This window comes from Heterocephalus glaber, unplaced genomic scaffold (genome assembly GCF_053883595.1).
Source record: "Heterocephalus glaber isolate CG9 unplaced genomic scaffold, H.glaber_assembly_v1.0 deba00001532, whole genome shotgun sequence".
Lineage (NCBI taxonomy): Eukaryota > Metazoa > Chordata > Mammalia > Rodentia > Bathyergidae > Heterocephalus > Heterocephalus glaber.
Window position 1 is genome coordinate 22,950,831 of NW_028258330.1, and position 71,928 is coordinate 23,022,758.

Genomic DNA, 71,928 nt, shown 5'->3' on the forward strand with positions numbered 1-71,928 from the left:
AATTAAATAGGCATAGGAATTTCCCAGAGTGAAAACAAGTAATTCTGATGATGCAGGAAGCCTGGGGTGGAGCTGGATTTCTAACTAGCAAGCTGGCAATACCACCCAAGGAGCCAATGGGGTAGATACTCAAATATTGGTGAGGTTGGGTTTCCCATGATGAATTTGGGTTGGTCCAAATACAAAAGGCCATTCTCAGAAGGGTGCCTTCTCTGAGAACAAGACAGAGAGAGCTGTGCAAGAGGCTGGGGGTAGGAAGCCTGCTCTGAGGAAAGTGGCCCCAAGGGTTCACATTCCCTCCTTTGACTCCTTCCTTGTTGTGCACTTGCTTGTTGATCTGGCCCAACACACTGAAGCAGAGTGAAACTGTTAATCCACATCTTGGTACTGGGTAGGGAGAGGGGAGAGGGAAGCAGGGGCACCTAGCTAGGACTCTCCATTCATAATCTCTTCAAGCTCTTTCAGAACCTGTTGGTAATACAAGGACTTAGGCTTTCATGGGGTCTGAGGCAGGGCAATATGCAAAAGAAGGTGGCATTGACCAAGAAGCTCCTGGCAAACCACACTTTCTGGCTCAGGAGGTAATGCTTCCCCTGTATAACCTTCCCCTTAAGCCTTCCAGAGGCCTCCGAACCACTGCTGTAAGCATTGGACTGTGCTTCATTTAGATTCATTGAGGGTGAAGACGAGAGGGTTCTAAGGTCTAGCAGGGATCCAGGGAATACTCAATATCTCTGAATGAACATTTGAGGGTAAATTCTTTTCGGCATGACCTTCCTGTTCTGAAGCTCTGAACAAGATACATGAAGGGTAAAGTTCACAGTTTGGGAATATGTTTGTTCTCTGCTAAGTATCTGCATGTGTTGTGATCCTTCCAACTACATTGGGGAGAGTTTACCTCATTTGACAGGATCAGGAATGGAGGCTTAAAGAGGGACAGTGAAATTCCAAGCCAGTTGGGTATTAGTCTCAGACCTTGAAAGATAAACTGGGATTTGGTGAGGAAGAATGTGCAGCATGTACAAATGCTTAGAATTGGGAGGCCTAGGCAGGTCAGAGGGTTTGAAGAAGAGATAGGATAGAGATCTTATTATATTGAATTTTAGTGCAAAATTGTGCATGTGCACACACATGTGCTGTGCATCAAACCAGAGCTTCTCTCATGCTAAGCAATGAGCTACACTTTAAAATTTTGTAATGAGGACCTCCCTTTGTCAGTTGACATTTAAGGTATTATATGAAGTCAGGCATAGTGGTGAATGGCTATAATTCCAGCACTTTGGGAGGCTGAGGCAGAAAGATCTCAAATTCAAGCCCACCCTGGGCAACTTAGTGACTTAGTGAGATAGTCTCAAAATAACAAGTTAAAAAAAAAGAATTAGAGATATAGCCCAGTGAAAGTGTTATGGACAAGTGAGTTAGAACAATAGAGATGAGCCACACTCTGCATCAGATTGGAGTCCTTTTATTAAAGTCAGCAACCAAGAGGGGGCTAGTGCCCAGAAAGTTCTCTTGGCACTGAGAAGCAATTTGATTTCTTCTTTTAAACCATGCTTTCAGTTGGGGAGGGCTCAAGGGTAGAGCAAGCGGAATTTTACAGAAGCAGAGCCATGCCAGGTTTGTGGGGGAACAAATAGAAGTTTCACACACTAGGTAAGCTACAAAACATCCTACAACTGCAGCAAGTTCACTGCCAAACAGGATACAGGGATTTTGGGTGCTTTGTCCAAGCACAAGCATGTAATAGTGGAGAGATTCAAGATGGAGCTGGGTTGGTTACCACATTCCCAACACAAGATAGAGTCAGGTTGGTTATCACAAAAGACCCTGGGTTCAATTCCCAATATAAAAAAAAAAAAAAGAAAGAAAAAAAAGTACATCTTGAAATAATATAGTTTTACTCTTTTTCAAGCTTTATAGTGTCTTGCGTTTCTACTCAATATTATGTGAGATTTATCCAGATTGTTGCATGTAGCTCTAATTTGTCTGTTTTTGTTGCTGTGTAATATTTCATTGTGTGACTATACTGTAATTTACCTGTCCATTGTACTGGTGACGGATGGGTATGTGAGCTGTTTCCAATGGTTGGTCATTAAAAACAATGCTTCCAGAACACTTTTGGTCCATGCCCTGTTGTGCAAGGGCTGGTTTCTCTAGGCCAGTGGTTCTCAAACATTTTTTTCTGAAGACTCCTTTATATCCTTAATAATTGTTTGTGACCCCAAAGAACTTTTGCTTATATAGACTGCATCTACTAATATTTACCATGATATGAAATAAAGGAAAAAATTAAATCTTGAGAAATAAAAAAGTACTCAGTTAAAATAATAAGGGTAAACCTACTACGTATTAACATAGATGACATATTTTCATGAAAATCAGTATGTTCCCCAAAGTAAAAAATTTCATGAGAATAGCATTTTTTGCAAATGTCTAGTGAGGACTTTTTCTACACTGTTATATTAAAATCCATCAGTCTATCTTGAACTTTGAATGGATCTCTAATTTCTATTATTTCCAGTTTTAAGTGTTTGCTGAAATGACCTATCTTTTAACTCTTCTGTGTTTTCCCCATTATATCCTTTAAATCTCTATCTTTTTATCCATTATTTGTTTTTTATTGTGGTACTAGGAAATCAAACCTAGAGCCTCATACATGCTAGGCAAGCACTCTACCACAGAGCCATATCTCTAGCCCTCTCATAGTTCACCATTGTTTCCATGGATTCTAGTTTTTGCTTCTGCTTTTTGCTGTATACACTGTATAATCAGGAGCTTTGTAAGTGGTTGGGGATACACTGAGGTAGTGCATCTGCCTATAAGCCATCCAGCACTCTATAACTTCTTATAAACTGATTTACTCACCAAGCTGGTCTTGTCTGAGTCATTCTTTGGTCTACTGACACCTTACCAATTCAGAGGGAAACATTTCTTTTGTCTCACCAGGAAATTCATAGAACACCCTCTTTTCTGCCCCTAGGTAGAACTCAATCTTTTGCCTGTCTCCACCATCTTTCTTCCTCCAATTCCACTTTTGAATTTTAGAGTGAAGATTCTTGGATCTATAAATGAATTGTCCTGTTTCTTGAAGCACATCTTTACCTTGTCTGGCTCCTTGAGGACAGGGAGTGTGAATACCAGAAAACCAACACTATGTTTAGCACAGAGTCAGACTCAGGTCTTAGTAAAGAAACCCCATGTAAAGGCTACCAGAGTTGCATCAACTCTTGTGACTCACAAGCTTCCTAGAGGTTCTCATTTCTCCTCCATCCATACCTACCAAAAGTTGGGAACTTTGCTAAACATTTGGGTGGGATCTGAGAAGCACAACTGTGGCTTCAGTTACCTGGCAACTCTGCATCCCATTCTGGTATTTCCTTTCATTAGCTGTGTGACCTTGAGTAAATTTTTGGAGCTGCAGTGATGTCACTGCCTGCCTCACAAGTGCAAGGTCCTGAGTTCAATCCCCAGTACCAAAAAAAAAATTTCTGAGCTGAGCAATTTCCCTTTCTGTGGCTGTGAGGATTAAGTTAGGTAACGTACAGTGCAGAATATCCACAGCACTGTCTCTTGTATGTGTTAAGCATTACATAAACATCAACTGTTGCTACAGTATTGATCTAGACTTCTCCAAGAAAGGAAGGTGCTTTGAGAGGTAGACCCTACCATACTTATATGCCATAAGCAGCCAGAGCTTCCCCAGCAGAGCACTTCCCAGCACTGATCCAGCTTCCTTCAACACAGAGCCCAATACTACTCCAACCATGAGCATGTTTAATGGGGACCCCTAGAGATTTGTAAACCATGGGCACGGACTCGATACAAGCATGTGAAACGTGGGTGGCCCCAGTTGCTTAGAATCTGGATCTTCACCTTGGGAAAGGCAGATGGAGGGTCATTCTGGGGAGACAAACGGATCATGCCAAGAACTGCTCTCAACCACTTCCCTTTCTGTTCATCTCTCACTGCCCCCCCCTTAGCATCTTCATCCCCAGAGACAAACACACCTGCAGGTGGAAAGTCTGAAGCGCAGATTTCTTCACATCAAAGGTGAATTTCCCCAAGAAAACTTCAGTCTCATCATCAACCCGAAGACCCTGGTGGGTGAAGAGTGAATGGAGGAACAGTGAGGCACATGCAGAGGGGAGGGAAAACAACTTTGTTGAGGCTCTTGTGTGTTCAGTAGCTCTACATGTGCTCTCATGAATGTTCTAACCACAGGACGTGGAGTGGGGAATGTGGGCTCTAAGAAATCAGGGTTTTAGCCAGGATTTATCTCAGTGCCACCCTGCCTATCTCAAAAGTGCAAGGTCCTGAGTTCAATCCCTGGTACCAGAAGAAAAGAGAGAGAGAGAGAGAGGGAGAAAAGAAATCAGGTTTTTAGTCTGGCCAATTGTTAGCTATGTGACTTTGAACAAGTAATGTCTCAGCATTACTTTCTTCATATCTGAAGAGGGAGATTATTATACTTCATAGGTGTTATGCAGATGCAATGAAGTAATGCATGTAAAGTGCTTGGGACAAAGTAATGACTAATATTTAGATATGCTGTTATAACTATTTATAACTTACAGCAGCAGCAGCAGCAGCCCTAACAAGCAAATCTTAGTATGTCCAGTTTACACATGAGCAAGTCTCATGACTGCCTGGTGCATTCTAAGCAAAGTCCCCCAACTCCTGGCCTCCTCCTCACTCACAAAGACTGCAAAGTCTCGTGGGGCGCTGCTGGCATCCCTGGTGCGTGCCACTCTGGGTGGTGGATGCTCCAGGGTGATGTCACTCAGCTGTATACGACCCGCCAACCGGATCACCACCTGGCCCTGGTCGCCCTCAAAAGCCCAGCAATTTCCAGGGAACACGTCTGGCTGCAAGGTAGGAGGTGGGGAGGAACCATCAGAACCCAGGGACAGTGACTACTGCCCTTCCTCATCCAAGGCCCAGCCCAGAGCCCCACCTCCACCCCTGGTCCCTAACCTGATCGGCCCAGGGCCCAGATCCCGCCCATGACTCAGTCCCCAGCACTGCCAGGTCTCCAGTTCCTCAGCTTCACCCAGAGCTTCACTTGGGCACAGACAGACCCAGTCTCCCCAAGCGCCCCGCCCAGCACCACACCCTCAACTCAGCCAGGTCCTGCCTTCTCGGAGCTGGTCCTTTCTCCAGCACCCATCCCTTGGTCCTATCCCAGGATCCTGGTTCCAGGCCCACCTCCAGGATGACTGTAGGCGGCCGCGCATAGTTCCAGAAACTGAATTGATTCCAGAAGTAGGACGTGTTCTTGTCCTCGTAGTCCCGGGATGTCTTCTCTAGGTCAATGGAGGCTCCTGGAGCGAGGAGAAATAATCCTCAGGGACTTCCAGGCCTCACCAACAGTTGGGGAGAGGTCTATCAGCGTCTGAATCTCCTTCGGTGTCTCTGGGTCTTACCCACAGAGCTCAGGGCGTAGTCTGGTTTCTGCACAAAGTCCTCATTCAGCCTCTGGAACACAAGCTTGGCCAATCTCTGAAGTGGGGGGGGAGGGGGGAGCCAGACTGTGAATGGACTGAGCCCCGCGGCCAGGCTCCCCACCAGACCCCTGAGCAGCCTCGGGGCGCTCCTGACCTCGCTGTGGGCTGCATGAACGCGAGCACCTCCTTGCGGAGTTTATTCAGCTTGGCCTGAAGCTGCTGCAGCTACTGCCCATGCGTGCGAGCGCACACACTTGTGGTACGCGCTGCAGCGGAAGGCGGGCGCCCTGAAGTCAGCTCCCTGCGCCCCCTCCCGCAAGGCCCCCATTGAAGCACCTTTGGGCCGCCCGACCCACCCCAGATGCCCTCTTTCACCTGGGAGTCAGCATCTCCTTAGGTTCCTATGGGTTAGGAGGCAAATACAGTGACGCTTAGCTCCGCGCCGCTTCCCTTCCTCCCAAGTCAGCCTGGGGGCAGCCAGACTCACAGTGCTCCTTTTGAGAACTGTCCCGCCTCTCTCAACACTTGGCGGACCTTTAGGATCGCAGCCTCTCAGAAATCTGTGCCCAGTGCTTCCTTACTATTAGCCTCTGGCTCTGCACCCTCCCAGCAGCCCGGGACCGCCACAGCCTCCACCTATCCCAGGACTCGGTGTCCCCGACTCACATTCTCCAAAGGAGGAAGCAGGTGCACGAACCCCCAAGAGAGTGCTGGAGAAAGGAGACGTGGGTTACGGAAAGGAAGAGGCAGGGAAGGGGTTTCCTGGTCAGAGGGGACAGTGAAAGTAGAGCCCGGGGGCTGGGGCTGAGGCCGGGGAGGGCGGTGGGAGACGGGGTGTGGTGGGAGTGAGACGAGAGGGTCTGAAAGCCGGATGGGCTGAAGGACAACGGGGGAAATGAGTGTCCAGAGCTGGGCCCCAGGGCATCTGCCCCTCACCGGCCAGAAAGACGCTCAGCAGCGACGCAGCGAACAGGAAGCGGACAGAGCAGACCTCCCTGGGGGAACAGAGAGGGGTTGAGGCCTGGTCCACGGAGCCCGAACCCCAGGGCCCTAGCCTCACTCCCGCCTGCCCGACCACCGATGGGAATCGACTGGAGCCTCGCGGGCCCGGCCTCGCCTCCACCCGCCCAAGCAGCGCCCGGGGCGCCCCCGCGCTCCCCCTGACCTGAACACACGGAGCAGCACGTCTCGGACCAGGGACAACAGCACTTTCAGCACCTGGAAGAGGAGGCCTGGGGGAGGAGAGCCGGATCAGAGAGGAGACCCCGAGGACGGCTCTGGGGGCGCCCACCAGTTTCCGGGTTCCGCAGGGACTCGGGAAGGAGGCCGGGGGCCAGGCAGGGGCTGGACACCCGACAGGAGTCGCGGAGAGGGGCCGGGGCTCTGCGGAGCTCGGGCTAGCCCGGAGCATACTCAGGAATCTCTTGGTCGTCCGCGGGGCAGGCATCTCTCGCCTCAGATCCAGAAGGCTCCGCTGATCTTCAGAGACTGGGGGAGACGCAGCCGGTTCTGCGGGAGCCCAAGGACTCCACTGGGGCCTTGCACACCCCAGGCCCAAGTTTCCCCTCCCCCCCTCCCCGAGGCCCGGCCGCAGGTTCCCTAGCGCAGACTGGAGGGCAGCCCCTCAGACAGGAACTGGTACCGACGCACGCCCATCCCAGGCCTCGCAGGCTGTTTGAAGGCCTGGGGCGCGGCCTAGTCAGGAGTTGGTCCCACCTCCAAGTGATTCCCCGCCCCAATTGGTACGGCCCTCTTTCCAGGTGGCCAATCGCGTCCACAGGGTGGAGCTCCTCTGTAGCTCCCAATCACAGGGCTTCCCTGCCCCTTCCCAGAGCCGTCCATCACACCTAGGCACCGTCCCCTAAGGGATCTTACTAAGCGCCTTTCACACAAGAGGCACCCGGACCTTTTCCGTACCACCCAGGACCCCCGCCCCCCGCAGGCCAGCCCCCTCCTTCAGCCTCAGGGGTTCGACCCCGCCCGCACCCGAGGCCCCGCCCCTCACGGTTGCCGCGCCGCGTACGGTCGGCCCGTTGTGGCTTCGAGGCGCAGGCTCCTGGCGAGGCTTCCAGCCCATGGGGTATCTCCGGGCAGTCCTGGGCGCAAGGCGGGCTCACCGCAGCTCGAGCCCCGGGCCCTTCTGCCCTCAGGCTCCCCGGGCCCAGGCCCAGGAGACCGGTGCCCGCTGCAGTGCCCCGAAGGGACGCTGTCTGAGCTATTGCTGTTCTCTCTGTAGAAGTTGGGCAGGTGCTCGTGCGGGGACGCGGCCAAACCGGGGCGGGGGCTCCGCCGCATCCTGACCTAAGGATGCCCTTCAAGGACGCCCCAGTTGCCACGCAGCCACCCAGACCCTCGACCCTCCCCAGCCGCTGCGCACCATGGGTGCCCACAGACCCAGCCTGAACCCGCGGGCCACGTGGCCAGACTCCACCTTCCCTTCCTGTCTGCGCCCGGCGGCCTCCAGCACAAAGTAGACCTAAAATCGCAGAGATAGTCGTGACGTCACTGGGAATCGACCTCCAGCACAAAGTAGACCTAATATCGCAGAGATAGTCCTAACGTCAGTGGGAACCGTGGGAGTCTAGACAATCTGGTTCTTTCTGACAATTAATGCGAGCAGTGACATCACAGCACTTCCCAGAAGCCTTCACCAGAAGCTACATTCAGTGTAAAACGCTTCCTGTCCCCTTTCCCTGCTGTTTTCTGCTGTGTGTGTGTGTGCGCGTGTGTGTGTGTGTGTGAATGTGCTAGTTATTGAGGATTAAACCCAAGAGCACTCTATCACTAAGCTACAAACCCAGCCCTTTAAAAGATTTTTGTTTCTTTTTTGAAACAGGGTCTCAATATGTAGTTCAGGCTGGCCTTGAACTTGTGGCAATCTTTCTGCCTCAGCCTCCAGAGTGCTAGTGTTGCAGATGTGCGCCACCATGTCTGGCTGACAACCAATCAAAAGACGCTGTTCCTGATCCTTCATTTGCATATGACCTGAAGCCAAGTGAGCTTTTCCATGGGTCAGTTTTCGCAAGAGGTGATGCCAAGTGAGTGCTTGATGGAAGACTGTCCCAGTGCCTTATTTGCATGAGAAAGTAACCCAGGAATTTTGGATACACAGGATTCCTTTCCCTTATCCTCAGGGCCACTGTGAGCCTTTTCAGTGACACACTCTCACTTTGCAGAGCAGACTTTTTTCCATCTTAATAAATGTACACAATCTGATGCCTTTTCTGTGTGTCTTGTCCAATTTTTTGTTAGGGACACCAAAAACCTGGAAACAGGACTCTCCATCCAGTAACACCAGGAGACCAGAGGTTCCCCAGCTCCTGCTCTGAAACAGAAAGCAATAGTAGGGTGACAGAAGATGGCCACCTGGGGGCAATCCATAGGGTGAATGTCTCCAAATTAGTACTGGAGAAAAGCAGATACTCAGAGGTGGAAGAGAAAGATAAAAGTCTGGTATGGGAGGGTAAATGAAGAGAAAATCTAGCTGGAATAAAATCCAATGTCTAGGGGGTATGTGAGAGGAAACCAGGCCACTTCTGGATCATGGCACCCCAACTCCACTCCAGATCTGATGTACATGCTATCTTGGGTGAGGATGGGACTGAGGGAGGGAGCTGGCCCTTCAGTGATGGCCTGGTTAATGGAATAGACTCACAATTACTCTAACCTCTCTACTGGGCATGGCAAGTGAGACATATGTACCCTAGGGATTCAAAGAAGCCAAAAGTGTGAGAATGGGGGAAAACAAATCATTACACACTGTCTCGTAAAAAATAGCACTCCAGCACCTGCAAGTGGCAGACCTGTGAAAAGAAAGAAAGCTTGCACAACACAGAAGAAAATGTCACCCATTCTCCCCACACGAACAGGAGTGCTATTCAGGGGACATTCCGTGCATTACCCATGATTGCCAGTTGGCTGGGGTTGGGGGGCAGCACGTACTTGCTGTGGACTGTAAGAGGGCAGGGAAAACCAGTGACGATTATGTGGAGCAGAGTGGAGACAGGAGATCTGTATATGGAAAGATGTGTACAGGTGAGAGGGCAATTTAGCAGAGCCAAAGCTGAGCCAGCACTCATTGCTTCTCCAAAAACCGGAAAGGTGGGAGACCTGCCCACTGCCCTGCAAAGGAGGAGCCTGGGGACAGCACTAGGTTCTGAGGGCGGGACTGAGATAGATAAACACCTACAGGCAGAGAGACCCTTAATAGTGCCTGTGCCAGTGGCCTTTTGGTCACATATTAGGCAAGGAAAGCCTGTGGAGGGAAGACACAAAGATATCCACAATTTTTATCACCCCAAATCGCTTAAGGCAAATGGATCCATGGGGGCCTGCAGTGGGTCACACCAAGAGCACAGCTTGCAAACAGGTTGTGTTCAGAGGGAGCAACAGCTTTTATGGCCTAGGGCAGGCAATTCACTGATCCACACAGGGAAACTGCTTGCCTGCTTGAAATCAGACTATGTTGTGTGGACACTCTGGGTATGCTGTAACAACTGTGTGAAGGTTTTTATTTTTATTTCTATTTTATTTTAATCATTGTAGTTATTATTTCCTTCTTGGTTTAATTTGGGTGTCTTGAAACTTTTTCTGTTTTCATTTTTTTCTTTCTGTTTTTCTTTTCATCTGGATCTTGCTTCTTTTTTTTTTTTTTGGGATCTTGCTTCTTTATTGGTATTGTTTTGTCATCATAATTTACTTTATTCATCAAGGTTTACCCCTCTCACATGTTCCGTCTTTTAGAGCTTCTTCTCTTCTATTTGTTGATTCTTTCCTCCCCAGTCTTTTCTTGCCTCTCTTCCCCATTGTCCTACCTCCTTGTTTTACCCCTCCCTCTCTTTATCTAATGGAAAAAATATAACAGGGCCCTGTCTAGGAGCACTAGAGAATAAGAATTAACCAAATCTATAACATAAACAGTACAATTGAAGGGTGTGTCAGGGTAGTCATTAACAAAATTGGGCATAGAGGATCCAAACAAGACTACCTACAAGGTTCTGATAATCTCAATTAATCTCTAAATCTCTTAACCTCCTTAATCTCTAAATGCCACCCACACCTCTTCCTGCCTACACAAATACTCTCTCAAACCCACTCAACACTAGCCCTTTACCCACCTATAAAATAATTTCAGCCAGGACTGCCCCTGCCACCTCGGCACCATCACAGGGAGGCCAGCTGCCCCCAGTCCACTGTGCTGGGATCTGGATCCACACTGCAGAGGCACCCAGGACCATAAAGGCCATTGTTCTGAGCTCCAGAAGATAGAGCAGAAATGAACAACAGAGAGAAAGCCTCTCTGAGATTCCTTGATGAAAATTGAAGCCCCCGGGAAAGTGAAGAAAATCTCTGCAATAAAGGCACACCAGACCACAGTGGTTGATAAGTTGGTAGGATCAGCACCTCCTATCAGAACCCGGACTCCCTTCAGGGGAAGGGCAGCTCGAACCTGCAGTAGAACCTTGCAGAGTTCAATCCTGCATGAGGTCAGGTAGCTCAACATGGGCCTTGCAGACTTCAATCCTGCGTGAGGTCAGGGAGCTCAACTTGGGCCTTGAAGCCAGAAATCAGTGTGAATCCCAGTGCACTATGGCTGGCTTGTAGAGACTAATTGACTTAGATCTGCACATTGCTACCCACACTGTCTACCATGACAGCAGAAACATACCCTGAAAGAGGCCCTTTTTAAAATATTTTAATATTCTTTTCTTTCTTTCTTTCTCTCTCTCTCTCTCTCTCTCTCTTCTTGTTTTTCATTTCTCTCCCTTCTTGTTCAAATTCCTGTCCTATTTTGGATGTTGTTTCTCTCTTTCCTTCTTTTGATTATCATTTTTATAGGGAAGGGAATACAGTTTCTAGTTTCCCTATTGCTGTTAGTTTGTTCTGTTCTTGTCTTTGTTCCTTTGCTCTTTTCCTCATGTTTTCAACAGTTTTCCAAAGTTTGCATGATCTTCCTGTGTCCTCTAGCCTCACTTCTAACCTTTCCCTCTCTTCTATCCCTCTATCCCTCCCTCTCCAGCTCCTTCTAAGTCCTCATCCAAAAGGATAAATTTGCTATACTGAAGGGTTTATTTACTGCAAACATATTTTGGGCTGGTCCTCAATTTTGATCTAGTTCATGCAGTTAAATTTGACAGATTAATAGCTACCACAAATTGCCATTTTCTAAGCTGTTTGATGCTACTGTTGATGCTGATTATATCACTTGGGCTAAGGTGTCATGATTGATCTAATCAGTTGTCCTTCCTGGTATACTGAAAATGAGATTGCCTAAGAGTCATTAGAGACTGAAAACCTAAAGACCAGTTATACCTGGAAGATACCTCTGAGAAGCAATCATTCCATAAGAGTTCTACATAAAAGCAATAAAGATACTCACAATAAGTAATATTGAAGTATCAACCCAGGAAGTAAACCAAAAACAGCCCCTACAGGGCCGGGAATTTAGCTCGGTGGTTCCACTGCCTGCCTCACAAGCGCAAGGTCCCGAGTTCAATCCCTGGGAAATAAAAAACAGCTCCAACAACAAAAATAGAAATGAGAAGACACCTAAACAAGGCACAAGCCCACACTTCCAGTTCACCAAAGGCAAATTCTGGGGGCAATGAGGTGAAAAAATCTGATAATCAACCACCTGGACACCCTGAACTGATAACATAGGAAGTAACAAAACAGATGAATGAGACTCTAGAAAAATTCAAAACAGAAATAATTTCCCAGATAACAACAGAGTTGGTGAGCAGAATGAAAGGCATGATTGGAGACTCTAAAACAGAAACAGATTAAAAAAAAAAAATGATGAAAGCCTTGCATGCCCAGCATAGGAAAGAAATGAAAACCATGAATGCCCATCATAGAAAAAAAATGGAATCCATGAAACAGATTCAAACAGATATCCGGGAGATTAAAAACTCCATTGTAAGTATTTGCAGCAGAATAAGCCAATGTGAAGACAGAATATGAGATACAGAAGACAGGATTGTGGATAGTGACCATGAAAAGAGAGATTTCTTAAAAATAGTAAGGGACCATGAGAAATTGACCAGCAGCTGCTAAATGTCACAAAGAAGAATAACATAAGACTGATAGGACTCCATGAAAAAACAGGAGAAAATACAAATGACATTTTTAAAAACTGTGCACAGAAGTAATGGCAGAAAACTTCCCAAACAGAGGGAAAAAATTGGACATACAGATAAGTGAGGCATATAGGACTCCAACTAGCCATGATCAAAACAACTCTAAACCTAGACATATAAGAGTCAAGATCCCAGAAACCCAACAGAAGAACAAAATACTATGAGAAGATAGAGAAAGGAAAAAAAAAATCACATACAAAGGAAAGCCAATCAGAATCACAGCAGAATTTTCAGCACAAATGCTCAAATCAAGGAGAGCCTGGAGTGAAGTATTTCAAGCCCTAAAAGAAAACAACCTCCAATATAAATTGATGTATCCTGCAAAACTATCTTTCAAAATCGATGGGGGAATAAGGTACTTCCATGACAAAGAACATGTGAGAAACTTCATGAATACCAAACCACCACTCCAAACAATTCTAAACAATATCCTAGAAAAAAGATAATGAGGATCACAACTCCATGAGGCCCAACAGAGTGAAGCCATCAAGCAAGGCAAGAAATTAAATGGAAAGGGGGGAAAATAAAAAATAAAAGAGGGCAGGGGATTTAGCTCAGTGGGATTTAGTGCCTGCTTCACAAGCACAAGGTCCCAAGTTCGATCCCTGGTACCAAAAGCAAAACAAACAAACAAAAATAAAAGAGTCAACAATAGGAAAATAACATGACAAAGATAAGTCAATACATATCAGTTATAACCATCAATGTTAATGGTCTCAATTCAACAATCAAAAGAAATAGACTGGCAGAACGCATCAAGAAACAAGATCCAATAATATACTGCATACAAGAAACACATTTCATAGACTGAAAGTCAAAGGTTGGAAAACAGTATTCCATGTGACAAGAACCCAGAAAAAAGCAGGAGTAGCTATCTTATTTGCAGACAAAGTAGATTTCAAACCAAAACTAATTAAGAGAGACAAGGTCACTACATCCTTGTAAAGGGAACAATCCAAGAGGAAGAGATGACAATCATAAATACATATGCACCAAACACTAGTGCACCCAACTATATAAAACAAATAATAATGGACAAGAAAAATCAAATAAGCACTAATACAATTGCATTGGGGGACCTCAATACCCCACTGTCACAGATAGACAGATCATCTAGACAAAAAAATCAATGATGAAATACTGGAACTGTACCAAACTTTTGAACAAATGGACTTAATAGATGTTCTACAGAGTGTTCCACCTCACAAAATCAGAACACATTCTTCTCAGCTGCACACAGGACATTTTCCAAAATATATCACATGCTAGCTCATAGAATATGTTTAAGTAAATGTAAAGGAATTGAAGTTATCCCCTGAACATTATCAGACCATAGTGTAATTGGAGATCAGTAGCATAAGAAACCACAAGAACTTCACAAACACATGGAAATTGAATAACACTCTCCTGAAAAATGAATGAGTCACAGAGGAAATTAAAGAAATTTGACAGTTTCTACAATTAAGTGATAATGTCAATACAACATACAGGAATCTATGGGACACAATGAAAGCAGTTCTACAAGGGAAATTCATAGCAGTGAATGCCCATACTGGGAAAACAGAGTGAGCTCAAATAAACAACCAAAGGCTGAACCTCAAGCTCCTAGAAAAAGAAAAGAAAGACAAACCCAAAGCTCATACAAGGGAGGAAATTATAAACATCCGAGCAGAAATCAGTGCAATAGAGACCAAGAGAACAATACAAAAAAAATCAATGAATCGAAGAGTTGGTTCTTTGAAAGAATAAATAAATCGACAAACCCTTAGCCAACCTTATCAAAAAAAAGGAAAGAAAAGGCTCAAATCCATACAATTAGGAATGAAAAGGGTGAAATCACAAGAGATCCAGCAGAAATCCAGGGGATCATCAATACCTACTTCAAGAACCTGTACTCCAATAAAATGGAAAACACAGAAGAAATGGACAGATTCCTAGATACATATGAATTACCAAAGTTGAATGACAAAGATATAAAAATTCTAAACACCCCAATTTCAATCAGTGAAATTGAAAATGCAATTAAAAAGTCACCAACAAAAAAAAGCCCAGGTCCTGATGGCTTCACTGCTGGATTCTACAAGAAATTTAGGGAAATTTAGGGAAGAGCTAATGCCACAACTTCTCAAACTCTTTAATGAAATTGAAAGGGAAGCAATATTCCCAAATTCATTCCTGAAAGCAAGCATCACTTTGATTCTGAAAGCAGAGAAAGACCCAACAAAAAAAGAGAACTACAGGCCAATCTCCCTAATGAACATAGATGCAAAAATCCTCACTAAGATACTGGAAAACAGAATACAAAGGATCATCAAGAAGATCATATACCCTGACCAAGTGGGATTCATCCCAGGGATGCAAGGATGGTTCAACATATGTAAATCAATAAATGTAATACACTATATTAACACAGTAAAGGACAAAAAAAAATATGATCATCTCAATCTATGGAGAAAACACATTTGAAAAAAATCCAACACCCATGCATTATAAAAATCCTACAATAAATTGGAATAGATGGTCTTTATCTCAACCTGATTAAAGCTATCTATGAAAAACCAACAGCCAACATCATACTAACCAGCCAAAAACTGAAATCTTTCATGCCAAAATCAGAAAGAAGACAAGGATGTCCACTATCACCACTCCTGTTCAATATAGTTCAGAAAACATTAGCCATAGCAATTAGACAAGAGAAAGAAAGAAATAAAATAAAAGAAATAGAGGTCTACGCACGCCCTGCTGAGGTCCCAAGTCACGCAGAAGACGCTGAATCAGCCTATGCCCCGGCAACAATCCACTGGACCTCCCACCCCCTGCTCCTCTGTACAGCCACCTGGTTCCACGCTACAAACACGCAGAGGACACCGGACCACCAGACCACGGTACTGAATCCCGCTGCTCCCGGCCCAGAGGTAGGGGCTTCTGGGCCACCATCCCTCCCGCTGCTCCCAGCCCACAGGAAAGGGCTTTTGGGCCACCATCCCTACCGCTGCTCCCGGCCCCTGTCTCACCTCTCCCAGCTCAGAGGAGGTAATCCGAACTGATGCCAACAGCCCCCCCGCCAAGTCGAAATGAGAAAACACGTAAATAACTCTCAAAACCAGACTCCCAGATCACCTACAGCAACCCCAAAGGGAAATGAGATGGAACACTCTGATACTCAACCACCTGGACCCACTGAACTGGCAACAAAAGGGGATCTGGAAAAAATGAAATCAGAAGTAATTTCTCAGATAACAGGAGAAATTGTGCCCCTAGTGCAAGACATGATTAATAAATCTAGAGAGGAGCTCAGGAACATGATGGAATCCCAACATAGGAGACAAACGGAATCCATAAAACAGATGCAAATAGATTTCCAGGAGATGAAAAACTCCATTGAAAGTCTACACAGCAGAATGAGCCAATGTGAAGACAGAATTTCAGATATAGAAGATAAGATTGCAATTAGTGACCAGGAAAAGAAAAATTCCTTCAAAATTATAAAGGAACATGAGAAATTAATCCAGCAGCCACTAGATGATGCAAAGAAGAATAACATAAGACTGATTGGAGTCAATGAAGAAACAGGAGAGAGTACAGATGACATAAAAGATCTCTTCACAGAAATAATGGCAGAAAACCTCCCAAGCAGGGGAAAAGAGCTTGAAATACAGATAAGTGAGGCATATAGGACTCCAAATAGCCTTGATCAAAAAAATCTACACATAGGCATATAACTGTTAAGATTCCAGAAACACAACAGAAGAACAAAGTTCTCCAAGCAGTCAGAGAAAAGAAACAAATCACATACAAAGGAAAGCCCATCAGAATCACAGCAGACTTCTCAACACAAACCATCAAGGCAAGAAGAGCTTGGAGTGACATATTCCAATCCCTAAAAGAAAACAGCCTCTGACCCAGATTGATGTACCCTGCAAAACTATCTTTCAAAGTGGATGGAGAAATAAGATACTTTCATGACAAAGAGCACCTTAGGAACTTCATGAATACCAAACCAGCACTGCAAAGAATTTTCCACAATATCCTAGGAACAGACTTTGAGGATCACAACCCCAGGAAGAAAAGCAGAATGAACCCATCTGGCATGACGAGAAATTAAATGTAAAGGGGGAGAACCCAACAAAAAGAAAAAGTCATGGCAATGACAAGTCAATACGTTTCAGTTATAACCATCAACGTTAATGGTCTCAATTCACCACTCAAAAGAAATAGACTGGCAGAATGGGTCAAGAAGCAAAATCCAACAATATGCTGCATACAAGAAACACACTTAATTCAAAAGGAAACTCATAGACTGAAAGTTAAAGGGTGGAAAACAATACTTCATGTGACAGGAACCCGAAAAAAAGCAGGAGTAGCTATCCTCTTTGCAGATCAAATAGATTTCAAACCAACACTGATGAAGAGAGATGAAGAAGGACACTACATCCTTGTAAAGGAAACAATCCAAGAGGAAGAGATGACAATCATAAATATCTATGCACCAAACACTAGTGCACCCAACTATACAAAACAAATATTAAAGGACATGAAAAGTCATATATGCACTAATACAATTGTAGTAGGGGACCTCAACACTCCATTGTCACAAACAGATAGATCAACTAGACAAAAAATAAGTAATGAAATAGTAGAACTCAATTGAACTCTTGAACAAATGAACTTAACAGATGTTTACAGAGTCTTCCACCCCACAAAATCAGAATACACATTCTTCTCACCTGCACATGAGTCATTCTCCAAAATAGACCACATACTCACACATAGAACATGTTTAAGTAAGTGCAAAGGAATTGAAGTTATCCCCTGTATATTATCAGACGATAGGGCTATGAAATTGGAGATCCATAGCAAAAGAAACTCGAGAAATTTCATAAGCACGTGGAAATTGAACAACACACTTCTGAATAACAAATGGGTCACAGAGGAAATTAAAGAAGAAATCAGACAGTTCCTTCAATTAAATGACAATGACAGTACAACATATTGGAATCTATGGGACACAATGAAAGCAGTCTTACGAGGGAAATTCATAGCAGTGAACACGCATATTAGGAAAACAGAACGAGCCCAATTAAACAACCTCATGCTGAACCTCAAGCTTCTAGAAAAAGAAGAACAGGACAACCCCAGAGCTAATAAAAGGGAGGAAATTATAAACACCAGAGGAAAAATCAATGCAATGAAGACTAAGAAAATGATACAAAAAATCAATGAAGCCGAGAGTTGGTTCTTCAAAAGAATCAACAAAATTGACAAAGCCTTAGCCAACCTTGTCAGAAAAAGGAAAGAAAAGGCCCAAATCCATGCAATTAGGAATGAAAGGGGTGAAACGACAACAGACCCAGCAGAAATCCAGAGGATCATCAATACCTACTTCCAGAGCCTATACGCCAATAAGATGGAAAACACAGAAGAAATGGACAGATTCCTAGATAGATATGAAGTACCAAAGTTGAACGAAGAAGACCTAAAAATTCTGAACAACCCAATATCAACCAATGAAATTGAAAACATAATTAAAAACTTATCACCTGAGAAAAGCCCGGGCCCTGATGGCTTCACTGCTGAGTTCTACAAGACATTTAGAGAGGAACTGCTGCTACTACTGTTGAAACTCTTCAATGAAATTGAAAGGGAAGCAATACTCCCAAATTCATTCCTGGAAGCAAGCATCACCTTGATCCCCAAAGCAGAAAAAGACCCAACTGAAAAAGAGAACTATAGGCCAATCTCACTAATGAACATAGATGCAAAAATCCTTAATAAGATACTGGCAAACAGAATGCAGAAGATCATCAAGAAGATCATACACCCTGATCAAGTGGGATTCATCCCAGGGATGCAGGGATGGTTCAATATACGAAAATCAATCAATGTAATACACTATATCAATAGAGCCAAGGACAAAAACCATATGATTATCTCCATAGATGCAGAAAAAGCATTTGACAAAAATCCAACATGCATTTATGATAAAATCCCTACAAAAAATTGGAATAGATGGTCTCTACCTCAAACTGATAGAAGCCATCTATGAAAAACCAACAGCCAATATCATACTAAATGGTCACAAACTGAAATCCTTCACACTCAAATCAGGAACAAGACAAGGATGTCCACTATCACCACTCTTGTTCAATATAGTTCTGGAAACATTAGCCACGGCAATTAGACAAGAGAAAGTCATAAAAGGAATAAAGATAGGAAATAAAGAAGTCAAATTGTCATTATTTGCAGATGACATGATACTCTATATAGAAGACCCCAAGAACTCCACCAAAAGTCTTCTAGACTTAATAACCAAATTCAGTCAAGTAGCTGGTTACAAGGTCAACACACAAAAATCAATAGCTTTCCTCTACACCAATGACAGACTCACTGAGAGAGAAATAGGGCAAATAATTCCTTTCACAATAGCATCCAAAAAACTGAAATACCTAGGAATCAACCTAATGAAAAAAATCAAAGACCTCTTCTCTGAAAACCATAGCACTCTGAAAAGAGAGATTGAAGATGATATCAGAAAATGGACAGACATCCCCTGCTCCTGGGTAGGAAGGATTAATATAGTGAAAATGGCCTTGCTTCCAAAACTGCTATATAGATTTAATGCAATTCCAATTGAGATCCCAGCAGCATACTTCATGGACCTTGAGAAAACAATCCAAAAATTCATTTGGAACAAGCAGAGATCCAGAATAACAAAAGCAATTCTAGGTAACAGGGACATGGCCGCAGTATCACAATCCCCAACCTGCAACTATACTACAAAGCTACTGTGATAAAAACAGCATGGTACTGGCAAAGAAACAGACCTGAAGACCAGTGGAACAGATTAGAAGATGCAGAAACAACTCCAGACACACTCAGCCATCTCATCTTCGATAAAGGAGCCAAACACCCTCACTGGAGGAAAGATAGCCTCTTTAATAAATGGTGCTGGAAAAATTGGGCTTCAACTTGCCAAAGATTAAAACTAGACCTGTATCTCTCACCATGCACTAAACTAAAATCAAAATGGATTGAAGATCTAAATATTAAAATAGAAACTCTGAACCAGTTGGAACAGAGGTTAGGTAGAACCCTTGAAGACATTGGTGTAGGAAAAGATTTTATGAACAAAACCTCAGTTGCCCATGAACTAGCACAAACAATCAACAAGTGGGATCTCTTCTTATTAAAAGGCTTCTGCACAGCAAGAGAAACCACCAGCAGTGTGAAGAGACAACCCACAATGTGGGAAAAAAATCTTCACCTGCTCTTCCTCAGACAAAGGTCTACTATCTCAAATCTATAAAGAACTTAAAAAGATCAGACCTCCCAAATTTAAAGACCCAATCCAAAAATGGGCATCTGAAATGAACAGACATTTCTCAGACAAAGAAGTAGAAATAGCAAATAAATACATGAAAAAATGTTCAACGTCACTGGTCATTCGAGAGATGCAAATGAAAACAACGCTGAGATTCCACTTCACTCCAGAAAGAATGGTTGCTGTCATGAAATCAACCAATAACAAATGCTGGTGGGGCTGTGGGGAAAGAGGAACCCTGCTCCACTGCTGGTGGGAGTGTAGACTGGTGCACGCACTGTGGAAATCAGTATGGAGATACCTCAAAGAACTAGGACTGGAAGTCCCATTTGATCCCCCTATTCCACTGCTGGGTATCTTCCCCAAAGAATTAAAAGAATCATACCACAGTGATATATGTGCACCCATGTTCATAGCAGCACAGTTTGTAACAGCTAAAACTTGGAAACAGCCCAAATGCCCATCAACTGGAGACTGGATAAAGAAAATGTGGGGTTTTTTATAAAATGGAGGACTACTCAGCCATAAAAAATGAGAAATTAGAGACATTTATAGCTAAGTGGATGCACATTGAGGCAATACTCTTAAGTGAAATAAATAGGACACAGATGTGTAAATACCAAATAGTTTCTCTGGTGTGAGAAACTCAAAGTGTAAATAAAGTGTAAATGTATAATAGGTCATGTGAAATAGGAAGAAAAGAGGCAAAGGGTAAGGAAGTGGGAGGGCTAGGGGAAAGGATAGAAGGGAATGGGATTAATATGAGAAAATGGAAAAATGGGAACAAAATCTTTGTAAATAGGGAGGAATGGAGGGGTTGAAGGGAGGGCTGGGCAAGAGTGAAAAATAAGAACCAAGAGAGACTATGTAAAGGTGCAAATTTCCAATGATGAATGTCATTATATTGTATACCTAAAATGTACCAATGATTAGAATGAATAATTGATAATGCAAAATAGGAAGAAAAGGTCCAAAGGGGTAGGGGTAGTGGGAGGGGCAGGGGAAAGGAAAGGGAAAGGAAAAATAATGAGAAATGGAAAAAATGGAAATAAAGTCTTTGTAAATAGGGAAGGGTGGAGGGGGTGAAGGGAGGGCTAGGAATGGGGATAAATAAGAATCAAGATGCATTATGTAAAGGCACAATTCCCAATGAGAAATGTAATTGTGTTGTATACCTACAGTGTACCAATAATAGAATTTAATTTAAATAAATAAATAAATAAAAGAAATAAAGATAGGAAAGGAAGAAGCTAAACTGTCACTATTTGCTGACGACATGATACTCTACATAGAAGACCCCAAAAACTCCACCAAAAGACTTCCAGACTTAATTGACAGGTTCAGTACAGTAGCTGGATAAAAGGTCAACACTCAAAAATCAATAGCCTTCTTGTACACAAATAACAGACTCATTGAGAGAAAAATTGGGGAAACAATTCCTTTCACAATAACATCCAAAAAAATAAAGTATATAGGAATCAATCTAATAAAGAAAGTAAAAGACCTCTACCTTGAAAACTACAGCACTTTGAAAAAAGAGACTGAAGAAGATATAAGAAAATGGAAAGACATCCCTTGTTCCTGGGTAGGAAGAACCAATATAGTGAAAATGGCCATACTTCCAAAACTGCTATAAAGAGTCAATGCAATCCCAACTGAAATCCCAACAGTATATTTTACAGAACTAGAGAAAACAATCCAAAAATTCATTTGAAACCATAAAAGACCTAGAATAGCAAAAGCAATTCTAGGCAACAAAAGGTAGCGGGTATCACAATCCCCAACTTGAAAGTATACTACAAAGCCACTGTGATAAAAACAGTATGCTACTGGCAAAAAAACATACCCGAGGATCAATGGAATACATTAGAAGATACAGACACAACTCCAGACATACTCAGCAACCTCATCTTTGACAGAGGAGCCAAACATTCTCACTCACTGGAGGAAAGATAACCTCTTTAATAAATGGTGCCAAAAAAACTGAATTTCAACCTGCCAAAGATTAAAACTAGACCCATACCTTTCACCACGCACTAAACTAAAATCGAAATGGATTAAAGATCTAAATATTAAAACAGAAACGCTAAACTTGCTGGAAAATAGGTTAAATAGAACTCTTGAAGATATTGGCATAGGAAAAGACTTTATGAACAAAACTTCAGTAACACAGGAACTAGAACAAAGAATCAACAACTGGGATCTCATCTTATTACAAAGCATCTGCACTGCAAGAGAACCAACAACAGAGCTAATAGACAACCTACAATATGGGGGAAAATTTTTATCAGCTGTACCTCAGACAAAGGACTGCTATCTAGAATATATAAAGAACTTTAAAAAATCAGACCCCCCAAATTTAAAGAGCCAATTCAAAAATGGGCATCTGAAATGAGCACACATTTCTCAGACAAAGAAGTAGAAGCAGCAAATAAACATATGAATAAATGTTCAACATCACTGGTCATTCAAGAGATGCAGATTAAAACAACACTGAGATTCCATCTTACTCCAAAAGGAATGGCTGCTATCAAGAAATCAACCAATAACAAATGCTAGCAAGGTTGTTGGGAGAAAGGAACCCTCCTCCATTGTTGGTGAGAGTGCAGACTGGTGCAACCACTGTGGAAATCAATATGGAAATACCTCAGAAAACTAGGATGAGTGGTCCCATTTGACCCAGCTATTCCCCTGCTGGGTATCTTCCCAAAAGAATTAACAGAATCATACCACAGTGATATATGCACACCCATGGTTATAGCAGCACAGTTTGTAATAGCTAAAACTTGGAAACAGCCCAATTGCTGGATAAAGAAAATGTGGCTTTTTAATAAAATGGAGTACTACTCAGCCATAAAGAATGAGAAATTATCTGTCGCTTTCCTCACAAGCACAAGGTCCCAAGTTCTATCTCCAGTACCAAAAAAAACAAAAAGAATGAGAAACTAGAGACATTTAGAGTTAAATGGATGCACATTGAGGCCATACTCTCAAGTAAAATAAATAGGACACGTGTAAATACCGAAGAGTTTCTCTGGTGTGAAAAGCTGAAAGTGTAAATGAGGATCAAAATGTATAATAGATAATGTGAAATAGGGAAAATAGGTTTAAAGGGGAAGGGGAAGGGGAAGTGGAACAGGTTGGGGAAAGGGCAGAAGGGAAAGGAATAAATATGAGAAAAGGAAAAAACAGAAACAAAGTCTTTGTAAATAGGGAGAGGTGGAGAGGTTGAAGGGAGGACAGGGGAATGGAAAAAAAAATAATAACCAAGCTATATCATGTAAAGGTACAAATTCCCAATGATGAATGCTATCATATTGTACACCTAAAATATACCAATAAACTTAATGAAAAAAATAATAATTTCAGCCATGTCCAATCATCTATTATTTTAATCTATTAACATTTCTCTTACCTCTTTCTTCCCACTAACATGCCCCCTTCATTTTCCTCTTTCTCTCTCCTTTCTCCACCCTCCACATCTCATACAAACCACGAAAGAAGTGTAGTCTGTAAAAGGTAATGACAAAAGGATGAAATTATTAAAACAAGTTTTAATGTTTATGATGGATATATGGCTGGATATTTTTATATACCTTAGAACCTATAAAAATCCTCTCCTTACAATACAGTGACAAGGTTCAACAAGTTAAATTGAATGGGTTAAAGTGGTAAGCAATACCTCTTGACAAATGAAACCAAGAACTCATCACTGGAACACAGAATCTTACTAAAGAGATATTCACATCAACAACAAATTATCTTCACTCTGTTTGACCTCAACCCTCAGTACACACACACACACACACACACACACACACACACACACACACAAATAGGAACATGAGGTTTTACAAAGAGGTAAAATGCATGGGCTGGGGATTTAGCTCAGTGGTTTCGCCGCCTGCCGTGCAAGTGCAAGGACCCGAGTTCGATCCCCGGTACCAAAAAAAAAGTTAATACAAAAAGGTAAAATGCATCCAAAGACTCCCAAAGCAGATCCAAGGGACACCAATGGAGAGGAAACTAAACACCAGATATATTAGCTGTATGAAATAATTAAAGAAGAAGCAAACAAATTCATCAAGCTTAAAGATGATGTAACTCAAAACATAGTGGAACTGTCAAACAAACTGACCAAAATGGATATGAGACAAACAAATAAAATTTGGAAGAACTGACCAAAATAGCTCCACAGTAAGGTGTCAAGCAAAAATCCCAGAGATAAAGAATTCTATTGAATTCATAAAGAGCAGAAATAACCAATATGAACATAGGGGTTCAGAAATTGAGGGAAAAAATCACATGATCACATACTGGGAGAAAATTTAAACATAATAACAGAGCAAGAAAAATTTATCCAACAGCTACTACATGATGCTAAGAAGACTAACCTATGGCTAATTGGAGTTAGAAAGAAATTAGAGGACAGAAAACATGAAATAATAAAAGTTCACAGAAAACTTTCTGAAGTATAGGGAAAGAACTCAACAGACAGGTTAGTGATAATATTTTAAACTTGCCCTTACATAGAGTAAAGAAAACTCAAATTAATTAAGGGGAACTCAAACACTACTATGCACATCCTGTTGCTGTGCACATCCTGAGTTTCCAAAATTGTGAAAATCTTGGGTACAAGGGCCAGGGATTTAGCTCAGTGGTTTCACCACCTGCTGCACAAGCACAAGGACCCGAGTTCGATCCCCGGAACCAAAAAAAAAATCTTGGGTACAGTTCTAACCAGAACCAAGTATTATCACTCCATGATTTACACAATAGGTTCACTCTAGAAAAATTTAGTTGTCAAAAAATACTCGCAAGCTCTCTCTCTTCAGCAGCACATATACTAAAAATAATAATAATAATAATACTTGCAAGACTTGTGGGAAGATGGTGAAACAGTAAACAGCAGCAAATCAACCTCTCTGAGATTCAGAAACTCAGAATATAACAACTTGGGGAAGCAAAGAAGGAGGGAGGTGAATCCCTGGAACCCAGGAAGGATATGAAAGGAGAATTGAAGCCCACAGGGAAAGTGAAGAGACAGACCTCCGTAAAGAAAGAGGAGGTGGCAAGCGGCTCTTTCTCCCTGATTCCTAGCTCATGAAGTGAGAGAGGAGGCTCAAATCTACAGAGACAACAATGAGAGTGGGAGACTCCACAGGCCTTTAGGGAGAAACGCATCAGTGGAATGGAGCAGTGGATGCTGTGAGCTACAACAGCTGGTGAATGACTCCAGTCCAAGCATCTCCTGGAAAGGGTGCTTGGCCAGAAGCCATTTAGAGTGGGGTCAACTGACTTGGAGCAGCCATGGGTTGGCTTCATCTCAGGGCTCCCAGTGACTGCAGGAGGCATCCAGGTCAGGAAGCCAAGATCAGACCAGCAAGAGACACCTATAGTGTTGTAGGCTGAACAACTCAGGCCCCAACTCTGCAACCAGAGGACAGGATCTGCCTGAACTTCTGGGGAGTTGAAAGCACCAGAATCGACATTCTGCCCTATTGCTACTGCAGGCTTTCTGAGAACATCCAGCACTGATCTGGACTCTGCCTGCCTCCTTTGTCTGCCAGTGCCAGTGGAGACATGCCCTGAATTGGACACTACCAGAAAACTGTAGACTCCAGAAGATAACTACAGGCATGAAATGACAGATAAATCTTTTTGCTTTCTTTTGTTCTTTGCTTTTTTTTTTCTTTTTTCTTGATGGTTTTTATTTTTCGTGAATGTGAACATTGCTTTTAGGTTTTTTGTTTTGTTTAGTCCTTGTTTTTGTTTTTTCCTCCTTTCTTTCTCTCCTGTCTTCTTCACCAGTTTCCTAAAGCTAAGGGTAATCTTCCTTTGTCCTGCAGCCTTGCCTCTAATCTCTTTCTCTACTTTTATTTCTCTACTTTTTTCACTTATTCCTTTTAAATTTTCTTCCCTAAGGATAAAATCATTCTTTTGAGGGTATATTTACTGTATATAATTTTCTAGGTTTAGATTTTGTTATATGACTATAAATTTTGTACCTATGGTTAAAGGTAGCAAATTATTAGTTATCACCGGAGATTTAGCTCAGCAGTTCCGCCACTTGCCTCGCAAGCACAAGGACCTGAGTTTGATCCCTGGTACCAAAAAAAATTGAAAAAAAAATTATTAGTTATCACAGATTGTCACTTTCCAGTCTGTGCTTGATGCTATTGTATTATTGATTGCACTACATTAGCCAAAGTGACATAGTTATGATCAGGTATTCTTGCTTATATGCCAATACCAAGATTGTCCGGGGGTCATAAACAATACCACGCTCAAGTAGCAAAGAACTGGGTGCTAGGCCAAGTGGGCAACAACTTCTCATCCCTAATAAATTGAAGTGCAAGACTTTAGGACAGACTCAAAAGCCAAAATCATGCTATATCTAGAAAACATTTATGAAAAGTAGTCATTTCCTGAGGAGGTCTTGATACTAGTAATAAAGCTACCTGCAAGCATCGATGCAGAAAACAAATTAAAAATAGAAAATGATAAGACACAGGAACAAGATATAAACTCAGACCTCTAGCTCACCCGAGGCAAATCCAGGGGGAATTGAGGTAGAAGAAATCAAAAACCACACAGCTCAACTTTCAGAAATGGTAGCAGCAGAAGTAACAAAGCAGATGAATGAATCTCTAGAAATAAATAAATCAGAAATAATTTCACAGATAACTAAAGAGATGATGACCATAATGAAGGAAATGGTTAATGAATCTAGAGTAGATACAGATTTTTTTTTTGGTACCAGGGATCAAACTTGGGTCCCTGTGCTTGCAAGGCAGGCAGCTAAATCCCCAGCCCCTTGATACAGATTTTTAAAAATAGAGGAGCTGGGGCCAGGAATTTAGCACAGTAGTTCCACCGCCTGCCTTGCAAGCTCAAGAACCCGAGTTCAATCCCTGGTAACAAAAACAAAAACAAAAAACAAAATAAAAATAGAAGAGCTTAGGAAAGTGATGGAAACTATGAATCCCCAATATAAGAAAGAACTGAATTCCATAAAGTTCAGACAGATGTCCAAGAGATTAAAAATTCTATTGAAAGTATACACAGCAGAATGAACCAATGTCAAAACAGAGTATCAAATCTATAGGATAAATTTGCAGTTAGTGATCCATCAAATGAAAGACTTCTTAAAATTACCAAGGGACCATAAAAAAACCAATCCAACAGCTTCTAGATGATACAAATACCTTAAGATTGATCAGAATCAATGAAAAACTGGAAGATAACACAAAGGACATAAAAAACCTGTTCACAGAAATAATGGCAGAAAACTACCCAAGCATGGAAAAAGAATTTGACATGCAAATAAGTGAGGCATACAGAACTCCAATCAGCCTGATCAGAAAAAAAACTACATCAGGGCATATAATAGTCAAGATTCCAGAAATTCAACACAAGAACAGACTATTAAAAGCTGTTACAGAAAAATAAAAGAATCACCAATAAAAGAAAGCCCAGGCCTGGGGATTTAGCTCAGTGTTGCTGCTGCCTGCCTCACAAGCACAAGGTCCCGAGTTCAATCCCCAGTACCAAAAAAGAAAGCCCATCAGAATCACAGCAGACTTCCCAACACAAACCCTTAAATCAGGGAGAGCTTGAAGTGTTTGAATCCCTAAAAGAAAACAACCTTCAACACAGATCGAGGTACCCTGCAAAATTATCTTTCAAAATTGATGGAGAAATAAGATATTTCCATGGTAAAGGACACTTGAAGAAATCCATGACCACCAAATCAGCACTCCAAAATGTTTGGAAGGGCATTCTAGAAAAAAACCACAAAGACAACAATTCCATAAATCCCAATGGAATGAATCAACCAGGCAAGGCAAGCAATTAAACAGAGGAGAACAAAAAGGAACCAACTATAAGAAAATAATATGATAAGGATGTCAATGCATATCAGTTGTAACCATCAATGTAAATGGTCTCAATTCACCAATCAAAAGAAACAGACTGGCAGAATGGATCAAGAAACAAGATCCAGGGCTGGGGATTTAGCTCAGTGTTTCCACCACCTGCTTCGCAAGCCCAAGGACCTGAGTTTGATCCCTAGTACCAAAAAGAAAGAAAGAAAGAAAGAAAGAAAGAAAGAAAGAAAGAAAGAAAGAAAGAAAGAAACAAGATCCAACAATATGCTGCATACAAGAAACACATTTCATAGACTGAAAGTCAAAGGTTGGAAAACAATATTTCATGTGACAGGAACCCAGAAAAAAAGCAGGAGTAGCTATTTTATTTGCAGAGAAAGTGGATTTCAAGCCAACACTGATCAGAAGAGACAAAGAAGGTCACTACACACTTGTTAAAGAAGAATTTCAAGAGGAAAAGATAACAATCATAAATATATATGCACCAAATACCAGGGCACCCAACTATACAAAACAAGCATTAATGAATATGAAAAATCAAATAAGCACTAATACAGTTGTAATGGAGGACCTCATACCTCACTGTCACAAATAAACAGATCAATTAGACAAAAAATAAACAAAGAAATATCAGAGTTGAACCAAACTTTGAACAAATTGACTTAGTAGTTATCTACAGAGTGTTCTACCCCACAACATCAGAATACACATTCTTCTCAGCTACACACAGGACTTTCTCCAAAATAGACCACATACTAGCCTATAGAACATGCTTAAGTAAATGCAAAATTACTGAAATTATCCCACACATATTATCAGGCCATAGTGCAATGAAATTGGAAATCAATGGCAAAAGAAACCACAAAAACAGCATAAACACATGGAAATTAAATAACACTCCTAAACAACCAATGGGTTATAGAAGAAATTAAAGAAGAAATCAGACAGTTTCTACAATTAAACAATAATGCCAATATAACATATCAGAACTTATAGAATGCAATGAAAGCAGTCCTACAAGGGAAATTTATAGCAACGAATTCTCACATAAGAAAAACAAAGCACACTCAAATAAATAAACTAATGTTGAACCTCAAGCTTCTAGAAAAAGAAAAGCAAGTTAAACCCAAAGTGTGTATGAGAAAGGAAATTATAAAGATCAGAGCAGAAATTAATGCAATTGAGACTAAGAGAGTAATACAAAGAATCAATAAATTAAACAGTTTGTTCTTTAAAAGATTGAATAATAGGCCCAGGGATTTAGCTCAGTGGTTTCACTGCCTGCTGAGCAAGCTCAAGGATCCGAGTTCAATCCCTGGTACCAAAAGAAAAAAAAGATTGAATAATGGCCATGGATTTTGCTCAGTGGTGCCATGCCATGCCTCACAAGTGCAAGGTCCTGAGTTTAATCCCCAGTACTGAAAAAAAAAAAAAAGATTGAATAAAATAGACAAACACTTAGTCGACCTTACTTTTAAAAGGAAAAGTAAAGCCTCAAATCCATGCAATTGGAATGAAAAGAGTGAAATCATAATGGATCCTGCAGAAATCCAGATGATCATCAATACCTACTATTTCAAGAACCCATACTCTCATAAGATGGAAAACAGAAGAACTGGACAGATTCCTAGACATATATGAATTACCAAAGCTGAATCAAGAAGATATAAAGATTCTAATAACACAATATCTGTCAATGAAATTGAAGAAGTAATTTAAGAACTACAAACAAAGAAAAGCCCAAGTCCTGATGGATTCACTAATTAGTTCTACAAGAAATTTAGAGAAGATCTAATGCCACTGCTCCTCAAAGTCTTTAATGAAATTGAAAGGGAAGCAATACTCCCAAACTCATCCCTGGAAGCAAGCATTGCCTTGATACTAACACCAGAGAAGGATCTAACCAAGAAAGAGATCTATAGGCCAATCGCTTTAATGAACATAGATTCAAAAATCCTCAAAAAGATAACTGGCAAATGAAAGGCAGAAAATTATCGAGATTATACACCATGACCAAGTTGGATTTATGCCAGGGATGCAGGGATGGTTCAACATATACAAATCAATACATGTAATACACCACATTAACAGACCCAAGGACAAGAACCGCATGGTCATCTCAACAGATGCAGAAAAAGCATTTGACAAAGTCCAACACCCATTCTTTATTTATAAAACCTATGGAAAGGAGCCAGGGATTTAGCTCAGTGGTTCCACCACCTGCCTCAAAAGCACAAGGTCCTGAGTTCAATTTCCAGTACCAAAAAAAAAAAAAAAAACTAAGGAAATTTGGAGTAGGATGTCTTTAACTCAATCTCATAAAAGCCATGTATGACAAACCAACAGCCAACATCATACTAAATGGTCAAAAACTGAAAGTTTTCACTCTAAAATCAGGAATAAGACAAAGATGCCCACTATCACCATCCTACTCAATATAGTTCTGGAAACATTAGCCAGAGCCATTAGACAAGAGAAAGAAATAAAAGGAATAAGAATAGGAAAGGAAGAAGTTAAATTATCATTATTTGTGAATGACATTATAGAAGACCCCAAAACTCCACCAAAAGACTTCTAGATTTAATAAACAAATTCAGTAGTGTAACAAGATACAAAGTCAACAGTCAAAAGTCAATAGCAAGGGCCAGGGATTTAGCTCAGTGGTTTCGCCACCTGCTGCGCAAGTGCAAGGACCTGAGTTCAATCCCCGGTACCAAAAAAAAAAAAAAAAAAGTCAATAGCATTCCTGTACACAAGTAACAAACTCATTGAGGCAGAAGTTAAGGAAACAACACCTTTCACAATAGCATCCAAGGGCTGGGGATTTAGTCCAGTGGTTTCGCCGCCTGCTGCACAAGCACAAGGACCCGAGTTCGATCCCCAATACAAACAAAACAAAACAAAACAAACAAAATACCATCCAAAAAAATGAAATACTTAGGAATCAATCTAACAAAGGAAGTAAAAAACCATTACATTGAAAACTACAGTATTCTGAAAAAAGAGATCAAAGAGGATTTCAGACAATGGAAAGATATCCCTTGTTCTTGGGTAGGAAAAACCCATACAGTGAAAATGGCCACACTTCCAAAACTGTTATACAAATTTAATGCAATCCTGATCAAAATACCAATAGAATATCTCACAGAATTATATAAGACAATCCTAAAATTCATTTGGAACCAGAAAAGTCCTAGAATAGCAAAAGCAATTCTGGGCAACAAAGGCAAGCCAGAGGGCATCACAATCCCTGATTTGAAATTATACAACAAAGCTACTGAGACAACAACAGAATGGTAATGGCAAAAAAAAAATAAAATAAACCCAGACCTGGGGATCAATGGAACAGACTAGAAAATGCAAAAATAACTCCAAACACACTCAACCACCTTATCTTTGACAAAGGGGCCAAACACCTTTGCTGGAAGAAAGATAGCCTCTTTAATAAATGGTGCTGGGAAAACTGGCTTTCCACATGCTGAAGATTAAACCTAGACCCATATCTCTCACCATGAACTAAACTAAAATCAAAATGGATCTAAGATCTAAATATTCAAACAGAAACACTTAATCTGCTGAAAGAAAAGGTAAAACTTGGGCTGAGGATTTAGCTCAGTGGTTCCACCGCCTGCCTCAAAAGCACAAGGTCCTGAGTTCGATCCCCAGTACCAAAAAAAAGAAGGATAAACTTGAGACATTTTTAGGTAAATGGATGCATCTTGAGACCATATTTTAAGTGAAATAAATCTGACATGTATGCTTAAATATCACATTGTTTCTCTTGTGCGAGAAATCAAAAAGGTAAATAAGGACCAAAATGGATGATAAATATTGGGAAGTAGGAAGAAAGTGTTCAAATGGAAAGGGAACAAAGGAGGAGGAGGGGGAAGTAAGGGAGGGAAAAGGAAAAATAGAAGGAAATAATGAAAACAAAACTTTGGTAAATAAGGAGGGGTAGAGGGTTGAAGGGAGGATAGGAGAGTGGGGAAAAAAGAAGAATCAAGATATATTATGTACAGGTACAAATTTCCTATGATGAATGTGATCATTATGTATATCAAAGGTGTACCAAGGGGACTGGGGATTTAGCTCAGTGGCACTGCGCCTGCCTCACAAGCACAAGGTCCTGAGTTCAATCCCCAGTAGAGAAAAAAAAAAAAAAAGTGTACCGATAAAATTATTCTTTTTAAAAAGCCAAGGGAAAAAAATACTTGCAAAATGGCCTTAATTCTGGGCTCAGAAAATAATAAATGTGTTTCTCACCTATAACTTTGGGAAACAGATCAATACTTCATTTTCCAAGACAATTTGCATGTCACCTAGTTCCCAAGCCACTTAAATTTCAGTACAGGAATGACAAACACAAATCCTCCTGTGCTGGGGATGTAGCTCAGTGGCACCTCACCTGCCTCACAAGCACAATATCCTGAGTTCGATCCCCACTACCAGAAAAATAAAAAAGTGCTCCTAGCCAGGCCTTGGTGGTGCACACTTTTAATCACGGTGCTCTGGAAGACTGGGACAGAATTGCAAGTTCAAGCCCAACCTAGGAAATTTAGCGAGACCTTCCAAAAAGAAAAGAAAAAGAAAGAATGGGAAGAAGGAAGGCAGAAGGGAAGGGAAGAAGGAAGGAAGGAAGGAAGGAAGGAAGGAAGGAAGGAAGGAAGGAAGGAAGGAAGGAAAGGAAAGGAAAGGAAAAGAAAAACTCCGCCTGGCAAATTCCCCAAATAACCCCTAGAGGGCAGGATATTCCCTTGAAACTCATAGATGTAGCCATTAACACAGTCCTGGAAAAAGTCATTCTCTCTCCCTGCGTTATCTATTCTTTGTGAAAGAAATGGAGCTGCAGAGTAAGCACAGATAATTTACACAAATTCAACTGCTTGTAATCAGAAGAAAGATGTAAAAAAATAACAACTGGAGGATTCAACTTTCTTTTTTTTTTTACTTTTTAAGTCAGCTTAGTTTTACCTTTCTGAAATATGTAAATAGGATCATTCAGTATGTACTCCTTTGTGTCTGACTCCTTTCACTTAGTTTCTGAATTCATGCTATGTGTACCAGTAAATTATTGTTGCTTATTGTATTGTAATGTAGTGCATGGATATAACTCAGTCCATCCATCACCTGTTGGACATTTGTGTTGTTTCCATTTGTAAGCTATTATGAATAAAACTGATAAAAACATTAATAGAGAAATCTTTATATAGACATATATCTATTTAATTTGATAAGTAACTTTGAAACTATTCTTCCAAAGTGATCATCCACGTCACACTTGCATCAGCAATGTATTAGCACTCTAGTTGTTCCATATCCTCACCAAACTTGCTATGGTCAGTCTTTCTATTTTAATCATTCTGGTGAGTGTATATGGTATCACATTGTGATTGTAATTTGCATTTGCCTGATGGCTAATGATACTGAACGTTTTTCCATGGACTTATTGGGCACTTGTATACCTTTTTTAATAAAACGTCTGTTTAAATATTTGCACTCTATTACTGAATTTTTTTTCTTATTGATTTGTAGGCATTCTTTTTATATTGTAAATGTAATATAATGTGTACATTGTATCTGCAGTATATGTTTGTCACATAATGGAATGGCTGTGATATCAGTTACTCTTTAGTAGGTGTCGATCACTTTACCTACCTACCTTATCTCACTTAATTCTCAAAAGATATTAGTATCTCTGCCTTTTCTATAAGGCAACCAAGGTTCTTGAAAATATATATGTCCTTTGTCACATCCATGTTTTGCAAATATGAAAAATAACAGACCAGATAAGCCGGAGGAATCTGTCCTTAAGCCAGAGCCTGAGTGAGTGGGAGATGGGAATTATATGATTTCCTGTGCCAGGATAGCAAATGGCAGTATAGGCATCATATTACATTGTGCCATTCCATTGTGGGAAGATATTTATTTTTCATGAAAAGAGCCCCCAAACATGACCCACCTTTAGTACATCACTAGAGGAAGGTGATCTGTTCCATTGAGGAAGGGAAACTTGCTATGTATATTAGTCTCCAAGAAGACACTTCATAAGCACTTTCCAAGGGTAAGTTGAGCCTTATGTGATTGCTGCCTGGCTCCCAGATTTGCACCTAAATCTAGCATAATCCGCAGGTCCACTGAACACTGTCATGGACATGCCAGAGCAGGGGTGGGGATAGATACAAGTCTGGTGACTAGTCCTATCCTGCACCCCTGCAACAGCCTTTGTTGCAGCTCCTTGTTTTCCTGCCTTGTGAGCACAAAGATAAGATGCTAACAGGGATTATGAGGCTTACCTATATTTTCCATCCATGTGTTTTGTGTTTGTTTGTTTGTTTGTTTGTTTTTTGGTACCGGGGAATCAAACTCAGGTCCTTGGGCTTGCGGAGCAGGCAGCGAAATCACATAGCTAAATCCCCAACCCCCATCCATGTGTTTTAAACACACTACTCACATTATAAAAATTGAAAGTTTTGGGCTGGGGATTTATCTCAGTGGCACTGTGCCTGCCTCACGAGCACAGGGTCCTGAGCTCCATCCCTGGTACCGGGAAAAAAAAAAAATGGAAGTTTTTAAAAGAAATTTCAGGAGGCAGGCCAGGAATTTAGCTCAGTGTCCACTGTGTGCCTCACAAGCTCAAGAACCCAAGTTCGATCCCCAGGACCAAAAGAAAAGAAATTTCAGGAGACATCTTAATGTTAAAAATCTTATTTGGGGAACTGGGGATGTAGCTCAATGGTCCAGTACTCTTGCCCACCATGCACAAATCTCTGGGCTTGATCCCCAGCAGCAAAACTAAAACTCTTTTTGGGAAAATAAACATATCTGGAAATTTTTATGATATATTGATAAGTGAAATGGCCAGAACACAAAATATTTATGGTTTGGTTCCATTCTATTTGTAAGTCACTATTTACATGTTTTTTTAATTTGTATTTCTGTACAGTGAAAGTGCTAGTGATTATAGTTTTCCTATGTGTGCTTCTTTGTTATTTTAATTTTTTCCAATGAACAAGTATTACTTTATGATTAAGAAAAAAATGTTGTTTGGGATGGGATACAAGGGAAAGGCAGGCTCACTGCTTCCTGCCTTTCACACCATGGACTGTTTCTCCTTTGTGATGATCTTTTACTATGCCACCCTGCCTTGGAGCCAGGTGACTATGGACTGAAACCTCTACAAACTAGTTACAGGCTACTCCAGAGCAGCAGCAGCCAGTGGAGAAATAGAGATGCAGACCTATTATGCCAAGGAAGTTGAATGAACAGCAGAAGTGACTGGAGCATCTGTGACTGCAGCATCATTGTGGAAGGGCACATCTTCAAGGCCCACAGGAACATTCTTTCGCTAACAGTGGCTACTTCTGGACCCTGCTCATTCACTATATCCAGGACAGCAGACAACATACTACCACCTCCTTAGACATTGTCACCTCTGAAGCCTTCTCCACCATTTTAGATTTCTTTTATTCTGGGAAGTTGAATTTACGTGGGGCGAATGTAATTGAAGTTATGTCAGCTGCCAGCTACCTGCAGATGAATGACATGGTGAAGTTCTGCAAGACTTATGTAGGTATTCCCTTGATATTTGCTGAAAGATGGAGGAGGCTGCTGTGGCTGCAGCAGTGGCAATAGCTGCAGCTACAGCCCATCAGGTTGACTTTTGAAGCCCCAGTTCAGGCAAGGAGGGGACTTCCTATGGTACCAAGAGCTTAGTCTCCTCCCCTGCCAAGGGAAAGAGTATGGACTACAGAAGAGAGTCCCCTTGTGATGACTGTGGGGACTGCCACCCCTTGGAACTGGTGGTAAAAGGTAGCCATGGCAGTGGCTCAGCTGATAGCAACATCTCTACTCTGCCCAAACAGGTAGAGCTCAAGCTGGAATTCAAAGCTCCAGAGGTGGAGGTGGAGGTGGAGGTTGGGGAGCAGTACCCAGCCCCACTGAGCCTGGCCCATGTGATGGAGAGCCTGCCCAGCAGCCAGGTTGTGTGGTCTTGGCTTCCAGTAACTATTACGTGAAGCAGTTCCAGGAGACTCTCTTGCGCAGCGGTGCTGTCCAGAGCAAAGATGATGCAGACCATCACTTTCCTCCAGGTTTCGAGGGAAGACTGGAAGATGCAGGAACAGCCATGAGTTCCATGGTGGACCTCCAGACTGATTCGTATGGAGAGGACTCAGGTGAGCCCCCTTAACACTCATCATTTCCATTCCTTTAGCACACACCTCCTGTGCCTGTGTTCTCCATCATCATGATCATTATCGCCATTGCCATGTCATTGCCACTATCACCAACACTAGTACCACTCTTACCACCACCAATAGGTATTAATGGAGTCTCTGCTTGTTTAGGGCATGTTTTTCATGATTTTTGTGTTTAACCCTTACAAACAGAGTACAGACCTCTTTGGTTATTCAGGAGGGATTGGTCCTAGTATTCCCTTTGAATAAGAAAATCTATGGATGCTCAAATCTCTCATATAAAATGGTATAATATTTGTACACAACTTACACAAATCATCCTGTATACTTTATTCTTTTTTCTTTTTTTTTTTGGTACTGGGGATCAAACTCAGAACCTTACACTTGCGAGGCAGGTGGTGGAACCACTGAGCTAAATCCCCAGACCTCATCCTGCAAACTTTAAATCATTTCTAGATTACTTACAATATCTACCACAATGAAAATGCTAAGTGGATATTTGTTATATAATATTGTTTAAGGACTAGTGACAAGAAAATATAAGTCTGTACATGTTCTCTGTACACACAATTTTTTCCAAATATTTTTGATCTGTGGTTGGTTGAGTACGTGTATACTGATGGCTGACTGTGTAAGCATGTTCGGGGCAATTTGGAGACATGGAAAGAAGTCCCTCTCTTCCACTAACCAGCAGTGGGACCTTGGTTAAATGACTGAACTTCTCTGAGCCCATTTTGTCATCTTCAAAAGGAGAATAGTCATCCCTGCTTTGCTTTTCCCCTAGAGTTGTTGTGAGGACCAGCAGAGAAGGTTGCCAAAGTATTTTCTCACATCTGATAATATGTTCTATTGCCAAGGAGATTTATACTGTTTGTCTTTATGGGAGTCAATTTTTTACATCCTTTTGTAGGCTTTTATGTACATGTCTGTATCTGATTTGCATGTGTTGGTACTGGAGATTGAACCCAGGACCTCATGGATGCTAAGCATGTACCCTACCACTCAGCTACACTTTTTCCCCATAGGCATTTGTGTTTTAAGAGTACTTGATTGTTTCCTTGAGCAATTCTGAAAGAGAAATTAGCATGGTTAACTCTTTTTAACTGATGAGGTAATCGCAAGGTTTCTGGTAGGAGACAGAAATCAACTTGGCTGCGATCTATCTTACTGGTGAAAGTTGACTCCAGAACTTCAAGCCAAGAAATTAATGAATGAATCACATTTCTGATTTTACCTTCAATATTGAATAGTGATAGCCTTTTAAGTAAAAATAGAACAGCTACTTTTATTCTAAAACACACACACACACACACACACACACACACATGTTATTTTCAAAATACAAACAAGAATGACCCAAAGACAAAATCAGATGTCTGCAGAATGGGGGAAGTCTCAGCTCCACCTCTTGCCAGGCATCTGACCTGAGCAGCTTCACTAAGAGCCTCATTTGCCTTACAGAAAAGGCAAAGATGCTCACAGCAAGTGATTGTGAGAACTGAGTGTGCCAATGTGGGGACAGGGATTAGGACTTGCTGAAGGGTAACTGATGTCATCATCTTGGCCATTCAGTGACCCCTTGAATAGAGTCAGAGATCTAGAATAGTAACTTCTGAGTATGGTCCAGAGCAAGAATCCCTTCTCTAGTCTCCCCACCCATGTGGTCTACCTGTCAGACCTCCAATGACAAGGGGTGTCCCCTTCACACTGGCCTGTCCTACCAATGCATGGCTATCATTCTACCTTGGAAACAGCCTTGACTCAAAATCCAGACATTTGAGTCCAGGTCCTGGTTCTGTCTTCCAGGAGCAGTGTGGTCTTGGACAAGTTACTCTCTTTCTCTGGACTGGTGAACTTCACCTGTGAAGTATTTTGAGTGTCCTTGCACCCTAGAATTGGCATGCCTGCTTGGCTTTTGAGTGTGTCCTTGTGACTTAGGAGCTTGGGTAGGGCTTAGCTGAGGGTCTGTTGGGACAGTGGATGGAAAACGCGTGTGAGGTTTAAGTTTTAGAAAATGATCTAGCCTGTTTGTCTTGGCTTCTGCCCTCAGAAGCCCAATGGCTGTCTCTGACATGACACACTGCAAGACACACACCATCATTTTGTGGTGTACCTGCCAAAAATGCATGAGCTGAATCCAGCCCTGAGGAAAGGCCAGGAAGACTCAAACTGAAGGACATTCCACATAATAATTGGCCTGGACTCTCCAAAAATGTCACTGTCATGAAAGCCCAAAGACTTGTTCCAGATTAAAGGAGATAAAGAAACATAGCAACTAAATGCAATGCAGGATTCTGGGATTCTCTTTTGCTATAAAGGATTTCACTGGAATAGGGTGAAATTTACATACATTCTGAGTGTTGGTATCCTGACATTATAATCATATTGTGTATGGTTATATAAGAAAATACATTTGAAGTCACGTGCAGTGTCACACACCTGTCATCCCAGAACTCAGGAGGCTGAGGCCAGAGAATCACTTGAAGTTCAAGGCCAGCCTGGGCTACACAGTGATTTCAAGGACAGCTTGAACTACATACCGAGATCCTGTCTTAAAAAAAAAAAAATATATATATATATATTTTATATATATATATATATATTTTATATATATATATTCATTGTTTTTAGAAAAACCCACTGAAATATTTAGGTATAAAGGGATATCATGTCTGCAATTTACTTTCAAAACAGTTCAGAAAAGATGTATATCATATTTTTAGTATATTTGTTTGTATGTAAAAGGAGACAAAGACACACATAGAAGGTAAAATTGGGAAAACTATGTTAAAGATCTATGGGAATTCTTTGTCCTACTCCTGTGACTTTTCTGCAGTAAAGTGGAATTATGCAGAGAAGGTGGTCAGTGGCTACTCCTTTGCTCACCAGCAGTTGTAGCCCCTTGTATTTACTGAGCGCTTACAAGGTGCCTGATGATCTTCTCTGACCCATAGCTGCCCCATTACAGGATGTCATGATGCCACTTTGCAGAGAGGGAACTTAATGTCACATGTCACACTTAGTTACTCTTCCCAGCCTCATGGACTGCAGCTTGTGGCCTGTATGTCACAGAGCTGGGGTGTGAACTTGAACCTTCACTGCCAGAAAGCCACAAATTCTCACACGCTACCTCTGAGGCTGTGCACAGAAAACCTGGCTGCTTTCTTCTTTCCAAAACAACCAAGTGGGAGATGTCAAAGTATAGAGCTAAATTTATTTCAATCCAGTTTGAAACTTGGTGTGATCCACTAATTTAAACATCGATTTGGGATTTCCTGCATTCAGAGAGGTTTGCTCTCTTTGCTGTGATTCCTCAGACTTTTAGATTCCTCTCCCTCAACCCTCCCAAATATAGCCGCTGGGGAAAGGGTGAGGCAGCTGCATGACCTGGTGCTGGCTGGCATCTGCTGGGGTCTGGGTGGGGCTTGGGCCTGGCACTAAGAACATACACTGGCTTTCCAGCTACAGCTGGCTGCTAGTGAGCTGGTTTGGTCTCTCTGACTCCTCAAAGCCTAAGGGTGACACCAGGTTAATATCATCTCATAGTGCTCACATGGCTCTGTTGACCTCTCAGGGTTCTTAGATAACCTCTCTCTAAACTCCACACCTCCACTCCAACCATGAACCCATATCATGGTCCCTAAAATAGTATCCTGGCTCTCAGTTTGGGACCTGGACCACCTAGGAACCAAGGGAGGAAGGGAAGAAGGACTGCTATCCAGGTGGCTTGCTTTGTGTTTGGGGTCAATCAGTACCCCATCCTGGTGGGTAAATAGTTGTTCCCAAGCCCCTTGGAAGCACCCTGCTCCTCTCCAGCTCCCTCTGGCACATCAGAAGATTCTTCTCAGACCAGAAACTAAGGGGTTAGCACCTGGCACACCAGGTGGCTCCGAAACTGTCCCTGCTACCACATAAGTACCCCTTCTGCTGGGAAGTATCTTGAATGTCCCTGCCCTTTCTTAGCCTGAGCACACAGAGGCAGGGTCCACTTAGCCACTTGTACCCAGGACAACACTCTTCCTGAAAGTCTCAAAGGATAGTGGACAAAAGGCCTTGATGGTCCTCAACTTATCCAACACTACTGCCTTGTTCTGGGCTCCAATCCAAGGGAAAGATGGGCAGAGGCTGGAAAAGCAAAACTCCTTCTTTCCAGTCCCTCTTACATCAAGAGTGGCCATGGCATACAGCTATGGCCCAGGAAAAGTGGGCAGAAGTCTGTTGGGGGAGTATCTAGAGAAAGTACTGGCCTTCTTCACAAAAGGCGTGGCAGCCCCAACCAACGCTTCCCTCCTCTAAACAAGACACGAGACCTGAAGGCTTGGTGGTTGTATTGTGACCCAGGAGGATGCACAACTGTGCACCTTGACACAGTGGTTATCTACCACTAAATTTCTTTTTATGTGAGAAAAATAAACCCCTGCTAAATGCTTCTTGTTTTTTCAGAAATGCAATCCTAAGGCATGCAGGAGAATTAAACCACATATATCTCTATCTACCTCCCGACTCTATTCAGGTTTTCTCCCTGTCTTCCTGTCCCATGGATCCACAGGCCTGGAAGAGGCACAGTTCCCTCTACTGCTACTTTCTGCTTGTGTGAAAATTGCTTTCATAAAATGCTTATGGTCAGTTTCACTGGGCAGCCTCTTGAAGTGCTGAAACAGTAGGTAAAATAGAAAAATCCTTCCATTCTCAACAGGGCCACCACTCAAACCCAACATAATGTCTCATTCTGATGCCAGATGCTTATTATTGACTCCATTAGTATTAACTCTTACCACTACCAATTCATTATTACTATTAACTACTGTTATTATTGACTCTCATTATGAACTCTACCTTGTTTTTTTAATTCCTCCTATAAAATCCTAATTTCCTCCTATTATAATTATCCTCATTTTATGGATGAAGAGACAGAGGAGGTTTATAGAGGTTGAGTAATTTGTTCCAGTGTTGGACTTGGCCAGGACTGGAACCATTTACAGTATTAATAATGCCCACTCTCCTGGGCACCTTCCCTCCCTCCACCCACCATCCCTCCCACACCCTAGACTTTGTCCCCATCCCTATACAGAGGGGAACAGAACAAAAAGCAAGTTGGCAGCCTGTGTTTTATTGGAGAGCAAGGGTGCTCAGTTCAGAAGCAGCTACTCATCCTCAGGCATGGGGGGACGTGAGGGCCGGAACATATAGGAGAGACAGCACAGGGATGCATCTGGGCACAAGTGGATAAAGGATTCTTGTCTTGTGCAATACGTCCGGCAGGTCCCTTGGCCCTTCCAGCATCGTTTGAATTCAGTTCTCCCTAGGTAAATGAAGACCACAGATCACAGGGAAGTCCAGCAGTTCCAGGTCACACCACTGATCACAAGTTAGGCCATTAGTTAAACCATACTGGTCATAGGTTCTTTCTGGTCATTTGTTAGACCACTGACCATAGATGAGAGTTCCAGTTACAATTTAGGGTACAGATTTCAGTCCTGGCTATCCCACAGATGACAAGTTAGACCCCTGGTTACAAGTTAGAGACAACTTTCTTGCCCAGGTAACCCAACACACCAGTTACACCCTCAACAATTTTCATAGCAACACTACATCATTATAGTTGGTCTTATTACAATCCCTGCTACACAGGTGAGGAAATAAGGCCTCACAGATATTAATAACTTTAACCCAAGTCACATACCCATTAAGAAGCAGAACCAGGATTTAAACCCAAGCAATCTGGCTCCAGAGTCTATATTCTTAACCATACCTGAGCTGACCCTAGCACACAGAGACTGTTTAATATTAGGTTATAGTTAAGGTTTTCCAACCATGGACTATAGAAAAGGTAAGGCTTTAAGAGAACAGGTTCTGTGCCTCCTTTCAGTGGTCTTTGGTTACAGCATTGTATGAAGCCCCTCCTTCATTTATTCATTCAACAAACATGGAGCACTGAGAATGCCGTAATAAACAATATGACTGTGGTACTTACCATCCTTGAGGAAGGAAGGGAACACAGTTTTTGAACATAAGTACAATAAATAGAGTTTGTAATAACTGTGATAAAGGAAGTAGTTCTGGGATGGCCAGTTCGAGTTGAAGTGGGACAGTAAGGAAGTACTAGGACCACTTGTCTGTTACAGCAACATTTCAAGACACATGGCCTTGAACAAGCAGAGAGCAAGCAACACAGAGGAGCCAGGGCTGAGTGGGAGGTAGAGGGGAAAGGCCTGCCTGCATCTCCCTGCACCAGAGAGACCCCACAGAATCCTCAGATGATGTCTTGGGCCTATCTATGGGTTTTACTAGCCCTGCTGACCAGCCCATCCTTCTATCTTGTCAAAAATCTTAGAATGATACAATGCTAGCCTCAAAATCTCTACCAGGCAAAGAATCCACACTTAGGGAAAGTATGTGATCTAATGGTTAAGAGTGTGATGTGAACCCATCTCCAACCTGCTAGGTCCAAATCCCAGCTATGGCATTTCCCAGTTGAGTGATATTGGCCTTAGATTCCCCATCTGTATAATTCTCTTTCAGAGGGCAGTTACAAGGGCCGGGATGTAGCTCAGCAGCACAGCACCTGCCTGGCAAGCACAAAGCCCTGAGTTCAATTCCCAATACCAAAGAAAAGAGAAAAAGACCAGAGGGCAGTTACAAGATCATTTTAGCACCATGCCTGGCATGTAGTGAATGCTCAATAAATAGAAAGTGAGATTACCAGAATGGCAGCCTAGTAGTTGGAGCAACCAAGGCCCATTCTAGGTAAACTCACTTTCCATATAAAGAAAGGAGAGGACTTGCTCAAGATCATTTGCTGTTAAGTGATGAGTCTGGGAACAGAACCCAAGCCCTAGACTCCCAGGTCAGGCCAGTCCCTATACTAACTACTTGAGCAATCATCACAACTGAACTTCCAGGCATCCCAAGACCCCAAAGCCATTATTTTCCCCTGGGTGATCTGCTCTCCCTGTTATGTCCTGGACTCGGCATCCCACACTTTCTTTGCACTCCCTACTCCAGCCACACTGGCCTCCATGGCTCCTCAAACAATGACTCTCACCCTCCTGCCTCAGGCCCTGAGGCCTGCTGTTCCCTTGCTGTTCCCACCTGCTAGAACAACCTCTCCTTGTGTTCTTGACTGATTCAGAACTCTGCTCAGACCCACTTTAAACAAAGTGATAAGATCACTGGGATATCCTTCCAAATAGCTTGCTGATGAGGAGATGGAAGAAGTAACAAAACTAGATTGGTTCAAGTCCTTAAGTGTTCTGGTTAGGTGATAAGTACGTAGGGAATCTTTATACCATTTTTCATTTCTGTTTGTAATTTTCTAAAATAAGAAAGTTTATTTTCAAAACTCACATCATTACATTATTCCCTATTTTTGCATAAATTTAAATTTTTCCATAATAAAAACATTTTTAACTTGCCTTTTGGGACTAGGGTTATAGCTCAGTAGCTGAGAATGTGCTTAGCATGTGCAAGGCCCAAGGTTTGATCTCAGCACACAAACACACACACAGAGTCAAGCGTGGTGGAAAACACCTGTAATCTCAGCTACTTGGGAGGCTGAGGCAGAAAGATTGAAAGTTTGAGGATGGTCTGGGCAATTGAGTAAGATCCTGCCTCAAAATAAAATAAAAAAGGATGGGATGTAGCTCAGTAGCAAAGCACCTCTGGGTTGGATTCCCAGTATTGAAAAAACAAACAAAACAAAAGTCTTGTTCATTATATTATTCTATTTTCAGAGGTACTTGAAATATTTTCCAAAATAAAGTTTAAAAAAAGAGCCCCATCAAGAGGCCTTCCTTGACCACCCTATCGGCCTTCCCATCCCCCACCCACACATGCTACTCTGAGCCCTTACCTTGTCTCTATTCCTCTTAACATTTGTTACCACCTGACACATTCTATATTTAGCTGTCTCTTTTCTATTTCTGCCAAATAAAATGTCAGCTCCACAAAAGCAAGGATCTTATTTTTCTTTTACTGTTAAATTCCAGCAATCCCAACAGTGCCTGACACATAACAAATGTTTTTGAATGATTATTAACAGAATCCCATTTTACAGACCAGGAAACAGGTAGATGCAGGCTGATTCAGCAACTTGCTCTAAGCCACCCATCAAGTCAGTGGTGGAGCCAGAACTTAGAAGCTGACCTGGGCCCTTCTGTCCTCCAGGGCCTGATAGCCTATTCCTCAGTTTACACGTGCACACCACACACACCACACACACACACACACACACACACACACACACACACACACAGAGGTGATGTTACCTGGTGGGGCATGACCCAGGACCAGGAGAGCGACAATGAGCAGAAGCAGCTGTGTCATGGCAATGGAGCTCCTGTGGAGGCCTAAGAGAACTCCAGAGGTGAGGAAACAAGTGAGTGGCTGAGCTCAGCTGTCTGCTGCCCGGCCTTTATTGGGCTACGAATGAAGGCAGGGCCATGGACAGCAAAACTGAGTGGGAGGATGAGGCAGTGTAGTCCCAAGGCTGCTCAAGATCTCAGCCAGCAGCTGTACCGGCCAGAGGCTGCCCAGCTCCAAAGCTGGAGGCTGAATTTTCTGAAGCAATGCCTGGGGCAAAAACTAGACATTTTGAAAATAAGAACCAAGATAGAGTATGTAAAGGTGCAAATTCCCAATGATGAATGTCATTATATTGTATACCTAAAATGTACCAATAAATTAATAGTATAAAAAAACTAGACATTTTGTCCATAGGAGAGAGTGAGAAGCGCCTTGACAGAAGGAAGACCTCATTCAATCCCTGCATCTCCTCCTAATGGCTATGAGACCTGAGACAATTCACTTAACTTCTCTGAGACCCAGGCTATGGCCTATCTAATAATGCCTTTGCAAGCGTAGTAAATGGATATTTCCCTTCCTAATGCCAAGGAGATGGAGCCAAGTAAGCATGTGTTTAGACCTACTCTAAAACTGGGAAGAGTATGTACCTCAAAGACAGTAATAGCTATCTAATGCAGAAAATTAAATGAAATGATGCAATGGTTCTCAAAGTGGGGTTCCAAAACCAATAAGCACCTAGACCTGCTAGAACTGCAAATTTTCCAGTCCTACACCAAACTTACCAATCAAAAATTCTAGAGAGTGGATTTCTCAATAAGCTGTCCAGGTGATTCTCATGCACCACTGAGGCCTGAGAACCACTAAGATACTATAGGATTGGAGCTTAGAATTGAGTCTGGTACACAGTTATCTGAGTTTCATATGAGATGAGAGGAGACAAGCATCGCAGGCAGAAGAAACAGTGTCTAAAAGAGTGCGACATGGGCAGAGCAAGGTTTCCTAAGGTGAAGAGAACAGGAGCCAGAGCATCATGGGACTTGAGCACCAAATTCAGGTTTTTGTAGTATAGACAACCAAATGTTTTTTAGCAGGATCGTGTTTAGCAAACCTGTTCAGATTACAGTTTTAAATAAAGAAACTGAAACCCAAGGAGAAGAGTTTATTTCCTAGGCTCATAGCGACTGACTGGCAGAGCAGGCCTGGCAGTGTCACTTCACTGCCAGACACTGAAGGCTGCTACACCACACTCAGCCCCTTGTGCAGGTGGAAAGGGGAGGCTCAGAAGGCCAGCCTCGGAAGGAGACAGGTGAATGGGTGTTCAGCATCTTCCCCTAAGACCTTCCGGGGCTGAGCTGTGGGAGTTGTTCCAAGCTAGACACCTGGACCCCCTCAGCCATGACAATGAGCCCCACCCACAGGTACAGCCTGGTCTCCATGAACCCCACACACTTACACACCCCAGTCCATCAAGAGGTAAAGAAAGCATCCTACTCAAAACTGGATCCTGGCCCCACCTACACATCCAAGCCCTACAGCCAGCCTCTCTTCTATCAAGATCAAGGCCTTTCCTCCTCTTTCTCAGGTCTTTAGGCTGAAAGGCAGAAAGACCTGAGTCTCAGACTCAGCCAGTCTTCAGCTGAATGAACAAATGAATAAATGACACCAACACCAGATGTTGTATTCAGAACTCTTCCGTGCAGGCTTCCCCTGCTCTCTTCCCTCAAGACACTGCCCAAAATTAATCCTCCAGCCAAAGCAGTTTCTCAAAGTGGGGTCTGCGAACTATTTGCATCAGGATCACCTGGAATACTTGTTTTATTGAAATGCAGGTTCCTGAACCTCTCTCCCAGGACTGCAGAGTGGCTTTTGTGAGGGCTAAATTTGGCGTTCCGGGTTGATGGAGTGGACCAATGCTGACCCAGAGGGGAATTCAGACCCAGAAACCCAGAGCCCCGTGCCCCTCCCTAGTCCCCTACCCCAACACTGCCATCCCAGATCGGGAAGACTGGAGGCGTCGGTTTCGCTGAGTTCTGGGCTCGGAACAGTCTCAGCGCAGCCCAGGCCTCTGGGCGGGGACCCGGGGGCTGCCTGGACGGGGCGGGGCGGGACGGGGCGGATCGCACTCCTCCCCGCCCCGCGGCGGGGTGGGACTGGCCAGAGGGGCTGCGCGCCGGAGCGGGTGGTACAGCCTCGAGCACCAAGCAGCTTAGGCAGCAGGGACCGGGACCCTCCCCAAGCAAAGGTAAAGTTAGCGCAACCCGCTGCCAACTAGCTCAAGTTGGAGCAGAGTTCGCTGGCGTCTGCCCCCGGCTGGTGCAGCGTGGGCGGGCTGGGAACTGCGAGGTGCGTCCGGGGCGAGGGTCTCCAGACCTGGGGCGCGGAGGGCCGGCGGGCCCCGGACAAGAAAGCCCTTTGCCTCCCCATCCCGGGGGACTCACACCTAGAACCCCAGGCTGGGAAGGTTCGGGCCCAAACTCAAGAGATGGAATATCCGTTCCCGGGCCCTGTGGGCTCCGCTCCTGGTCCCTGGCCAGGACCCTGTCTTGTCACCAAACCTGGGGCCTGGCCAGCCAGCAGCTCCCACTCCCCCAACAACAGCTGGAGGCCGTAGCGCCAGCCGCTCCTGAATTTTTCACGCAGGGGGCGGGCCGGACACGCCGTTCCCATGGCACCAGGGCACTCGGGTTACAGCCCGAAGGGTACCCCCAGCCCCAAGTCCCCATAGGGCACCAACCTAACCTGTCTTCCCTCCTCCTCAGACCAGGTGGGACAGGACAGCGGAAGTAACCCCCTAGGCGCCCTCAACCTTCCCCTGCACCCCCCAACCCAAAATGAGTGAAAAGAGACCAGTGGAGAAGGGGGGAAATGGGCAGTTGCCCTGCAGGGCACAGCGATGGTCTCCCTCTGATGCGATTGTCTCACTCATGGAGCCTGTGCACACATGGACCTCTCCCCCTCCGGGCTGCCTGTGTCATCAGGGGTGGGTCATCCTCAAGCGTGGGAAATGGATGTGTGTGTCCGGATGAGTTCACAGCCTGTGTTCACCCATTCCCACCTGATGCAGGTTTGCCCTGGGCCTGAAGCCAGAAAACCCCCACCCCAAGGAGCAGTAGTGTCTCCCATTGAACAAGAGGGGACTCTGGAAGAAGCCATCTCAACAGCTCCCTAGGAGCTTCTAGAAGAAAGGGCTCAAAGCAACTGCCTCACTGCCCTTCCATCTTCTAAGAAGGAAGGAAGGAAGGAAGGAAGGTCGGTCCAAAGCCCCTTCCCACCAAGGATGACACTAAACACCCAGCAAGAAGCAAAAACTCCCCTCCGCCGCAGAGCTAGCACTCCACTACCCCTGTCATCGCGGAGCCACCAGCCTGGCCGCCTGTGCACAGCATCCCCAACTCAATCCCAGCATCCCCCACTGGACCAATCAGCCTCCCTCAACCCTCCTGCCCGGAAACCCTCACCTGCCCCAGATAGCTGGTCCTCTGAATCCAGCGACTCTGAAGGCTCCTGGGAGACCCTCTACCGAGTAGTGCTGCTTGGAGACCCTGGTGTAGGGAAGACCAGCCTGGCCAGCCTCTTTGCAGGGAAGCAAGAGCGGGACTTCCATGAACAGCTGGGAGGTAGGGTCTCCGTGAGATGACATGGGCTGGGATGTGGCCAAAGGAGTGAAAGGCCTGTCACCAGGGCATGGGACTGCCAAGAACAGTTGTACAAGTCATGCACGCACTGTGCAACTTGAAGGGGCATGATCACACAGACCATGAGGTAAATGATGCTCACCTAGAATTGTGCAGCACCATGGTCTAGGGGAGGGAAATGCCATGGAGTGAGAAACGTGCCCATTTCCCATGGATGAGAAACATATAATTCATAAGGGGAACAGTTCTAAAAACTATCAATGTTAAGAAATGATGGACTCTACCCAGCTCAGAAACCTCCAGTGCTAGGTCCCCCAGACTCTCAGACCTCCAGTTCCACAGATACCAAATGGTGGCTACCATTACCTACAGCATCTTCCCTCAATGGAGACACCCATATCTCCAGTTCTGGGCCCTGGGTTGCTTTAATCCCAAGAAATGTAATGAACTAACAGGGCCAGGGGCCCCAGGATGGTGGGATACAGGGACAGAAGAAATGCAGGCCACGGGCCGGGGATTTAGCTCAGTGGTTTCGCCGCCTGTTGCACAAGCGCAAGGACCTGCTTTCGATCCCTGGTACCAAAAAAAAAAAAAGAAAGGCAGGCCTGCCCCTGCAGGACTGGCTGAGAGGACACAGGGTGAGTGGGGAGGAGGATGGTTAAAAGCAAAGAGAAGGTGGGAACAATCTGGCCAGGCTCCTCCAGCCTTGACCCTCCTGTGAGTGAGACCTGTTATGAAAAGTGTACATGTGTATTCTTATAGGTGTTACAGATGGGGAAACTGGGGCCCAGAGAGGCTAACATGACATGCCTGGATCACAAGCTGAGCTTGTAGATTGGGCGGAGACATCTCAGAGGCCACAGCAGGAATGGGAGAATTCCCAGTCCACTTTTAACCCCACTACCTCACTCACTTGATCAACCAAACCAATCTTCCCAGCACCTACCATGTGTCAAGTGCTGTGGGGAAGGGGGTAGAGGGGGCTCTTCATGGAGCTTCTTGGCCTACCAGAAAGACAGGGATCAAACAGTGTGTTGAGTACCCCAAGGATTGGAGGAGGAGCTGACCAGAAAGGGAGTCTAGGGAGCCCACATGCTCTGCAGGCCTGCCCTCCTCCCTGAGAGCTGCCTCTTCCATTGGTTGCAGATGTGTATGAGAGGACCCTCACAGTGGACGGAGAGGACACCACACTGGTGGTCATGGACACCTGGGAGGCCGAGAAACTGGTATGGCATTGGAAGTAGAATTGGTGGGAAGAGGTGCTGAGCCAAATATCAGACTCCTGTGCCCTCCTGGGACACACAGAGCAGGGATCAGGGCAGGGTCCCTCCTTATAGCCCACGGCCTTCCCAAAGACAGAAGAACTTCATACCCCACTGATTCCCTCCCAGTAGCCATCTCAGAATGTGCTCCTTCCCTACAGACCTCCCCACCCCTCATCCTGCCCCACCCACCCACAGTACAGAAGAAGGAACACTGGGTTTGGGACACAAATGCCTATGGTTGAAATTCCCCTTCTTTTTATTACTTGTTACATAGCTTTGTGCAATTGACTTACACACTCTGACTTTCCATTTTCTCATCTGATAAATGAGTCAATTATTCCTGCCTTCATCATCAGCTAATTTTGTTGTTGTTGCTTGTTTGTTTGTTTTCAGTGCTGGGGATCAAACCCAGGGCTTCTTGCATGCTAAGCATACACTCTACCACTGAGACCATCACCAACTGATTTTTTTAAATTTCTTATGTAATTCCACAGAGGTGAGCCCAGTTCAGAGCATGAAAAAAATGTTACACAGGGGCAGAGAATTGTATGTGACAGTTCTTAAGTTATAACTCGGTAATTAGTGAAAAAGAAAACCAAAGTGCATTCTTCCTTATCCACTTCCAGAGCAAGAAGTGAACAGCACACAAGGACATGTCTCTTTTAAATGATTTTATCTTATTTGGGTTTTCTTTTCTCATGCTACATAGGTAATAATGCTTATTGTAGAATTTTGAGGAAATACACCTAAGCAAAGAGAAGGATACAAAAACTACCTGGGATCCCATCTCTCTATGGGCAGACCCCTCCCCTAACACTCAGGGAGCCCCCACCCATGGGGTGGGGCTTAAGAGGGCAGAGGGATGATTGACAAGAATAACTGGCAACTCCATGGATGAGCCCAAAGAAAGATGATGAAGGAGCCATGTAGCCAATTCCTTTTAACAAACATAAAAGGAAACCCAGGTCCAAATGAGCTTAATTATGATGATTCTTATAACAGCAGCTTACATGAACAGACTACCTTCTTCCACCAGATGTAGAAGCATTGGATATATATTATGACATTCAGTCAATACAATTACAATGTGAGTCTTCTGACTCCCATTCTACTGATGAGAAACTGAAACCCAAAGAGATTAAATAATGTGTCCCAAGCTCCCAAAGAGAAAGTAGGATTCAAACCACATCTACAAAACCTCAGAGCCCTTCCCCTCAGGTGCATCACCTTCTGAACCTTCAGCTCAGGTTTCACTTCTTCACCTCTCCATCCATCCATCCATTCATCCATTCAGAAATTACATGCTGGGTGTCTACCATGGGATAGGATGCTGGAGACACAGAAGTAAACCCAACAGACATGTCCTCTAGCTTCATGGAGCTCCCAGGCTGGTAAGGAAAGCACCACTGCACCACTTGTTGGTGAATTCTATGGGGTAGAGTTCGGTAGGGATAAAAAGAGTGACCAGACTGGGAGTCCCACTCTGGAGATAAGTGAGGAAAGGCCCCGCACCAGAGGGCAAGAATTGGGAGTTGTGCATGGCTTGCCCTGTGACCCTAAGAATGTTTTCTCCTCTCCTCTGGCCTTTGCTATTTCTTCAGTTTCTCTAGTTGAAGGGAGTTCCCAGAGAGGGGTCAGCAGTAGCAGCCTTACTGGACTGAGCATCTGTCCTTTCCATCTGTGGGCAAGAGGATACTCTGATGTCAGACAGGCAGAATCTGACTAAACTAGGTGGGCCTTTGGCTCATCCGGTAGTGCCCTAGCTTGTCTGGCCTCAGGGTCACGTGGAGAGTATTAATTAAATTCTTAGCCAGTCAGTGTGGTGCAGGCCAGTAATCCCAGGACTCAGAGCCAATTCAAAAGGATCACAAGTTTGAGCTCAGCCTGTGGCAACTTAGCAAGACCCTGTCTCAAAACTAAAAAGAAGGGCCGGGGATTTAGCTCAGTGGTTTCAGTGCCTGCTGCGCAAGCGCAAGGACCCAAGTTCAATCTCCGGTACCAAAAAAAAAAACAAACTAAAAAGATCTGTGTGGGTAGCTCAGTGTGAAGGCTCTGGGTGCAATCCTAGTACCTCACAAATAAATAAGTAAATAAAATTCTTAAGCCTCATCCCAGACCTAATGAATAAGATCACCTAAAATTGGGGCTCTAGAATTTATATTTTTAGTCATTCTATTAATGGGTTCTTATCTATCAATCTGTGATCTAGACACATAGCAAATTCTCCACACATATTTATACAATTAATGAATGAATAATCAAGACCCATCCTCTCATTCTACAGATGGGGAAACAGACCGAGAAGGAAGAAGGAACCCATACATGTCAAGGTTCAGAACCCACGTCTGTCTGATTCCACCCAAAGGTTACTTAGCCTGGGGAATAATCAATATGGTTCTTGAGAGCTTACTCCTTTGACAATGATGTTGATGATGATCTGATATTTTCCTATTTGTCTGTCTTATTTGGCTATCTGGAAATGTTTCTGGCTTCTTCCTCCCTTATAGCCAATACTTCTATTACACACAGTCCGTCCTATTGTAGGCCTTAGCTCTGACTCTCCCCCTTTATCTGCAATCTCTTCTCCTGCTTGGCCTGCTCAACCTCTCAAACATTACTCACCAGACCACTAGGAAGCCCTTCCACGCTCTTCCATGTTGTTTTTCTGACCGCCCCACCCCTATGACCCTTCCAGCAAATGCCTCTGCTCATGATACTGACTGCAGTCCATTAGTACCCTCCATTCCCATCACTTATTTTCCAGACCATGAGTTTCTTGAAGGGAGGAACTATGTCTTATTAAACATAATATTAAATATAAATGTGTGTGGTCATCACCCACATGGCCCAGTCTTTAGTGCTGTCCTTGGTAAATGACCACCATCCAAAAGGGAATATCAAAATCACTCCAGTTCTTTCCTTTCCCTGATGAAACAACTTGAAAGTACTCCAATTCTCAAAGTGCCCCTTACTACTTCCATTCCCTTCTGAACTTATGAGGTGTTATCAGAAAAACACTAAAGTTACATTCTTCTATACATGAAAAAGTGAAGCCAGGCATGGTGGTGCACACTTGTAATCCCAGCACTTGGGAGGCTGAGGCAGGAGGATCACTGTGAGTTCTAGACAAGCCTGGGCTACATAGTGAGTTAAAGGCCAGCCTGAACCACATAGTGAGATCCTGTCTCCAAAAAAAAAACGACAGGAAGGAAGGAAAAAGAAAAAGTGAGCATGATTATGAACAATAAAAATACAGTGGATATTTAATTTTAAAAATAATTATTACAGTAAAGACACATTGCTAGTAAGCCCTCTCAGAATACTCCACCTCACTCTGAGCACACTTATCTCATCATTCTTACCACGTTCTGAAGCAGTTCTGGAGTCCTCTTAAGGGAGTATCAGCCTGTCATGGCTGTCCAATGTCCTGACTCCATTTCAGACCTTCGCCCTTCATGGTCATTTTGACTTTGGGGCTAGCCAGAAGTCACACAATGCTAGGTCTGGTGAATAAGGTGGATGAGGTACACACACATCTTATGTCTTTAAAAGCCTTCTTTTCTGTTGGATGGCATTTGGCAGAAGCATTCACCATATTTTTTTTTAATCACATCTCATAAAGACACTCATGAAAGACTTCCAGAACTGCTTCAGGAAGCAGCAAGAGTGGTAGGATAAGTGTTCAACATGAGAGGGAGTATTTTGAGGGGGATTAATGCCAATGTGTCTTTTACTATAATAACTTTTTATTTAAACGTTCGACTGTATATTTTGATCACCTCTTAGGCACTTCACAGGTGCTTCTTCACCTCTCTCTTCAAAACTGCCCTGAAAAAGGCCTTCCCTGAAGATGCTTTCTGTCCTTGCTTCTCTCCTTGTTCTCTGCCTCAATTCTGGGTTGCAGAAGGCCTAATAAACTGTGTGGCAAAGCCAAACCCTCCTCAGAAACCAGATGAAAGAGCTGAACAGGCAAAGCCAAAACCCTACCTACCAAGAAGGGGAACCACAGAAATCTTTGCTGCCAGTGCCAGCCTACAGAAGTAAGCAATGAATGAAGCATGAAGTAAGGGAATGTCTGCTCATTTTTTCAAGTAGAGAAACTGAGGCTCAGAGAGGGTCAGTAGTTTTTCCAAAGTGATTCAGAAAATTATGAAAGCATTTGTTTCCCAAAACCTGTCCAAGGTATAACCTCAAACCTATTCTGTCCATCAAACCAAGCCAGCCTCCTTCCTAGCCAGGGCCTGAGCACCCTCTAAGAAGCGGGCTGGGGTCCCTCCCCTGCAGGACGAAAGCTGGAGCCGGGAGTCCTGCCTGCAAATGGGCAGCGCCTATGTCATCGTGTACTCCATCGCAGACCGCGGCAGCTTTGAGAGCGCCTCAGAGCTCCGCATCCAGCTGCGGCGAGCACACCGGGCAGACCACGTGCCCATCATTCTCGTGGGCAACAAGGCAGACCTGGCCCGCTGCAGGGAAGTCTCCGTGGAAGGTGAGACATCCTCCGCACCTCACTCCACCCCTACCTCGGGTCTCTCCGCCCTACCGCTCTTCCTCCCATCCACCGCCATCCTACAAGCAGCCCTGGGTCCTGGCAGGCCCACCTCCCTTAGTCTCACACTCCCTCCCTCCTTACCCGCAGCTTCTGCCCTGTCCTAGCATCTCTACTTTGTCCTGAGTCAGCCCCTGTGCTTCTCTGGCCCCACTCAATCTACCCTCACCAACTGCAGTTTTCCAGAGCAAGAGCTGACCTTGTCATTTCTCTGCTTAAAAATCCCCCCCATGGGCACCCCCCTGCTGCCTGGGCTCAGGGCCACCCCTAGTCTCTGCCTCCAGCCACTCACCATTCCTCACCAGCCACCCATGGGTGACCCTGACAGCCCATCTAGGCCAAGGTCGGCATCCTCAGGCTGACTTGGCCAAGCTGAACCCACTTGGGCTTCTGCCTGGACCCCACCAGCTCACACCCCTTCTCCCTGGCCAGGGACCACTCTAAACCCTGTCCTGTGCCCTCCCAAGCCCCAGATCCCTGCAACCCAGGCACTGGCCTTCCCCCAGACCACAGCAATGGCCCCACAGAGAAGGGAGAGGAACAAAGCCAGGCCCCCTCCTGCCCAAGAGCCCTGGCCCACCTGTGCCTGCACCTCAGGCCTCTACCCTCCTCCTCCCAACTCTTGCCTTCTCAGAGGTCAGATGCAACGGGGCTGAAGACCTCCTACTCTTCACCTCTGCCACTCTTCTGGGTTCTGCCTCATTCATCAGGCCAACTTGGGCCCCAGGGAACCCACCCCTCGTGTAAACACGGGAGGGCCCTGCAGGCGCCACTGCCAGGCACCTGCTCAGGGACTGGCCAGCTGCCTGGCTTCCTCGCCTGTTCCCACACCTGCCCACTGCAGCTCTGCCCCCTGGGTGTCCTGGCAGAGGATGAGGACACAAGGAAGCAGCTGTGGAAACACCTGACACCCAGGAAGGAGGCAGAACTCTGGCTCTATGGGGCAGAGGGTCCAAAAAAAAAGAAAAAAAAAAAACAACCCTGGATCAACATGCCCTTAACCAGAGGCGCTCTATCTATCAGATTTGATAGCCCCAGTGCCTACCAGCTTTTCAAGGACTTGCACTTAGGAATTTAAAAAGATCGTTAGTGGCTCCACAATAAAATTAGAAAATTATAAATTCAAATTTCATAAAAAAGAAAGCAATCCAATAAAAAATTGGCAAACCAAAAAAAAATTTCAAATTTCATAAAGCTTTGTCTAAAAAAAATTGTATCAGCCAGGAATTACGAACCAAAACTTTCTAAATTATATATGAATTATATTTACAGTGTGATAGGGAATATTTTAATGTTTCATATTTCTTGTAGGGCCAATAAAGATCTTAAAATGGCCCTACTCATGGGGTAAACCTAAAAAATATGGAAAGCCAGACCCAGACAGGGAAAGCCAGTTTCCCAGAGTCACCACCCCTGCAGGAATGGACTCAGACCCCCCACTCCCACCCTGGTCCCAGTGGCATCCTGGAGATGGAAAGCCACATAATCTGGGGACAGATATCCGGAAAAACTGCAACAGAATCCATAGATTTTGTTAAAACACAGGTTCCCAGACCTCATCCCAAACCTAAGGAATCTGAATCCCTGAAGGTAAGCACAAGAATCTGCATTTTAACAAACTCCTCCAGGTAATTCCAATACCTGGGAAGTTAGGCCTCTTAATCTGGCATTCAACCCAGTTCCTAACCTCCGGGTCTTCCCAGCCACCAGCATCAGTCCCTAGAGTGTGAACTAACTCCTCCACACCTGATATGATTCATCTCTGATTTCCCTGACACCAGCACCAGGTATGAGTTCAGGGAAAATTACCTGGAGTAGAAAATGAATTTGCCTCTTTCTACCTTCGTGTAACTTTCTGGTTATGGCTCCACCCCTCCTGCCTGACCACGCCCCTCAGAGGGCCGCGCCTGTGCTGTGGTGTTCGACTGCAAGTTCATCGAGACGTCAGCAACCCTGCAGCACAACGTGGCCGAGCTCTTCGAGGGCGTGGTGCGCCAGCTACGCCTGCGTCGCCGGGATAGCGCAGCCCAGGAGCCCTCAGCACCGCGACGGAGGCCCAGCTTCGGCCAGCGCGCTCGTCGCTTTTTGGCTCGCCTGACGGCCCGCAGCGCCCGCCGCCGAGCCCTCAAAGCCCGCTCCAAGTCCTGCCACAATCTAGCTGTGCTCTGAAGCCACGCACCCTTCCGGAGGTGATGGGACACTGGGATGCAGTCCGAGCTTCCCCTGAGCTACTGAGGAGCAAGAGCGGCATGGCCCGAAGTCCGCACCTCGGGCCTTACCTGCTGGCTCCCTTGATGGCCAGAGCATAGCCCAGAACTAGAGTCTCAAGGAGCACTTGACATGGGGAAGTGATGGACAGACTATGGGCCAAAGCCTCAAGACGGATGCAAAATAGGGTGTTTTTAACGTAATGGGTTTCCTTTATAAAAAATCTCCCTTGTCTCTAGGTTCTCTGACCTATGCTCAGAAACCCCTACAATAAACCAGTCCAGAAAGCTGTCCTGTCTGAGTGCCCAGACTCCTCCTGGGCTCTCCAGACATTTCTTCCTCCTGTCCTTCCATCTACACTGCCTGTAGACTGGTTTATCCTGCTGGCCTTGTGTCCAGGCCAACCAATAAAATCGCAGGCCAGTTGTGTGCTGAGGCCCTCTCTCAACCACTGGGTATGGTGCCTGTCCTTGAGATACACACAGGGTCACTGCCAACCACATCTCGGTGTGGCCCACTATTTTCTCCTTAATTCATTTTCTGGATTATACATTCACAAAATATTGTATGGAAAGAATCTTAGCACTCATTCTGGTAATATAATAGCTGGCATTTGTGGAAGTTGTGTGCTAAACTGTCACAACTATTAAGTAAACTTCGCCTGGGAGGAGAATATTACCTTTAACCTGGTTTGATTAATTAGGAAACCAAGGCCCAGGACAGTGGAGGCTCAGGCCCAGGATAATACAACTCCTCTCAGTGAAGTGGCCAGGATTCCAACCCAGGCTTCTTCTGCTAGTAGCTACACAATTTATCCACAGTCCCGTCTTCCTTAAGAATGTGACAGCGGGGCTGGGGGGGGGGGGGGTGTCAGAATTTAGCTCAGTGGTTTCGCCACCTGCTGTGCAAGCACAAGGACCCGAGTTCGATCCCTGGTACAAAAAAAAAAAAGAATGTGACAGGGTATTTGGGAGTCTGGGACCAGCCTGGATGCTTAGCAAGACCCTACCTCCAATTAATTAAGCAGTAGCTTATCTAGCATGTATGAAGCCTGGGGCTCCATCCCCAGCACTGCAAAAAGGAAGAAAAAGAAAACACAGTAAAAAAAAAAAAGGGGGGTGGGGAGAATATGACAAAACCCTATAGCATCTGAGGGAGACAACCTTTCAACATAATTCTGCATACACTTTAAGGGCTGATGGGGCATGAATGCCATGAAACTTGATCCATTAGTCCCTCAGGAGAAACCCCAATTTAGTCCAATCCATTCATTTTCCAAATGTGAAAACTGAAACCCAATGGGGGCAGTGAGTACCCACCATCCCCAGGTCATCCAGCCAGCTGAGGATAACCCCTGCGACCTCTTCTTGGCTATGAGGAAGACAGAAGATAGCAAAGTGTCCAGCCTGGCTGGGACAGGGCTGGGTGTAGGTCAGGAGTTTCCAGCCGAGAGAGGGGCGGGTGTCACTGCTCTGAGAAGAGAACAAGATGCAAACGTTTGGGTCATCGTGTCACCCCTACCCCCAACCAGATGCTTGCCAGACAGTCGCCTCAGCCCAGCTGGTGGACCACCACATCGCAGCAGGCCCAGGACTGCAGTGAGAGCCAACCCCCACCCCAACAGGGCTTGCCAGCCAGCTCGAGTGGTACCTTCTCCCCCATCCCAACACCAGCCCAGGGAAGGGAAGGGAAGCAGGGTCTCCCTCACCCCAAGCTGTCTCCGGCCACGGTCGGCAGTGGGGGAGGGCTCTAGCTGTGGAAAGTTGGCAGAGGCAGCCGGCAGCCGACAGGAGTGGAAAAAATGATATCAAACCCAGAAAAATCCAAGCCAGATGAAGGGCCAGAGTCAGCTTTAGAAACGAAAGACTGTCACAGTCACTCCTTTCTTCATCCACAAGTATTTATTGAGGGTCTACTCAGTGCTGGGTACAGTGCCAGGATTTGGGAGGTGGGAACACCAAGGAGGAGGGGGTACTTGCTGCTCCTTGGAGCTCGTCACAGCCTGGAGGGGGAGGCAGACTAGACAATAAATAAGTGAATAAAATAATTACAAAATGATAGGGGCTGAACCTACTAGGGTTGCATAATGAGCAAATGGTAGGGCCAGAATTCACATAGGGACATCTAATCCCACAGTGTTAAAGGCTCACCTATATTGCACCAAGCCCAGACATACTGGCATAAAAGGGAGGAGTCTTTGCCCTGCACTCTGCTGCCTGGGGTGGGCACAGGGCAGAGAACAAAGGTACATTAAGAGATGGTAGGTGCAGTGGCTCACACCTGTCATCTCAGCACTCTGAGGTTAAGGCAAGAGGATCACAAGTGCAAGTCCAGCTTGGGCAACTTGGTGATTAGTGAGATCCTACCTCAAATTAAAACACTTTTTAAAAGGGGCTAGAAATGTAGCTCCATGCAAAAGCCCTGGGTTCAATTCCTAGTACACACACACACACACACACACACACACACACACACACACACCCCACATGAAGAGTCCTTGGCCACAGCTGGGACTTTCCACCTTAAATGGAGGATAGTGTTATGGAAAAAATGATAAAGCTCTGGAAAGATGAATATCTCCCCAGGGGCCCCCAAGTCTCCACAGAGTTGTCTCCCCCCTTGCTGTGAGGGAGGGTCACAAACTGCTGGTCTGATCTGATGAGATGAAGGCCACCTGGCTCTTGAGATACCCCAGCCGGGCTGCTCAGAATACTGAAGATCACTGTCCATGATGGAAAGTTTTGATTTCCCAGCCAGGAGCACGAAGCTTCTGATTGGAGACCCCCAAGGAATCAATGTCAGGCCTGAAGTGCCTTGTCCCTGGGTGGCAGGAAATATACCTCTCACAGGGCTCAGCTCACTCCTTTCATTCTGCAAACAGTGACAAGGGTGTTTGCTGCAAAGGAGGGTTACAGAGCATAGAGGTCACAGCTGACAGACATGGGGACTTCCAAGCCCCTGCCAGGAAGGGAATGGAAGGGAAGGGGAGGGGTAGGAAAATTCTTCTACAACTGTTTTAGAGAGATCAAGATTCTCTCAGTTCTGTCATAAGCATGTGACCTTAGACAAGTCAAAATATACAATTTGGAGAATGAAGATAGAATTCTCCATGTGATTGTCTTTGTCTCAAGAACATTTGAATATTTTAGTTCAACAGCTTGAAAAAATACACAAGTTCAGTTTCAGTTTGAGTACTGTTCCCTTCTTCAGTTCAGGGTTCAGTTAAAAATAATACTAATGACTGGGTGGGAGCTTTGAGTTCAGCAATGTGTGCAGTTTTCCCCAGTTCCATCTGGTTCAAGTTCAAGGTTAGGGGTGTGTGTGTGTTTGTGTGTGTGTGTGTGTGTGTGTGAGATGACTTACGCTCCCTTGCTTCATGAATGTGACAAGATGTTGGTAGAAAAGCATGGGCTTTGGGACCGGAAAAAAACCCACCATTGCTTCTCAACCTTTTGGCTAAGATCAAGTGTAGAAAAAAACACTCGTTCAATCCTATCTCAGGCACTTGGTCCCTGGGATGTCATTTAGCTTCCTTTCTTCACCTTAAAACTGGAGGTGATAATTCCTATCCCATAGAATTAAATGTTTTTCAATATTTGAGAATGTCCTGTGTATACCTAGGCACAGAGTAAATATTTAGGAATCTGTTGTATGTTAGTTACTTTTCTCTCATTGCTGAGACAAAATACCTGACATTCAAAGTTAAAGGGGAAAGGGTTTATTTGAGCTCACAGTTTGTAGAGGTTCCAGCCCATAATCGGCTGGCTCCAAGGCAGAGTGGCACATGACAGAGAGGCATCACAGAGGAAAAACAGTTCATGGCACCCACACAGTAGCAAAAGCAACAAGGGAACCTTAGCAATGTCTTTCTGCCCCTTTTGTCTTATCCAGACTACCGGGACTAGGGCAGTGCCAAACCAATCAGTGTACTGGTTTAGTAATCACATGTCCTTAATCCCGCATCACACATTCTAGATTCAGCCGCCTCTGAAAAAAACACATATGACTGCATGAGGCTTTGGGGGGACATCTAGGCCAAACCATAACGTGGTATAGTATTTAGGAATATGCCACCTAAATATTACACTTTCCTGGGCCTCAACTTTCTCATCTGGAAAGTGGGGATATTAATAATTCAACTCTCTCTCTCTACATATTAGTGTGAGAATTCATTCAAATCATTCTTTGCTAGCATGATGCTTTGTATACAACATGCATTCCATAAATTATAGTTATTCATGCATTTCTATGCATTCCTTTATTCTTTTTCCTATATATATACTATCTGAAGCATAATATTGCTTACTGTTAATCTTCACTCAAACATACTCTACGTATTCTTCACCATTACTATTTTTTTTTTGGTACTGGTTATTGAACTTGGGTCCTTGCTCTTGCACAGCAGGCAGCGATACCACTGAGCTAAATCCCCAGCCCTCTTCACTATTATTTTTTATATTCAACATTATGAGATTCATTTTATTGTTATTTGTATCCATATTTTATTTTTACCATTGTATAGTAATCCATTGTGTAAGCATAGATTTATTTCTCTTTTTTCCTGTTAGACATTGTTTTTGCTATTACAAACAGTGCTAATGTGAACATTATACATGCCTCTTTGAGCACACGTGTAAAAGTTCCTTTCTCCAGCCACCCACTCTGTCATTTTCTGAGTTTTAGTTTGCCCTGGGCTAACCACCCTTTGGATCCAACATGGCTACTCCAGTTCCAGACATCAAATTTAGACATGACAAGCTCTGGTGGAAACAAGAATGCCACTTCTTTTTTTTTTAATAGCAAAGTATTTATTGGTAAACTTTAGACATACATAATAACACACATCATAGGAATTTGCACCTGTGCATGATACCTCCCACCTCTTTTTTTCCCACCTCCCCTCCCCTTAAACCCTCCTCCCCTCCCTATGTACAAAAGCTTTGTTTCCATTTTTTTTTTTTTTTTAGTACCAGGGATTGAACTCAGGACCTTGTGCTTTCGAGGCAGGCAGTGGCACCACTGAGCTAAATCCCTGGCACTGTTTCCATTTTTTCAAGAAGGCCACTTCTTCCTGAGTTTCTCCCTTTCATTATCAAGGACTTTCTCCCAGAGTCCTCCATCAATCTTCACTTCCTTTCTCATTGGCCAGAACTGGATCACATGACCACCTTCAAACACGTTAATCTTAGGTTAATCAGGATTGGTCCCTGATGATCCAACATGGCTGCACCAGGAAGAAAAGCTATCTGAGAAAAAAAAAAAACTACAACAAAAAATAGAGGGGATTATATGTCAGATGAATCACAGTTCTAGTTATTATACTGCATAACAAACCACCCCAAACTCAGTGACATAAAAACAATCATGTTCTTATACTCATAGATTATGTGAGTTAAGAAATTGGGCAGAAAAAAAATGAGCTCAGCTTGTCTCTGAGGTCTCAGCCAAGAATCTCAGACTGGGGTGACTGAGAAGCAGGAATCCATGAATCAATCATCGGGGGGGGGTTGGGGGGGGTGGTACCGGGGATCGAACTCAGGTCCTTGCACTTGTGCAGCAGGTAGTGAAATCACTGAGCTAAATCCCTGGCCCTGAATCAATCATCTGAAGTAAGCTGGATCTCACCTATACATGGACCCTCCAGTTGGACTGGAGTATTGTTCCTCTTGCTACTAAAACAAATTACCAAAATTTTTGTGGCTTAAAAGAGCACAAATGTATTATTTTATAGTTCTCTAGGATGGCAGTCCAGGGAGTGTTAACTGCTGTCCTTGACTCGAGGCTCCTCCCTCCATCTTCAAAGTAAATAACATCAGGCCCTGTCCAACCCTGACCGACATCTCTCAGATTCTCCTCTTTTGCCTCTCTTTCACCCCATGACTACACTGAGCCTACCCAGACAGTCTAGGATTATCTTCCTACTTCAAAGTGAGCTGATTAGCAACCTTCATTCCATCTACAACCTAATTCCTCTTTGCCATGTAACATAACATACTCACAGGTTCCATAACATATTCAAAACATCCAAGGACTAGGACCTGGGCTTTTGAGGGAGCTGGTTTTCTGCCTGCCATAGTAGGATAGAGAAGAGGAGGTAGGAAGACAGTGGCTGGGTCCTGGTTCTTTCCCCTCACCCTCCTCTCATTCTAATGAATACATAGAGAAGGCCCTAACTTAAAGTGTCTCCCCACAGTGTGATGTCAGAGCACTGGGACTCTGTCCCCACAGTCTGATCTTGCCTCCCTTCCTCAAGCCCAAGCTTTTCTCCAGGTGCACCAGCTTCTTCAAACCTCCACTTGATGGATTTCTACCTGCCTTACAGGAAACCCTACTCCCTGTTCACAGATGTAGGACTTGACTCAGAATTATCTCCCTCTCCCAGCAGCACAACTTCAGGAGCTTCAGTTAGTGGGGTGGCTAACACCCAGGTGCCCCAGCAGGGCAGTGAGTGATGCTCTTTGCTCTGAGCGCTTCCAGTCTTCCAGACCAGTCCAGAATGAGTGTGACTGCTCCAAGTCCAGCCTTCTTCAAGACCCACCCCCCCCTCAAAAAAAACTGTTGAAACTTACATGCACACACACACCTTATTCTGAAGCCAAAACCAGAGGTCATTACACAATGCTCACAGAATCACAGGTGATACACATCAGTGAAACATCTTGGGAGACTGGATAAAGGACATTAGGGAACATCAAGGTTTATGGCAAACTGAATCATCTACCATTCCTAAAGAAGGGAGAGAACTAAGCTGCCTGTCCCCTCTGTTAAGATGTGAACCCAGTACTGTCACATAGTTCATTCAGGTTTTCTTTTTTAAAAATAGTAGCCTCAGGCTGGGGATTTAGCTCAGTGGTTCCATCACCTGCCTTGCAAGCACAAGGTCCTGAGTTCGATCCTGGGTAACAACAAAAATAGTAGCCAGATTTTTATGTGAAATATCTTTTTTGGCGGGGGGGGGGACAGAGTTTTGCTGGCCTTGAACTTACTATGTAGCCAGTTTCTGACTCAGTCTCCCAAGTTCTGGGACTACAGACATGCACCACCACACTTGGCTCAGTTCTTAAATAATTCTTGCTAGTTCCTGCCCTACACCACACCAGCATTGGGGATTGAAACCAGGGCCTTCACACTGAGCTACATCTCTAGCTCTTTTTCATTTTTTATTTTGATACAGTATCCCACTAAGTTACCCAGACAGGACTCAAATTTGTGTTCTCCTGTCTCAGCCTCCCAAAGTGCTAGAATTATAGGAATGCACCATGGCGCCTAGATGCTAATTCCAATTTTTTAAGACCCTAGCATGACATGTCCACCAGTCACCAGTAAATCATGTCCAAATTCTGACCAGAAGTTGACATTTTATAGCTTCTGGTCCAAACCCAGATAGAGACAGAGAAATTCTCAGCCATCCCCAGCCTTCAAGCCTGCCCCTTGTACAATATGGTTAGTACGTAATTATAAAGAGCAGCTTGTTCCTTTTCTTCAGCTCTACTCTGCCCCTCTTTCTAGAAGGAGTGCCTCTTCCCGCTGTTTGGGATGCCAAGGATGCTCAATGCCAGGTAGCATATTTTTTAAATTGAACTTTTAATTGTAGTAATAATATATTTCCATTATACAAATAAGTCAAAACAACAGAGAATATATGGTAGAAAATATAATGTACTTCTCTGTGAAGCTGCCTGCAACTTCACATGATAGGAATTCTTATAAGAACACTCTCTAACAGATGCCTAGAGGTAGGCAATTTAGGGTTGATTCATCATCCCTCCAACGTCAGGACATTGGGTCTGCATCTCCAGAATTCTCCAGACATTTCCCTCATGCCCGGAATGACTGGCACAAGTCCAACCATCACATTGTCAGACTGTATCCCAAGCAAGAAGAGAAACATCAGACAGATTCTGTATTTGTCAAGGTGGAAATCATTTGCTAATAAATATCCCTTCACCTAGTACAAGAAACACTGAAAAGGCAGCTATATAGCAAAAAGGAAAGAGATTGCCATGCCTGCCTTGGGCCACTTACAATTCATCCCCTCAGTGCCCCAAACAAGAGCTGCTGCGGACAAGGACCAAGCAGGTGAGAGTTAGCAGATTGGCAGCTGCAGTGTTTACCGCAGGACCCCATCCCTCCCCAGTCCTGGTCCACTCCCCAATCAAACCCACCCCGTGCATCTGGGGTTTATCTTTCTGGATTTTTCAACTCACTTCCCTATACATTGTAGCAGATGTTTGGTCTTTTTTTTTTTTTTTCTCTTCCACATTATCAGAACTCCAATTTTGTTCTTCTCTTCTCTGGGGAATCAAGAATAAATCCTGCTTACTTTAAGCCAGAGACCAACTTAGAAGGAGAACCTACAAGCCAGCTCTGGCCGAAGAAGTGTGAGGAAAGTTGGCTGGAGAGTTCTAGGAAAAGCTTCTTTGCTCTTAAAAAAAAAAAAAGTTGAAAATAAAAAACAAAGAGCTAGGCCAGGGATTTAGCTCAGTGGTTCTGCCACCTGCCTTGCAAGCCCAAAGTCCTGAGTTTGATCCCTGGTATCAAAAAAAAAAAGAGCTGCAGCTGAAAGACAGAGTCCTTTTTCTTTAACTGGTGACTGGAATGTATAAATGTGGTGCCTGGAACCATCTTGCAGTTATGACTGGGCCTAGTCACAGGATGGCCAAGACCAGGACAGGAAGTCACTGAGCTCTGGATAAGGAAGTCAAGCCACTGAGCTGACCAACCCTGAGGCCACCCTGCCTCTGGACTTATTGTTAGGGAAAATAATACATCTTCAATGTTTAAGCAAGGCATCTTGGAGTTTTCAGTATTAAAGCCAAAAATCACCCATCTGATCATTGTTTGCTTTTTTCACATAAGTATAGTTACAGTCATATCCATTAGAATTGAATTCATTTGCAAGGAACGAAACCCAAAATAGCAGTGATAGGAACAAGATGGAAGCATATTTCTTTGTCATGTAAAAGTGCAGGGGGTAGTCCAGGGTTGGCGTGACATTCCTCAGGGCTGGGTCCCCAGCGCCTTCTATGTGTGTTCCACAGTCTTTGATACAATGTGCTGTTCAGGCTGCAGCCATCATATCCACATTTCAGCCAGCAGGAAATGGGAAGGAGTGAAAAAGGCACAGCCTTTCTGAAGACTCATACATTACCTCTGCTTACATCTCACTGGCTTTCCAAGTCTAGGAAATGTGCTTTATTCTGAACAGCCATGTGCCAGCTCAAAACAGACACTGGGGGACAGCATACAATCTCCATACAATACTGTGCATACTAGCTATAATTTGCTTTTTATTACTCAGTGTGTCCTAGCTTTCTATTCTCACCAGTACATGCAAATTTACCATGTTATTTTGAGAATTATTTGGGGTGGTTTTTTTTCTAGCTACTTAGGACAGATACATTGATCATTTATTTGAGACTTTTCTTCTTTTCTTTCCTTTTTTTTTTTTTTTTTTCTGTACCGGGAATCTAACTCAGGTCCTTGTGCTTACCAGGCAGGCACAGCACCACTGAGCTAAATCCCAGCCCACTTTTCTTCTTTTTTAATACAAGCATTTAAAACTATAATAAGCTGTGCTTTAAACGCATCCCACAAATTTTGGTACTTTGTGTTTTTCATTATCATTCAGCTCAAAATATTTTCTGATTTCCCCTGTGATTTCTTCTTCCCATAGGTTATTTGGAAGTGTCTGACTTTCAAATATTTGAGGGTTTTCTATACATGTATATCTTTTTTACCCTCTGCAGTACTGCGGACTGAACCAGAGCCTTTCCACTGGGCTACATTCCCAGCCCTTTTCTATTTTCTATTTTGAAACAAGATTCCAAGTTACTGAGCTGCCCAGGCTGGACTTGAACTTGCGATCCTCCTGCCTTAGTCTCCCAGAGTGTTGGAATTACAAGCATGTGCCAGCATACCCAGCTCTCTGTAACTTTTTTGTTATTGATTTCTAATTTAATTCCATTGAAAATTTGAGACTTACTTTACAATTCGATACATGATCTACCTCAGTGCTTGTTCCATGTGCACTTGAAAGTGATAAGCATTCTGCTGCTGTTGGCTGTAGTGTTATAATATCATTTAGGTCAAAATGGTGGTTAATAATGCTATTCAAATCTTCCATATCTAGATATATGTGATATATACCTATTTGTTTTATCAGTACTAAGAAAGAAGGATTGAGATCTCTATCTATAATTGTGAGTGTATCTATTTCTCTTTTTCAGTTCTTTAACTTTTTTACCTTGTTCTTTTTTTCATGGCTGCCAAATATGCCACAGTATGGATATACCATAATATATCTCACCCATAAAAGGACATGATGGTTAGTGCACATTTTTTGCCCTTACTAACAACATGGCAGTGAACACTTTTACACACATAGGAGGGATCACCAGATTCAAATTTTCTAGTCAAAGAACATGTACATTTTACATTTTGACAGACATTGCCAAACTGCCTCCAAATGGCTGGGATACACCAGTATATTTTTTTCAGATGAATAATGCCCAATTCTCAACACCACAATCCACACTGGATATTATCAGTCTTTTCTTTTTTGACATTCTGTGGGGGACAGGATGAGAGAAGGTTGGCAAGGAACGTGTCTCATTGCTTTCTTGGCATTTCCCTAATTATCATAAAGTCAAACAATATTCCTTTCAATGACTGTGCCATTTAGCTAACCAAAACCTCAGTGAACCTTTGAAATTACAACTTCTATTAAGTTCTTAGTCTGGACCCAGCCTAGGTAAAGAAGTGTTCTTACTTCTAATTACCAGCACCATATTCAAAACAGGAAATCTGAAATGAGTCAGATCTGAGTTTGAATCCCTCCTGCTTAGCCATATGCAGCTGTGTAACCTCAGACAGGTTACCTGGCCTCTCAGAAACTTCAGGCCCTCCTTTTTACAAAGAGGATGACAAGCACTTGCACAGGTGTTATGTGGATTGTGTGTGTGAAGCACCCCAAACAGCACTCAGCACCCAGTGGGCACTGATTATTATCATTTTTTAAATACAAATTCATCAAATGCTTGCTATGTGCAAAGCATTAAGATAAGCTGTTTTCTTGGGTTATTTCTTGAATCTTTACAGCAGTAAGAGATGGTACCATTTTACTAATGAGGAAAACTGAGACTCTAAAATGTTCCATACCCTGTCCAAAGTCAACAAGTAGAGCTACATATGAAATCAGAAGTACCTGTCTCCTAACTAAGCCTGCTTCCGAGGGTAGCCAGCTCATTTCACAGATTAGCAAACTGAGGCCCAAGGAAATGAAATGATATATAAAATTAGATGGTGATTGAGCAGTAGACAGTAAACCAAATATCTGCCCCCTCTTCTGGGATCTGGGTGACCAGCTGGTAAACAGTTAGAGCAGAGGACAGCCACCCAGCAGAGGAGTCAAGAGCATGGAAAATGTCTTCTTCAGCCAATTTTCCTGAGAAGCCCTGCCTACAGCTCAGTCTGGGAATGGAAAGTGTGCAGGGAGGAGGCGCAGCCCACAGCCGGTCCATCCAGAGAAATTGTTTGCACAGTCCTGCTGAGAGAGGCAGGGGGAGGGGGTGGATCCAGGAGGCAGAGGATGTGGCAAGCACCCAGGGCCAGGCCTCCTGGGAGAAGAGCAGGCGTCTGAACTCCCTGCTTCCTCTGTGGGCTCCCCCTCTTCCAGCTCCCACTGTGCCCCACCCACTTGTCTGGGCATCAGCCTTTCATGGAGCCCAGATGCTGCCAAGCCCAACTCTCTGGGGGTGAGCACTGCTGACTCAGGGAGGGTGCGGTGACCAGGAAGAAGGACTAATCCTACTCTCGGAGGTCTTGGCCAGGGCTGGGCTTGAGAGCCATGGCCCACATCAGATGAAGCCCAATTTCTATGACATCAGTGTGGTCCCTCTGCCCTGAAACTCTCTCCCTGCTTCTCATTGTGCCTTGAAGACCACCACTGTAGATGTGAGCAAGGCCTGGCATTCAGTATGCAACAGCCATTTCAGTTGTCAAATATTTAGATACAGTCCTGCTAGTTATTAATAACCCCTGTCCCAAGTGCCTTCCAAGTCCCCTCTAAGCATAAAGGACACTCAGACTCTCCTCAAGGACCCCTGACCTCCTCACAGCCACAGAAGGGGTAACACCTGGCGAAGCAGGGCAGTGTGGGGCTGTGTGGATCATCACAGCCAGAGGGTGACAATCAAAACCAATGTTGACACTTTTCATCTCTCTCTTGGAAACAACACTTTGGCTTACAACTTGTTTCCTGTTTAAAGGCAAATGGTAGAAATTTAGAACAAAAGGGGCCTTCTGCAAATTTTATATTTTCCAGTGAGGAAACTAAGGCCCAAAGGGAAGAGGAGACTTGCCCAAGTTCACACAGGACTGTCAACATAAGAAAAGGCATTAGGAGGGCTGGGGCTGTAGCTCAGAGGCACTGCGCCTGCCTGATGAGCCCAAGGTCCTGAGTTCAATCCCCAGTACCAAAAAAAGGCATTAAGACATGGATCCCTGACTCCTGACACGTTCCTTGGGCACCAATGTATCTGGCCCCACAAACACTTAACTTTAGCAGATAACAGCAGTGGGTGAAGGGGAGGAATCTATCTCAAGGCAGAACTGATAGCCAATCACTTATCTCTTGTACCTGGTGTCCGTAGTCATGGCAACAGTCTCTTTGGTCACTGTCTCCACAGAGATAGTTGCTGTGGCAATCATCACCCAGGGCAGCAACTTCCTGACACACAAGAGCCTTAAGATAAACCTAGAAGCAAATCTATTCCACAAAACAGACCCAGTTCAGAGCTCAGAGGAGGAAAGAGAGTTGTCTAACATCACCCAGCAAGTTGGTGGTGACATCACGCTCCCCGAGTGCCCACCCCAAGGATCTCCCACTGCCGGCCCTTTCTGCACTGACACCCCCACTTTCCTGCCTGCTTGGTTCTTCCCACATTCCTCCAGGCCTCAGTCAAGATCACCTTCCCACGGCCTCTCACCCTTGGCTGCCTGTCAGCAGCTCATCCTCCTGGGAACCGCTAAATTGCACTTATCAGAGGACTCATCGCAGGGGTTTAAGCACTAGCTGGGGCTCCCTGAAGACCAGAAAGCCTTCAACACCCTTTGCTCCCCACAGGAAATGATCTCCAGTGGTGGAACTTCAGGCGCCACGCTCAGAACTGAGGGGTTGTTTGGGGTGACAGGCCCTGCACACAGTGCCCTGCCAGGCAGAGCTACTGCCCTGCTGGGAAGGAGGCCTGGGCTGGGGACACTGAAGTCCTGGATCCCATCCCTGAGGCTGGTCCCCATCTTGGCTTTTATCAGGTCCCTTCTCCCCTCCCAGATTCCATATCCTGAGAGATGCAATGAGGCTTCTGTTCTTCCCCACCAACTCTATCGTGAGGCTGCTGAGACCAGAGGCCATCAAGTATGTTAGAACTACCAAACAAGGGATAGCCACGGCTTAAAGAACTGGCTCACCTTCCTGAATCTCCTAGAATAATGGAAAGTCAGGACTGGAAAGATGTTCCACATTCAGGGAGGGAATGGAGGACAAACAGGGAGCTTGTAAAGAATCCAGGGAAACTGTGAGTAGTTAATGTGTGTTGAAGTGTGGGAATAGAGAGTAGCCTTGAAGTGCTCGCTTCGGCAGCACATATACTAAAAAGAGAGTGGCCTTGCAAGAGAAGCCAGGGGTGACTAAAAAAGATCAATCACCAGTCCCAGGGAGGACATTGCCCTGTGGACCTCAGAACTCACTGCAGGACACAGTCCTTTAGGATGAAGGGTGCCTGGGGGCAAAAAGACCTAAGTGCACTCCAGAGAAATCCTTCACTCATACATTCATTCAATTAATATTTATTAGACATAATCCAAGCTATGTGACCCAGGGCAAGTTACTTAGCCTCTCTGTACCTCATCCTATGTATAAAAATAAGAACAATGAAGATTCCTGTTCTATTGGGTTGTGTGAGGATCCAGTAAGTTGGATAAACGTTAAGCACAATGCATGGGAGAGAAGTCAGGACCCCATGAATGTGCATTATAATTATCACAGTGATCACTGAGCATAACCACATGGCACTCTCTAGATAGCAGGTGCACAATGAAAACATGACTTACATAATTCCCACCTTCAAGGAGCTCACAGTCTAGCCAGAGAGACAAACCAAAGAAGAAAATTTCATAAAAAACAAAGATAATTACAAATTACTGGGCTGGGGATTTAGCTCAGTGGTTCCGCTGCCTGCCTCACAAGTCCAAGGTCCTGAGTTCAATCCCAGGTACCAAAAAAAAAAATTACAAAATTATCCCAAGACGTGTAACTCTAAACTCCCAAGCTCAAGTGTACAGGAAATACTACATTCTTTATTATCTCGAAGGCAAAATTAAATTCTTCTCCAACATTCTTCCAGGTTAAAAGGAAATTCGGTCTTCATACTGCACATTGCCCTCTGCCAGGAGACAAGGAGGTAAGCTGGGGGTGGGGGTGCTGCAGCTGGCACTGGACCATGGAGACCTCTGATCACAGTGCTCATGCCCTCAACAGCCCCTAAAGTCCAGCAGCTCCCACTTCCAAGCCAAGCAAGGGGTCTGGGCATCCTGCTGGTGGCTGAGACCACCTCACATGGGTCCAACCTCCTTAAGCCCACATTTGTGCATCTCCACAGCTGGCCATCTCCTGGGGCAGGAGAGTTCCCTGCCTTGTCTTGCTTCCCTTTGCAGCCTCTGAGAGCTCCCTTTGCTGGCCCTGTTCTTAGCCTGAAGCAATGAGCACTCACTGTATACCAAGGGTTGCAAGTTCAGTCTCCAGGGGCCATCAGGCAGTGTTGCCCAGCAATTAGGAGCCTACCTTCTAGACTCATGCTACCTAGGTTAGAATTCTGGTGCTGTTGTGTGCTGTCTGTGAATCCTCAGGCAAGTCACACAACTTCTCTGTACCTGCTGCCTTAACCATGAAAAAGGATAATATTTGTCCCAGTAGGTACAGCTTCACATGAAAAGGAACTTAGGACAGTCCCTGACATTAGTAGGTTTTCAATAATAGCACCTGTTCAATAAAAGGCAAATATCCAAACTTTTATTCTGAAACTGCTACATAAGTAGGCGGGGACAGCACATGCAGCCCGCAGTAAGGAGCATAAAGTCATCTTGAGGGTGAAAGGCAGGCATTAAAGGGTTTCCAGCAAAAAGGTGTGATGTAAAAGGACTAGGAGAAGAATCAGGAAGCTATTGGAATAGCCCAAGAGAGATGATGTGGCTCAGCTTGGCCAGCGGCCTTGTTCATACGAGCCCAGAATTCTCTGCTGTGAATCAGCCTCAAAGTCAAAGGGTAACCCACCCTTGAGTCTCAGAGCAGGTCAGGCAGTGGCTTTCCCATAACTGGGGCTCCTTCACCATCCTGGAAACAGAACAGGCTCAGGCAGAATGTGTTAGTGGGCCAAGGCTTCCCTCTGCTGGCAGGAGAGGGCACTAGGAAGGGAACAGCTTCCTCCCAGACAGAACTCCAGATGAACAGAGAAAGACTGAGAAAGACACATCACCACCCGGCTCCTTCCAGTCTTTCCCAGTTCATCATCCTGTAGGTCCACTCCAAAATCCAAGACTCTAGAGCTGGGCATGGTGGCTCACACCTGTAATTCCAGCACTCGGGAGGCTGAGCAGTAGGATCACACATTCAAGGCCACCTTGGACAACATAGTGAGAGCTTGTCTCAGAAAGAAAAAAAGAAAGCTGGGAATTTAGCTCAGTGGCTCCACCTACCTTGCAAGGGAAGGGTCCTGAGTTGGATCCCTGGTTGGTGGGGGGCAGAGGAAAGAAGGAAGGAAAACAAAGGAACTCTGTCTTCATACTTCCTCCTCCCTCGTGCCCCATCAAGGAGTCTTTTTCATTCTCCTAAATAGAATCCTCAGAAAGTTCCTAACCATATCTTGATCATGTCTCTGTCTCTACTTCTGTCTCCACTGCTCCCACCATAGCCAAAGCCCCCACC

The 71,928-nt window shown here is 44.2% G+C and overlaps 2 protein-coding genes and 2 pseudogenes across 3 annotated transcripts; 2 read left to right on the plus strand and 2 right to left on the minus strand.

Annotated features, from left to right (window-relative positions):
* Positions 1-1,449: 1,449 nt before the first annotated feature.
* LOC101716328 (sperm-associated antigen 4 protein-like) lies at positions 1,450-10,250 on the minus strand (annotated as a pseudogene). The gene is made up of 14 exons (XR_015441930.1): positions 10,238-10,250; positions 9,332-9,396; positions 7,450-7,999; positions 6,858-6,953; positions 6,610-6,676; positions 6,381-6,439; positions 6,111-6,154; positions 5,820-5,845; positions 5,599-5,710; positions 5,424-5,499; positions 5,206-5,321; positions 4,698-4,865; positions 4,008-4,097; positions 1,450-3,900 (listed from the first exon to the last, which is right to left on the minus strand). The product of XR_015441930.1 is annotated as a sperm-associated antigen 4 protein-like (transcript).
* A 24,801-nt stretch (positions 10,251-35,051) lies between these two features.
* Positions 35,052-35,981, plus strand: LOC101714588 (zinc finger and BTB domain-containing protein 8B pseudogene; annotated as a pseudogene).
* Positions 35,982-41,084: 5,103 nt separating this feature from the next.
* Defb124 (defensin beta 124) lies at positions 41,085-44,390 on the minus strand. Its single transcript, XM_021254854.2, has 2 exons — positions 44,256-44,390; positions 41,085-41,290 (listed from the first exon to the last, which is right to left on the minus strand). The coding sequence occupies exons 1-2, from the start codon at positions 44,311-44,313 to the stop codon at positions 41,133-41,135; spliced, it is 216 nt and encodes a 71-aa protein (XP_021110513.1). The 5' UTR covers positions 44,314-44,390; the 3' UTR covers positions 41,085-41,132.
* A 2,037-nt stretch (positions 44,391-46,427) lies between these two features.
* Rem1 (RRAD and GEM like GTPase 1) lies at positions 46,428-56,394 on the plus strand. The gene is made up of 5 exons (XM_004840606.3): positions 46,428-46,534; positions 47,357-47,909; positions 49,074-49,153; positions 53,477-53,678; positions 55,636-56,394. Exons 2-5 carry the CDS (start codon positions 47,570-47,572, stop codon positions 55,905-55,907), a joined length of 894 nt encoding a protein of 297 aa, XP_004840663.1. The 5' UTR covers positions 46,428-46,534; positions 47,357-47,569; the 3' UTR covers positions 55,908-56,394.
* The last annotated feature ends 15,534 nt before the right edge of the window (positions 56,395-71,928 follow it).

Excerpts from the sequence above, each read along its gene's own strand:
- Defb124 (XM_021254854.2), bottom strand. The coding sequence starts at position 44,313 with ATGACACAGCTGCTTCTGCTCATTGTCGCTCTCCTGGTCCTGGGTCAT. Across the intron at positions 41,291-44,255 it reads CCTGGGTCATGCCCCACCAG|GGAGAACTGAATTCAAACGA; the intron begins GTAACATCACCT and ends TCATTTACCTAG.
- Rem1 (XM_004840606.3), top strand. The coding sequence starts at position 47,570 with ATGACACTAAACACCCAGCAAGAAGCAAAAACTCCCCTCCGCCGCAGA. Across the intron at positions 47,910-49,073 it reads CTTCCATGAACAGCTGGGAG|ATGTGTATGAGAGGACCCTC; the intron begins GTAGGGTCTCCG and ends CATTGGTTGCAG. Across the intron at positions 53,679-55,635 it reads CAGGGAAGTCTCCGTGGAAG|AGGGCCGCGCCTGTGCTGTG; the intron begins GTGAGACATCCT and ends CACGCCCCTCAG.